The sequence below is a fragment of the Andrographis paniculata genome, unplaced genomic scaffold (assembly GCF_009805555.1).
Source record: "Andrographis paniculata isolate CXL003 unplaced genomic scaffold, ASM980555v1 Contig77END, whole genome shotgun sequence".
Classification (NCBI taxonomy): domain Eukaryota; kingdom Viridiplantae; phylum Streptophyta; class Magnoliopsida; order Lamiales; family Acanthaceae; genus Andrographis; species Andrographis paniculata.
In genome coordinates, this window is record NW_026137614.1 from 2,507,596 (window position 1) to 2,579,684 (window position 72,089).

Genomic DNA, 72,089 nt, shown 5'->3' on the forward strand with positions numbered 1-72,089 from the left:
TGAATTTATAAAAAAGTTTCAATGCAGTTTTGGATCTTGTTGTTGTATATTTACATGACACACTTTTGAAAGTGACGAGGACATGGCCGGATACCTTCCTAGGCATAAGCTCTTCGATCTCAAATCCAATCGAGTGAAGTGGATCATCCAAATCCTTAGTTTTGGATAATGATGACGATGATTGTGGATTCCCTTGTCGATCTATATCATTCAATTATCTTCGAACATAACAAAACAAATTCAAGATCTATCTTGTCTAAATTAGATCTAGTCCTTCAAAAAAACTTTATATACCACAAACCTGAGAAATATCAACAATTATTATAATGTAGACAAAGAAAATACGCAAGTGAACCATCCAAAACAATGTTTTCCAAATAAGAAAAAAGTAACAAAAAGCAAAAAATGACCTATTGTAGAATTTCATAAAAACTGGATATGTATATCAAACCAAATGAAAAACAGAAAAATATCAATAAAGAATTTGGATGAAACTTCACTAATTACACCTATATACATACATAAATAGAGTCTTTGCTCATTGCCTTTCAAATATCTCAACTCCATAAAACAATCGACCCAAAATTTCTCAAATCAACAGTGCAATACAAAATGGTTTTAGTTGTTTATCATTTGAATAGATATAGACAGTTATTTATAGATATCATATGCCAATAGACAATTATTCTATTTTTAATTAATGCATCATACAAATCAAAAGCGTCGATAATGAAATAGTGGTTTGTTTTAAATTTTGATAAAATTAAAATGAAATGTATTGATAAAAATATCCACGTATGAAAATTTGTGTACTTCTGCTTTAAATACAAACCGTATAAGAGAAATATTTGATAATTGACATCTAAATTCTCAATAATAGCCAACCAAATCAAAGATGCTAATTATGGGCTTTGTCCCTTGATTTACCATAGCCAATAAACTAATTTGTCCAAATTCTTGTACCTAGAGTACATTGTTACATACATATATTAAGTTGACATCCTCCAGAGAAAATTTTACGTACCCATAATATGATTTCATATGCTCTGGTAACTAGTATCTATGTCTTGGTAACCTATGCTCGGAAAATCAAGAGATTGTTCAAATATCGGACCAAGCTCATACGAAGGAGATTGTTAAATATAGAACAAATCATCAAGATTCTTCCACCTGCACAATTGAATCATTACAATGTTATAATAATTATTATAGAGATGCACAATTATGCTTCAGTATTTGTAAGAACTTTCAAAATCAACTTATATAATTCAAAAATTAAAGAACAAATTGTGAAAGTATTTGGAAAATATACATTTCATAGGCATATAAAAGAATATGTTCCAAATTGCATTCATAATCCCATTGATATACAAACTTTGAATGACTAAAATTAAAATATAAATGTTTGTTGGCACATAAATGTTTTCATTACCTCAATCAAATCAAGAACCACAACAAGGTTTTCAATCTTGCAAAATCTATCCACTACAAACTTATATAAAAGCATACGCATCTCACATATAAGGAATATAATATAACTTAAAGAATTGTCACAAAATAAAGAACTAACAATTAATCCACCATGATGAACAATAACTATTTGTGGCAATATTAAAGGTATAATTGCTTATTGAAGTATCCAACCATTGCATATCTTTGACATTAGAAAAAAATCTTCTTTGGGATATTTTATCGAACATATTATGTGCATCATTCAAACTTTCACTTTACTAATATTCATATAGTATATTTCAAAAGAGATATATAAGAAGAAATAAAATGAAGTGTGAATTTAAATTGAGGAAAACTACTGAATCCAAAAGACTAGATAAATTCTTTTACTTAAAGACATAGTACTTCATACCGAAAACAAAAAGTATTTTATACCCACCTGAAGGTTCGAGTGTGAAGGAGAGAAGACATGCAGTGGATACTCGATCAGATCTAATGGGAACATAGGAAAAATCTCTTGAGACGATACCAGCAATACATTTGTCCACCGGAGTGAAGAAGAGGACGATGGAACCAACTGACGGGAGAAATAAAAAAATTGTGAAAAAAATTGAGAAGTTGCGTCGAAAAAACCGACTAGAAGCAGAAAAGTGAGTTAAGCGTTGCGAGGAAGTAAGATATAAGGATATCTGTAAAATAGGAAGTGCAGATAAAGAAATTTAAAATAGGGATTGAATTTCAATAACATAAGGTGCAGAGGGATTTTATCCAAATTAGCCGTTGATTTTATTAGGGCTTTTAATCACATACATATATATAGTACGCATCGCCGCTCTCTCCGCCGAAGCCTCGTAGGTTTTGCCTACTGTAATCAGGTTTTTTGTCTTCTCTGCATTCGAGAAGAGAAGATGTAATGATAATTCTGCAATTCTTTTTCTTTTTTTTTTCGATGTTAATTAATTTCTGCTTGTCCTTGTGTTGTTTTAGTTGTTTTTTATTTTTATTTATTTTTCTTGTGTTGGTTTTGCTTGGATCTTCAGGCGTTGCCGAATCAATAGATTGAGAATTATCGCAATTGACACTATTTTTATTTTTGTTTGTCTTGTAATAATTGATATTTTTCTATTTTTAGTAAAAATTATTAAATCAAAACATATTTAATATATATAAATCAACATAATTAACTACATAATATGTAACATTATAAATGACGTATGATTCATTCAAAACTCATTTATTTTTATCTCTCCTAAAAAAATATTTTTATCTATATTTAATATTATACATCTTTTATAAAATTGATTTATGTTAATTATAAATAAACAAAAATATTTTTTTATTTACTTGTATTATATTACATATATTTTTTAATTATTATATAATTTTTAAATATTTAAACATATATTTTAATTTTTTTAATCATATATATTAAATTTACTTTCAAAATATAAATATTATTAATTATACAAAAAAATAATACTACTATAATAATATCATAACTAATCAAACATATTTGTCTTAAATATCATGTCCCTAATCAAATTGTTCAATTTTAATAAGACGAAAGGAGTACTATATTTTATAATATAAAAATAATTAAAATTATAAATTTAGTATATGAAATTTTATATTAAAAATAACTAAAATTAAATTAAAAAATATTTTGTATTAAATAATAAAATAATTTAAATAAATTATTATTATAGTAAAAAATTATAAAATTTAAATATAAATATAAAAAATAATATTCTAATATTTTGTATACTATTAATAATCGCGGCAACCAGCACGACTCAAACCAGGTTCTCCTCTTTCTTCTTCTTCTTCTCCGGTTTTTTCCTTTCTTCCTTCTTTCATCCTCCTCCTTCACTTCACGTTTTCACCTAACTCGCTGGCCTGCTTCTACTGCTTCGCTGTGTCTGTGCCCCGATGGCGGGTACTATTAGATTCAATTTTTTTAAAAAAATTATACTTAATGGCAAAAACCCCAGTTCAAACCGTAAATATGTGGGTTTATGGTATGAGAAAATTATAAACCGAAACAGAATCGTTGGAATTCGGTTTGTATTCGATTTAGATTTGAACAGTAAGATATCTCCAACCCATGCAGTGGATTGTACTAAAAATGGGGGGAGGAGCTTCAACCCATCCCCAAATCCCCCCATATATTTGCAGGAATCCACAGTGTTACTCTATTTTTGGAGTAACACTGTTACTCCACTCCAAAAATGGAGTGGAGATTTTATGGTATTTTTTATATTTTTGGTACTTTTTTGTGTATTGTGTAATTTTAATTTTTTAATAGATGATATATAATTTGATATTTTAAAAAGTTGTATGAAATTTATTTTTTTTGAAAAATAATGTATAATTTTATTTTTTAAAAGTGATATAATTTTAGTTTTTGGAAAGTAATATATAATTTTATTTTTTAAATGTTAATTTTTATATATGTATTTTTTAAATAATTTATAAATTATATGTGTATGGATCTAATGTAAAAATAAATTAAAGTTGGGGTGTAATTTATAAATATGAAAAGTTATATAAAATAATATAAAAGAGAAATATACAGGTAATATACTTTTTAGAGTAAAAATTGAAGTTTATGATTAGAGTAATATTACTGTAAATCAACTACATTTTTAGTATAACAATTGCAAAAATAGAGTGGATGGTTGGAGATAGCTTAATTGCGGGTTTGAAAATCGGCGAACCTGTTGTTTCAAACCGAATAGGAAAGTCTACATGTATCACCGATTTGGTCATTAATAATTAAAAATGTAGAAGGTCACTTTAATTAGAAACTCAAGTATCACCGATTTGGTCATCTTAGTTAGAAACATTGGACAACAGTCGTGTATCACCAATTTGTTGTATACAGATTAAATAAGGTGAATATATTTTCGATAACTGTGTCCAAAACTTTCTCTTGTATTTTTTGAAAAAATATCTTTTAAAATTAATGTTTTTTAACTTTTTTTATTTTTTTGTATTACAAAAGAAAAATTACTTTTTACAAAATGATATCCATAATGATATATTTTTATAAAATTTTCGTAGCAGAGTTTTTCTATTTAAATTTTAAAAAAATATAATAATATGTATTTTCAATTTTAGTGTATATACTAAAGGGTGCTTTACATATTTGAATATATTAAACTATTCTTTTATAATTTAGGGTATGTTTCTTCAAGGAGGTTTGACCTATTTTACTGTGTATAGGCGCCAAACCATATGTTTTTTTTTTCTTTTTTTAAAAATTTAAAATTTTTTTAATATTTATTATAATTAATTAAAAAATATATATATACAATATATATGTCATTTTGTAGATAATACAAATTTTTATAATACAAATAAATAAATATTTAAATATATATATATGTTGAGTATAATATAAATTTATAATCAAATCATACAATATAAATTTTATCAATTAAATTTAATATGCATTTATATTATTTTATTCATTATCCATCAAATCAATACATATCAAAACTCCCCAAACCCCAAACCCCAACCAAACCCAAACACAAAAGAAATAACAAAATTCAAACTCATCCCAAAATTCAAATAAAAACTAAACCCAAACTCAACTTTCCCCAAACTCCCCTAAAGAAACACATCCTTAGTATCCCTCCGCTCCCTTATCAAATGGATCTTTTGAGATTTTGTAATAAATTAAGAAATAATAGTGTTTTAGTAGTTAGTGGAAATATGCAGGAGATTTTGATTCTCCTTTGATTTTATGTAAAAAATAATTATATGTGTAATAGTATATTTGTAATTTAAGTAAAATTTAAAAAATATTTTGATATTAGTGTATTATTATGTTTTCAAAAATATGAAAAAGATACTTTGAAGTGATTTTACACAGCAATAGTATTCACCGACACTTATAAACTACTTTTTAGGAATTGCGAGCATAGTTTCCTAAAACTAAATTGGAGAATGTATAGCATATGTTTAGCATCTTCGAACTTTCCATTGCTAGGCCCGGCCTTCAGGGATGGACGATGGAATAACCGCACGTGGGTTATGGTATTGGTGGCCGGGTTGGCCGACTTAAATTTAGGAATAAGGTCTATATGTGGTTTTTTCCAATAGCTTTTGCTTGACTGTGTGTTTGTTTGGAGGTTTAGATTTTGAGTTAAGATTCGATTAATAAAAATTTTGAATTTGAATAATTGTACGATGTGATATAAATAAGTGTTGATTTGATGTTTTGAATGTAAAATTGATTTTTAGTATAATATAAAAAATAAAAAGTAGATGTTTAATTTGATGTTTTTGGAAAAAAAATAAAATAGGATGAATAATGTTTAAAATCCAATCCCCTAAACAATCACACCCCTTATGTATTTTTATGACGTGTTTGAAGCCCTTCTATCAAATGATTTATATGGTATTCTTGGTGTTACTAAAAATGCATTTGCATCTTAAATAAAAAAAAAAAATTTATTACATGATGTACTTTAGATTTCTTGAGTTTTTTGGGCAATTTATATTTTTATTATTTATGAACCAAAGATTGTGCATCATTTATAGACCCGAAGACTTTGTTGGTTAATGAGTTATCATTATTTTGTCTGATGTTGTATATGCTTACTCTGTATTTAGAGTAAAATATAAACTTACACTTTAACTTCAAATTGAATAAACCGTTAGAATATAATACTGAGATTGTTTATATCTCTTCTTAGATTTAATAATATAATACCAAAATTATTCTGTTTGTAAATTTTCTTTTCGGATTTAGTAATATAATACCAAAAATTTTTCATTTGTAGTATGTGTGAATTGTTTTTATTTTTTATTTTATACTTAAAAGTAAGGACCCCGATTTCATGATGATTTTCCTTTATTTTAATTGAAAATATTTGATAATTCGACTATGTAAAAAAAAACTAAGAAAATATATATATATATAAAGTGTCGACCTGGCGTAGCCCGTCAATGAGTACTAGTATATATATATATATAAAGTATATAGACTTCAACACAATGACAAAATAAATAGAACTATTCTTTTATGAAAATATAAAAATTTATAAAGTTAAAAGTAACACATATTTGAAAATAAAAAAATACATAGCCAACACAGATTCTAACACAATTGTAAACAAAACAAGTAAAATTATTTTGGTAACTATCCAAAACCATGTTTGCAAAATATTAACATATATTTAAGATTTCGATTCAAATATATAATAAAGGCACACTTTATAAAGTGAAAAAAAATTACATAATTAAATAATTTCGGTAAATAAGAAGTATTAAATTATCCTTATTCAATTTTGACTATTCAGTTACACGCATGCCTCTGTCAACCAATTATCTATATGTATGTCGGATGTTGAATAACCGTGTCACCTAAAAGGTCGAACTATTAGGGAAACACAACCATTAATCATATATCCGTAAATGAGAGTCTCCAACAATGTAATCCAACCTAATTAAAAATATCTTAATTAACTTTAAAAATTATACTCATTCTTATTGTTGACATATCGAATAAACATATAATAACCCCAAATTGCAAATATGCAATTTTTTCTTTTCCTTATGTATTTCTATGCGGTGTTTGAAGCCTCTTTATCAAAGGATGTCTATGGTATTTTTGGTGTTACTGGAAAAATAAATAAATAAATCTATTACGCAAGGTACTTTGAATTTATTGATTTTTTGGGGCAATTTATATTTTAATTATTTATGAACCAAAGATTGTGCATCATTTATAGAGCCGAAGACTGTGTTGGTTAATGAGTTATCATTAATTTATCTAATGTTGTATATGTTTACTCTGTATTTAGAATAAAATATGAACTTACACTTCACTTCAAATTGAATAAACCGCGATAGAATATAGTATTGAGATTGTTTATATCTTTTCTTGGATCTAATAATATAATACCAAAATTATTATGTTTGTAATTTTATTTTTCGGATTTAGTAATATGATACCAAAAAAAATTCATTTGCAGTATTTGTGGATTGTTTTTATTTTTTATTTTATTTTTCCTTATTTCAATTGAAAATGTTTAATAATTCGACTATATAAAAGAATTAAGAAAATATATATATATATATAGAAAATATCGACGGGACGTAGGCCGTCAATGAGTACTTAGTGTATATATATATATCACCTGGGATTGTCTGTCATTTGTTTCCAATGCCCTATGTCCCGTGCAATAATAGTGAGACATGTGGCATTTATTGTACTTTTTATTTTTTTTATTTGACAAAATCAAATATGTATTTATAAAATAATCCTTATATTTCAACTAAACCCAAACCTTAATTTCAATTTCTAATCTCTCACTTCGATATTTCAGAACTAACTCTGCTCCCCCTTCATCTTCTCCGACATCGTTCGCTTCGCCGCCGGGAACTCTTTTCGCCACCGATATTGTTTTCGTCCAACTTTAGCGCGGCTCGTCCATCCGTCGTTCTTCCCGTTCTCCCCTTCGATTCGAAAGTTTTATTGTGTTGATATTACTATGACGTAGCGCAGTGAGAGTATCAACAGTGTCATCAAGAAGTATGTCAGCCATAAGAATAACTTGCGTCAATTTTTTGAAAAGTTTGAAAATTTGGTTGAATATTGCAGTTATGAACAGTTGAAAGTTGATTTCAAAGCAAGTACTAGCACTTCAGTTCTATCTATGTCAGTTCAGATATTGAAGCATGCTACAAGCTTGTACACCCCGGAAGTGTTCTAGATTTTCCAACATGAACTGGGAAAGACTTATGATTGTATAGGAGTTGTTAGTAATACCCATGAGACTATTACAGAATATCATGTCAGTTATCTTGGAAGATCAAAGAATCATGTTGTTACATACAACTCGTCAGATGATACTGTTTGTTGTAGTTGTAAGAAATTTGAGTTTTCCGAGATACTATGTTGTTATGGACTTAAAATTTTACGAAAAATAATATTTTGAGGGTTCCTAATCGATACATAATGAAGAGATGAACAAAGGGTGCAAGAGTAGGGGATTCACATAATGGGATGATTTTCTCTGAACACAACACAGATGACCTGAAGAAAAATTTAAGTATCCGATATAAGAATTTGAGTATGTTCTCCAATAAATTAGTTACAAGAGCATCAGAGAGTAAAGAAACATATGAGTTTGTGAAAGATTTATTTATAAAGGCAACTAAAAGGGTCAATGAACAGTTACTGAACAAAAAAGTTGATTGTGAGGAATTTCGTTGCAAAGATGTCGAATTGAATCTACACACTCAACCTCCTTTGAGTAGAGAAGGCGATGTCCATGTGAAAGGGATAAAAAATAAAGTAAGAATTCGTTCGGATAAAAAACCTAAAAGTGGATTGAAAAAGAAATCAAGAAAAAAAAAAACAACCTTACAGTCCATACAAGTGAGCTATTAGCTAAAACACAAATACTTACCATTTACTGATTATTAAATAGATGTTATTTGTTCAAAGTTTATCTTATAATTTTATTTATTATGCAGTCGCCAGTGAATGAGGCTTTTTTTCAAACACATGGCTTTGTGTTACAACATGATCAAATCCTCCGGCAATAAGTATATATTTTTTTTTTTTCATATTGAATTTTTTTATCATATCATTGACATTAATACTATATATTTTTTTTTCTTGTTCAAATTTTATTTGAAGTTATTATTCATTTTGTAGTCAATGATGACTGAGGCGTACCTTCAACCACATGAATTTGTGTTACAAGAAGATCAAATCTCTTAGCAACAAGTCTTTTTTCTTCTATTTTTCTATTTAGATTACATTGCATTGACAAGTGCTAACTAATTATTGTTTTATATTTTGCAGACATGCATGAATGAGGTTTATATTCAACCATGTGACATCGTGTTACAGTCAGATCAAATCCCACGGCAACAGATTTTTTTTTTTTAATTCTAAATTTATTATTACTATTATTATTATTTACCTATTATTGATTCAATGGCATGTTGTTGTAATCTTGTATAATTTTATTTTTTATTTTTAAATATAGAGTCAATAACTTAATTTCGCGCCAAACATACAATTTCAATACCATGACGGTTAGACTTCTTTCATGAATTTCACATATTTACTTCAGGTATTTCTCAAAAAACAAGCCTAGCAACGTTATTGTTGGTAGATTAAATAATTATATTTTTATTGATTTTTTTATAAATATTGTATGAATACAGGTTCAATCTCAAAGAAGTGACCAATATCCGAACACGAGGGATGAATAATAGATTGTTTTTTAAGAATGTGGGGTACAAAGCACAAGAAGTTGACTAGTAGTTTAAAATTAGATGGATTGATGAATGTTGGATCAACATTGTGCTTGAAGTAGTGTTTACTTACTCTTGCTAAGATTATAACTTTTTTATGATATGTTTATAAAATTTACTATGCTGATGTTGATTATGTTTGGGACTGTTTCTTTAACATATTTTGGATGGTCAGGATTATGTTTGAGACTGTTTTTTAACATATTCTAAAGTGGCGTTCCTAAATACAAACGTTTTCTAACATTTTCTCATTACATTTTCTCCATTACCCAAATTTTCGAAAACATAGACAGATAAGTAAATATATATCAGCTTAAAGTAACAAGGATGCATCATTTACTCATATTTTGTCAGAATATCAAGTGCAAAATAGCAACTTAACAAACTGCAGCACCAATATTACAAAAGCTTCACTCCAATAATCTAACTAAATATTGGCAATGTCATGAACATAGTTTGATAAAGCACACTACATTAGAATCACACGGCATAAATAAAATAAAAACCACGATAATAGTCTACCTCAACAATATTACAAAAGCTTCACTCCAATAATCTAATTAAATATCTAAACTACAACTACAATAAGAACAAACAATGACAACATCCACAACATTCGCACATCATGAAAATATGTTGTCAGCTTTGCTCGGGACGTCCATACTTGAACAAAAATGTCGCATAAAACAAACTTTCCCCAAATTGAACGAACCGATCAATGAAGATGTCATACTTCTAGGACAATGAGTTTTAGAACTGTTGAAACATGAACTTCCCAAGTCTGTGATAGCTGCGAGAATGAAAATACTTGAAGCATTACAGTAGATAAGGAAATAACTTCATAATTATTTGCATTTCTAGAAATTTATTGAATAAGTATAAGCTTAAGAAGCATATAGCCAAATTAAAGAGTTGCTTATACTCATTCCATATTATCTCTTGATTGTCAGCAAGGCTCTTTGTCCTATACATGATTACAAACTAATATTAAAGTTACAATTTCAATGATTCAACAAAAAGACAAGAAAATAAATATTAATTTCTAAAAAAAAAAAAAAAATATTTATTGCCTTATATGTTCCTAACACACACACTAACAATGTAGCCACAACTATTTGGAAAAGAATTTGCATTTCTTCTAGTTTAATTGCAATGAATTAAAGCAGCAAATGCAACGAATGAGCATATTCAACTTATGTACTCAATATAATCCGCCAAACTACAAACAAAATACTAACATTTATTTTTTTAGAAAGCTTAATAATTTAGCTTCATTGACCGGTATTACTTAATTTTTTTCTACTTAAATTCCACAAAACTGTTTAGATAATCTCTAACATTCAACATTTCATCTTCACATTCATAGAATATCCATTTTACATCCATGGACATGCCTAAATAAGATCCAAAATAACGTCTTATTGTAAATTGCTGGTAAAAATTTTGAGGATGAATGGAGAGAAGACGAAGTTGGGAACACATCAAATCTGTAAATCGAAGGTTAAACCATTATTATATGGAAAAGATTTCATACAAATCAAAAAACAAAAAATATCCAAATTTTAAAGAAATTACCGAATCGAATGGGAGAACGGGAAGAACGACGGATGGACGAGCCGTGCTGAAGTTGGGCGAAATAATATCGACGGCGAAAAGAGTTCCTGGCGGCGGCGACGTTGTGGCGACGCAAACGATATCAAAGAAGATGAAGTATATAGACTTCAACATAGGCGGATCTACATGGGGGCTAGGGGGGCAACTGACCCAGTCCTAAAATATATGTAATTTTTAGTGTAAAAAATAGTAAAATTATATATCTGTTTGTTAATTTATATTTTTAACCTTTTATTAAGTTTATTTTTTTATAGTAAAAAATATTGACTTTTATGTAGTTTTGTTAAAAAAAAATTCAAAATATTTAAGTTTTTTCAATTTTTTTTCTTGCCCGATGTGCTATGAATTAAAAAAAAAAAAAACATCATTGAATCAATAAAAAAAAATGATATTTTTGCCCCCAAATTTTTGCTGTTGATTCCAGCACTGGACTTCAACACAATGACAAAATAAATAGAACTATTTTTTATAAATAAAAAATTAAAAAAAAAAAGTCATAAAGTTAAAAGCAATACATACTTAAAAAAAAAAAAAAAATACCACATCCAACACAGATTGAACACAATTGTAAAAAAAAAAAAAAATTATTTTGCTAACTATCCAAAACCATTTTTGCAAAATATTAACATATATTTAAGATTTGCGATTCAAATATATAATAAAGGCACACTTTATAAAGTGAGAAAAAATTACAGAATTAAATAATTTGGTAAATAAGAAGTATTAAATTATCCTTATTCAATTTTGACCATTCATTTACACTCATGCCTCTGTCAACCAATTATCTATATGTATGTCGGATGCTGAATAACCGTATCACCTAAAGGATCGAACTATTTGAGGAACACAACCATTGGAGTCTCCCACAATGTAATCCAACCTAATTAATAATATCTTAATTAACTTTAAAAATTATACTCATAAACATATAATAACCCCAAATATGCAATATTGGTCAAAATTCAAAAAATCCCAAATATATATATATGGATTAGAAATGAAGGAGAAATGGTTGAGTTCACTCGCATGCTTAGAATTCAAACAAACACATCCACAAATGCAAATGCAAATGCAAATGCAAAACAAGCTATAGAACAACCCGTAAGAATGAAAGAAAGTAGCCTTGTCTGTCAGTTTAGCCCATAATATAATTCAATTACTTGAAAACATAAACAAACAACACACATATAGTTTAATTTCAATAAATGAATTAATTACATAAAATTATATATGAACATAATAATAATAATAATTATAGAGGACGGATGTTGCGGAGATCGACGACGACGACGGCGATGTTATCGTCGCAGTTCCTGGCGACGGCAAGGCGCATGAGAAGCGCGGCGGCGCGTGCGGCCACGGACGCAGAGGTGGTCCCCGGCGGCGGAGTGATCTCATCTCGGGCGGGCGGCATGAGGAAGCAGCTGCTCACCACGCGGATCACCATGCCCACCGGCATCACGTCCCAGAGGCCGTCCGTCGCAATGATCACAAACTCGTCCTCCCTGTCCCGCCGGAGCAACCTCACCTCCGGTTCCGATATCACGTACGGCTTCAGGTACCAGTCCCCTGTATGTATGTATATATATAATTCAACTCCCCCAATTATAATGTAATATATATAATTGCTTTACCGATTGCTCGCGACGTTGACAGGACCCCTTGGACGCGAGCTGTGTCGGTTTCGATAATCAACCCTCCCGCGGCTTCGATTCTCTCCCTCTCATCCTGCCTGTCCGGCTGCAATGCAATTTTAATATATTACATAATAAAGAAATGAAAAAAGAAGAAATAATTAACTGAAATTAAGTGCAGTTACAAGGCAGACCCGGTTCAGAATTAAGACACGTGTGGCGGCGCAACCATAATAAATACTAAAACAAATTGAATTTCAGTGTGAGACAGTCGACGGTTACGTACCTTATGGTCGTGGGTGAGCGGGATTATTCTCCCGGTGCGGCAGAGGATGGCGCGTGAGTCGCCGCAGTGGGCGGCGACTATATGCTCCGCCGTCAGAACCACAGCCACCGCCGTCGTCCCCGAGAAGAGCAACTCCGTCCGGTCGCAGTCGCAGCCGGCGAAGGACCCGCACCGGCAGGAGGTTGTCGCCATCACTTCGATCCTCCTGAAGCACCGGTGGAAGATGCGTGTCCATGCCTCCTGGAGAAGCCACGACGGGGCTGCTCCGATCTCGTCGCGTCTGCCGGCTTCCCGGTCCATCTCTTCCCGGAGGATCTCATGCATCCTCGATTTGCACATATTGGCGCACTGATCGTATACGAAACTTTGGATTAATTAACGATATGATCCACTTAAATACGGAGATTGAGATTTATATATTTCAGATCTGAACAACTAAACTCACGTGAGATCCTCCATGGCCATCGAAAACGCCGACGTAGTGCACCGGCTTGAATCTGGCGATTGCCGGCGAGCAAAGACGCTTCCGGATGCTGACGGCGTCTTCCATCACTCCGGCGCTCCCTATCAACGCCATCGCGGCGGAGCGGAACAGTTCCGGGGGCGGAACCCTAGGTGGGGCGGACGAGCTGCTAGGACCACCGAAAACCCTAGATGGGGCATTCGGCGGCGGAAATCTGGCTTCGCCGCTCCGGACAATACGCCCCACAACGACGACCCCATCGTCGTGGTCCTCCCCGCCAGCGGCGCCGGGCTGCCTCGATGGACCCGCCCCCGAGTCGTCGTCGGCGACGGATCTGATATCCGGGGTCGATGGCAGGCCGCCGCGAGAGCTAGAAGCAGCGCGTGGTGCCCCACCCGGGCCGGAGACGTCGTCGAGGTGCCCAGAGAAAGTCATCGGATCTCTGGAGAGGTTTCCGATGGCGCCGAGAACCCTCTGGCGTCTCCTCAATCGGCGCCTCTCTCCGGTTTCCGGAGATACGGGCGGCCTGCGGCTGCCACTTCCGCTACCACTGCCGCTTGCTTGACGTCTGTCCGCCATTTCTGTAAGATCTGAGAAAGCTGTGAGAGGTGGATGCAAACCCTAGGTAGGGCGGCCCCCAATTTATAGCCCCGGAGCGCAACCGCCAAAGTGCAAACAAACAAAAGCCCCACCACACGACCCATGTGAATTACAGTGCTCGTTGCTGAAGCCATCGATGGAGCCAGCTCTGATGAAACTTCACCCACTCCATTCATCGCTCTCGCGCGACACGTGTCCATCAAGATTCTCGTAGAAGCTCGAAACGGTACGCGACCGCATGGTTCGAGCCGCGGACGTCAAAAGGCTCGATTGCATGGACTTAATGGTGACCAGTCAGTCGTCGTGCCAGTGCAGTGCAGTGAGACTACTCACTCCGTGACGTGGTTTTATGACACGTGGGATCGGATCAGAAAAATGGACTATTTGATCATTTATGGATATGATATAATCACAGGTCCCCGCGCGATACCTGGACCTGGTGGTCGGAGTTCATTTTCCGGTGGGGATGGGAGGCGCGTGGGGCAGTGGGTTGCCGGCGTGAATTCAGGGCGTATACAGGCACTTTCGTGAGTGAATGATGACAACAACTACTACTGCTACTTTAATTCATTGTATCGAATATATATATCCATCACTATTTGTATGTAGAAATACATAAGTATGGCAGCGGTTCTTTATATCCACCATGCTTCATCTCATTACCCATAGCCATAGAGAACCCTTGAAGCATTGGTTCACAGAAAAATACAAGTTTTGTTCACTCAGGGTGATGACACTTTAAAACTCAAAGCATAATTAAGTGCAAGTAGGACGAAAATAAATGATGTTTCTAGAAGCCTGACATGAGCATCCTATCTTTAGGGACATCTAAATATCGCACATTACGGCGAGAACTATAAGCGAGAGTTTGCAATAATCCGATCAAAAAAAGAGAAGGTTTGCAATAAAGGCAAAAAGAATTAAACAAATTGTGCTTTCTTCCTCGAAAATGTTTATTCTACATGCAAAAAACCAAGTATCACCTTTACAAAACAATGTGTAATTATGAACTTGACGACAAATCCTCCAATTGCATAGCGACAAAACAACCAAACTATTGGATATAATCGGCAGGAACAAGTAGCGACAAATTTCCTCTACTTTTCTTAATGCATGTGGGAAAGTAAGAAACAAATATCACAACTACAAAAAATGTACAATTTTAACTGGACAACAAATCCTCCAATTAATTATATAGCAAAAAAAATCATTGGATACGGCCTTTAAGATAAGCTACCGTTAAACTTCCTCAATATATTGTATTCCATGTGGGAATGTAAGAAACAAAGATCACAACTATGAAAAGATATGCAATTACGAACTTGATGACAAATTCTGCATTTATATAACAAAAAAAAAAAAAGTCAAATCATCAAACAACGCTTTTTAGCTTTCTTTAGGATTTGTCCCAAACTGTTTGGCAGATTCCCACGGTTAAGAGCAGCTATCGACAAACGTACTCAATATTTTCATTCGATGTGGGAAAGTGAGAAATAAATATCACAAAAAAAAAAAAAAAAAAAAAAAAATCAATTATTGACTTGGCCACAAATTTTTCAGTTATATAGGATCAAACAATCAAACTATTGGATATGGCCGTTTAAAACAATTACCAAAAAACTATGTCGATATTTTTTTTCTACATGGGAATGTAAGAAATAAAGATAAAAATTATAAAAAAAAAAAAAAGAAAAAAAGTGCAATTACGAACTTGGTGACAAATTCTGCAATTATATAGCCAAAAAAACAATTAGATTATTAATACACAGTTAAGAGCAACTACAGACAAACTTCATCAATATTTTTTCATTCAGCTTGGAAAAATGAGAAATAAATACCATGGGCCAATACAATCGGTGATCCCATTATCTTACCCCATAATCGTGACATTATTGTAGCCAATTAAATAATTTAAAAACAATTTTGGATGATTGTACAAGCAACCTAACCAAAATTATTTTTTACAAATATATATATATCTTTTAAAATTATAATTTTTAAATTTTTTTATTATAAAAAAAATACTGTACAAAGTATGTGTTGATATATTTTTTATTTATAATGTAATTACAAAATTAAATTATAATAATATTCTAATACTAATAAACATACACATACAACACTTATTCTGTCTACCCATTGAAGACCCTTAACGGTACCTTGTAGAAAAAATTGTAGAAGACTCATTTCTTGAGATGACACAATATTAGACGAATTAAAAAACACATCATGACGAGGAAATGAAATTGTGAAACGTATATTATGTGTCAATATAAATCAAAAGTATCAAGAACACAAAGTTGAGCTCAAAATGTCTAAGGCAGCAGCATAAGCCTGACAAATTCTAAGCAACCGAGGTACGAATTTAATTTCAATACTGGGCATTTAGAACAAGGAAGTTCCTTTGCCCTTCTTGTTGCCACCGATCTCAAAATGCTTGCATCTATCTCTGCACGAAGAGAATTAAGAAGTTGTCGGCATACATATAGGGTATAATCCAAACAACAATGCAAATTAGGATTTTAAATATCGACCTTGATAGGGGATTGGGAAACATGTTTGCAAGCCTGGCATTGCAACCTCAGCACAATCTTCTTTGTTGTTTTGGCCTGAACAAGAACCAATGTCATATTCAGGAAATTCCTTCGCGCCGCTGTCAATGCAGAAGTGCAGGTTCAAGCCTCGACACTCCTTACGGATTCAACATTCCGTAAATGCGTATTCGAAAATAAGAATTGAAATACGACTGTAGGAGCAGATCCCACAAACTTTTAAAATTTGGAACAGAAATCACCCTAATTCAAACAATCTCATTTTCCTTTTGGATAGCAACCATACGTTAACCAAGAAGCTGTTCTAAATTATTTTGAAACAGGACCCGAATGTCGTTTTGTAATCACCACTAAGTCTTAAAAATAAAGTTATTCTACACTATTTGGAAGAAACCATTGTAATTCCTAATCCCAATTTGTTCGATGAACATCCACCAAAGCTTGACAACCAAACCTTCCACATCATTCAATAAATAAATAAATAATGTTCAATGTAGTTTAGAACAATGGGTTCAGGTAGCTGCTTAAGTGTGAATTGTTGATTACATAAGCTTGTTATATAGAATCACAATCAGGTAATTATAAGAATATCTTACGGCAACAAGGAACACATAAAAATACTGAACTTAAGTAAAGAAAAACAAAACTCACCTCTATAAATCTGCATCCAACTTCACGTCCAACACCCTTAACATCCCTATATTGGTGAGATGAATGGATAAGAATTGCACTACCTTTCTTCCCAGCCTGACCTGTCCGCCCAGTGCGGTGAGCAAAAGTCTCAGAAAATTTCGGATATTCATAATGTATAACCTGAGTATAACAAAACAAGCCTTCAAACCCACAGGAATAAATTGTGGAAGCTTAATAAAATAAGCTATAAATCCATTTAAATTGAGAAAATGTCTGAAATTACATGTAAGGTGCGCATATAGTTCTATGTGCATAAAACCATGTGCAAAGCAGAGATATTATCTCCTTATTAAGGATAATAGCATCTCACATAGCAAGACCTAGTCCTAGAATAGAGCAATGACATCCAATCCAAGATGCTAGGCAGCAATATAATGTCCACCAAATTATACAGCCACACACATATCACAAAGCAAGCACACGAAAACGAATTCAAAAGGTTGGACTGACATAATACACAGAGTTGCCAGCAAAATTTGAGTCCATCCCACCCATCCATACCACAGTGCAATCAGTCCAAGCTATAAATAAAATAAAAAAGAAAAAAAGCATCATTTTGAGAAAGTATCACTCAGATGAACACCTTTTGAAAGGAATTCCTTTAGCAGCACCTTGAGATAGCCAAAAAAAAAAAAGCACATGATCTCAGGTTTAGCATCCAGAGTGGAAAGATAACTTGCTTAGTCAAGCATTTACTGTAAAAATCTGGTGTCATATTTCCATTTCACAGGCTATAGCACTTGTCAGTTTTCAAGCAACGATGGTATAGAAATGAAATCAAACAACCTATTTTCTATCCAATTACCAAAATCAGATTCAACCAAATTCCCAGCCTTAACAAAATCGAACATAAAAAACCTCTTCCACACACAAAATCAAGCAAAACACCAAAAATATTATCCTGTGCTTTTTCCTTTGATGCAATCCAGATAGTATCCAAATTGCAATACTGAAATAAAATCAAACAATTTATTTGCTATTCAATACCAAAATCATATTCAAACAGAACTCCCAACCTCAAAAAAATCGATTGTCGAATTACAATGATAACATTCACGATTAGTCCTATATTATCGGTAAGATAGTAGTTTGAAGTTGGTTTTACATACCTGACCAACATTTGCAGTGAAGCAAACAACTTCACAGCACGGGGGAGTGACAAGCGTGGGCGAGAGATGTGGAGTAACTCGAATTGGCGGGTGGAGGAGACGGAGGACAGGGACGGCGCAGACATGGTGGCGACATCGACGACGGTGCGGCAGCAGCGCTTCTTTCAGGGAAACCACAGTGTCTCAGTCTCCATAATCAAGAAGAAGCCATCCCTCCCAACAACGGGCGGGCCATCCCTCGTGTCTGGGCGCATCGGCATCCCTCTTTGGGATGGTCTTTTTAAGACCACCCATCCGTGATCCAAAACCGCCTCATCCTAATCCTAATTTCTTTATGTAGAGGTGATCCAGATACCACCCCATCGGTGATCCTAATCAGAGATACAACGAGAAACAACCAATAATGGTCATCTCTAATTCTGGCCCATGGTAAAATCAATTCCGAAATTGGTCATCCTCGACGAATCAAATAATAATAGATGCAAGTAGATCCAACGCGATCGTGATCCCTGAAGAAATTTCCAAGACTCGAATCCAAATCTAAGATTCATCATGAAACGCCAACTCAATCGGTGATACAAGACAGGTACACAGGTGAGTTCACCGAACATGCCTAACAAATCCAAAAAACTCTTTTGAAGTAATTGACAACTTCAGATATATTTTCCCACAATATTATACAGTTGGGCAAAACAGCAATACCCACTTGCACCTATATAAAAAGTATAGATAAATAAGGTAATTCATATAGTCATGCGTATGCTTTCTCATATATTAGTATTTTTATATATACTGATATAGATAGTTGCTATATTTAATTGAACACTGAATAACTTTTTGGATCAAGAGCAATAATTTACAAATCACGTCGCTGAGAAAACATGGATGATAGACTTGATCGAAAAGAGGTTGGCAGAAAGTCTTAAAAAACTAACAAAATATTAGATAAAACAAAATGATATTTGAAATTTATGAAATTCTTATTGTTAGTTATTGAAATTTCTATAAGTATTTTGAAGAATTTTGATGTTGTTTAGATAAATAATTTTATTATTTTTTAAAATATTTTGAAAAAGCAAAATACTGTATGTTAATTGAGAAAATGTATGTACATTTTCTTTTATCAAGAATATACCCGTGTTCAAATAATATATATATATATTCCCTAGATGTTTCATGCTATGTAAATATGTGATAGTATTTTAAAGAAACAACAATTGTTTGACATACTATTTTAAATAAATTAAAGTATTGAATCTATTATTTTATAGAAATAATATGTATATGCAAAAACAAAGTTAAAAATGTAAATTAAAGCCTCATTTTGTGCTCCTAACAAAATTTATGACTATTTTTCCTTGAGAGAATTCCTTCATTTTCTTTAAAAATGGTGACAGAATCTTGATGAGTATTGTATAAATTTGTTAGCAGAGGAAGTCTTCAAAATAGAGACTATCTATATGATATATTATGCACAAAGATTAATCGAATCATCATAGAAGATCAATATTTGATCCCCTTTTTCTATTATCCATATATATTACATTGTAATTTTGAAAGAACACATATTTACAGTTGATTGACCTCATAGCACAATATCATATTGAAGTTAACATAACATGCCAAGGAAATCAGTAGAATTGTTTCAAGTTTTGTGGAAAAATGTTATGTACCTATACAGTTCTCACTATGTGCTCCTGCTTTTTTCCAGTTGCTGCCATAGTATCGTTGCCTGTGATGGTCATGTGAATTTCAGAAATCCATGGACGTGGCGGAAAGCTTTGGTCCTTGTTGGAGAGTTCCACATTAGGCAAATCCATAACGCCAAGAGGCACTGGCGAGTCCTTGCCTTGTAAACTCACTGCTAATTCAATTGTCAATAGCAGAATTAGGCCAACAATTGAATCCATCCTTCACACACTTTTGCAACTAATTTTTAGATGAGATGATAAATTATTCAGCAATTGCTATGTAAATTAAAAACGAGATGTGAACGAAAGCTGATCGATGCAAGAAACCTAAAAGATTCTACAATTCATAACGTAATAGAGGGCATAGCGACACCAATTTGATTTTTTCGATCATCTATTTAAAAAGAATAGCGTAAAACCCTAATTCTTTAATTTCCCCAAATTTGAAAAAGACAATCAACTACAAATTAGGCATCGAAATCGAATCCGTTCTGTTGAAACCAGAATGGTACCTGAACTAGAAAACTACCAAAGGACGACGATACAGAGCAGGACTACCAAAGGAATGAGATGAATGAGCATTTCGGGCGACGAGATGCCCTTCTTGGCATGGCTGGAATGCCTGTGGAACAGAGGAAGTTCCAAGGGTTCGTCCTGCTTCTTCCAGAACAAGGATCTTGGTAAGGAAGCGGACATGCCCTTCTGTCGCGCCATTGTCGAGGTTGAAATTCGAACAACGCGACACTTCACTGAGAGAGAGAGAAAGATGGAGAAGATGGAAGCCAAAGAATTAATCTGAAAAATGATGAATGTTTGGCGCGTTTGGCGCGCGGAGGGATATCCCCGAACGAATAGTACTTCTTAGTTCATATTTATATATATATATATATATTATTTATAATATTTCTTCGGTTCCATAACAAAAGTATTTATTTTTTTTTTTTTTAAAATAAGTGTACGATCTACCTAATATTACAAATACTTTTATATATTACACAAATATCATTACCTTTATATCACACATACTAATAGAGTTATTTTCGTCATTTTGACTTTATTCATACTACATATAAATATAATAGTAATATTTTTAAAACTACGTTGCAAAACCTAAATGAATATTTAGTTATGAGAAAGATGAAGTACATGCTATGTGTTTCAGTGTTTGTTTGAAGGATTCTATCTCAAATTTACTACTCCCTCCGTCCCAAACACCCTACAATATTTTTTTTTATTTGTCCCAAACTCACTGCAATATTTCCAAATTTAGAAATAATTAATAATATTTTTATATATATCAATATACACTTCACTTTATCTCACCACATCACTCAAATAAAAAAAAATAATCATTTCTCTCTCCAATCACATCACTTAATATCTCAATTATGTCAAATTACCATACTTAATATTCCCTACCTAAATTCCTGTGTCAAACACAAATGTTGCACGATATTTGGGACGGGGGAAGTATTTATTTATTTTTTTAAAAAAAAACATCAAATCAATAGCTTATTTTTTATTTTTTTATATTATATTAAAAATTAATTTTATATTTAAACATGCATCAACACCTATTTATATTACACTGTACCACTATTCCAATTAAAAAGTTTTACTGTTCAAAATCCAAACCCAACAAATTAATTCTAAAAAGAGATATGCACCCTAGATCTAATAAAACCATGAAGAATGAATGTAATCGAATCAAATTTGTAAAAATAATTTCTCCCTCCAAAATGCACAATTGTTTACATAACTTTAAAATTATTAGTTTTATAAATTAATTTATAATAATGTATAAATATTTATTAATTTGTATTATATAAAATTTATTTTACAAAATAGAGTCTATATTGTTTAATATATATTTTTTAAAGTAGTAATTTTCAAAGATTTCAAATATATTTTTAATAACCTTTTTTTATAATGTGGAATCTTAGGTCGCTATTATTCAGAGTTAAATTCACACATACTGTATACGTTTACTATAAAAAATAGACTTATATTTTGTTTTATTGTCATAAAAAAAATAGATCTATATTTTAAATCATACTATTTTTCATAATTTTTTTTGCTATTTTTTATTGCAAAAGATAAAAAATAACAAAACATGCATATTATATTAAAATTCATGGCAAAAGTAAATGAACATATTTTTCAATCATGAAAGACATATAATTTAATTTACAATGTAATCTAATATATTTTCAGATATGTCAATGCATTGTTATTTAATAAATTCATATAATTTTAATCATTTTTATGTATTGATTATATTACATTATTTAATTATCATTAAATAAATAGTTTTATTTAGTTAATAGCTAATTGCATGTTTATAAGTGCTTGTCTAATTAATTAGCTCATAAATTGTGTATAAAAATGTACCGAAATTTTGTAAGATTGAATTATTAACTTGTTGGTAAAATCTCAAAAAATACCTTCACACTAGGAAATAAAAATTCCTTTAATATAAATAAAAAAAAGAAAAAAAAAACTGTTATTTATACCAAAGAAGAATTCATTATTTCACTATATAATAAATAGAAAGAAAAATACTTCCTCCATCCTAATACAATAGTATTGTTTACTATTTTTGTCCGTCCCAAAACAATAGCTTTATTTTTATAAATAATCATATCACCATAAAATTACTCATACTTTTTCATTTTTATTACACAATTGTCACTATTTATTACGCTAATACACTTATAAGGGCAAAAAAGTCTTTTATCCATAAATTTTACCGGCTACCAATACAATATCAATATTCCTTAAATCTCGTGCTCCACCCAATTAAGACTATAGTTCTGGGACGGAGGCAGTAAAAAATTTAAAAAAATGGTAATATGGATAAATTACAAGAATAACAAATTCATACAAATTATGTTGTTCTTGCAATATACATTTATCCCAAACCTAATTGGAATCAACAATTTGAAGGGTCATAATAGAAAATAATATGTGAAAAAAATATTACTCTTGTAACTATTCTTGTAGAATGCAGGAATGATTTATCATAACCCAAACCTTTTATCTATGATCGGAAAAATCAAATAGATAGCAATACCTTGGAAACTTTATGTACAAATATCAATATGATCCAACAATAAATACTTTCAAAGCAGTGAAAAAAAAAAAAAACTACATGAATATTCTTGGCGCCTCACCGAATTTTTTTATATCTTCAACATTTTGTGGTTTTCTAATTGTTAAAAATTTTGGGGGAAAATAATGAGATTGTGTTATTAATCATCAAAATAAGGAGACTATATATAGACAATACAAAACAGACTCGATAGACTCAAATTTAAGTAATCTAATATATAAATAAAATCAAATTTAGATATAAATCTACTAAATATAAAACTGAATATCTCAAATATCTCAACATTCCCCCTCAAACTTAAGTGGTATAACATAAACCAACTTGAGTTTGATGAGAAATTTGAATATAAACACAAAAAGAAAACTTAAATAAAATTAGCAGTTGACTCTCCACCCACCGGAGCAAAAAATGAGATGACTCTCCACCGGAGCAAAAAACGAGATGACTCCACCAAAGCAAAACACGACATGACTTCACCGAAGCAAAAAACAACAGGACTCCACCGGAGCCGAAAACGAGATAACTCCACCGGAGCCGAAAACGAGATAACTCCACCGGAGCCGAAAACGACATGACTCCACCGGAGCCTAAAACGACATGACTCCCCCGGAGCTGAAAACGAGATGACTCCCCCGGAGCTGAAAACGAGATGACTTCACCGGAGCCGAAAACCACATAACTCCACCGGAGGGGAAAACAAGATGGCCAAAAATGAGATGACTCCACCGGAGCCTAAAATGAAATGACTCCACCGGAGCCTAAAACGATATGATTTCACCGAAGTAAAAAGTAAGATGACTCCACCGGAGCCGAAAACGACATGACTCTACCGGAGCCGCCGAAAACGACATAGATCGGAAACACCAAACAGATCGCATGGAGGCAATAAACAAGCACAGACAAAAAGAAGATCGTAGACATATTTCAGATCGCATGCAAACAACAAACAGATATAAGATCGCAGACAGGTTTCAGATCGGACGCAGGCATCAGACAAGCAGTGGACATATGACAGATGGATATATGGCAGATCGCAGACATGTTTCTAATTGTACGACAGACAAGCAGCAAACAGGTTTCTAATTGTACGACAGACAAGCAGCGGATGACAAGCAGCGGATGACAGAAAGATCTCAAAATCACAAAACCTTCGGGTACAATGCAGGTTGAATGTACCCGGAGAAACACGGATTCGTAGGCTATATCTACGACATGAGAAAAGTAGGCTCTGATACCATGTTAGAAATTTTGGGGGAAAATAATGAGATTGTGTTATTAATCATCAAAATAAGGAGCATATATATAGACAATACAAAACAGACTCGATAGACTCAAATATAAGTAATCTAATATATGAATAAGATCAAATCTAGATATAATATACTAAATATAAAACTGAATATCTAAAATATCTCAACACTAATGTTCTTTTTAACCTTAATTAATCCATCCCGCCGGTAGGTGTTTCAGTTCGATCCTACAAAAAAGTTACTTTAATAAACCCGACTTCATTTAGATCCAATCTTATCCAAATCGATTCTAGACCAAATATGTATCTATTGATATTATGCTATGCTGTGTTCTGCCTCTTCCTTTTCTTTTGCGATTGAGCTATGGTTTTCTTTTCTTCATTTTCGGTCCAATCTATTATGTGTTGCGTCTCGATAAGATGTAAGAACACCTAATAAAAGCTATATCATTTGCATTACCATACTTCCATACGTCGGGACTTTGAACTCATGATTAATCTCATGGTTACGAGTTCACCTCTAAACCATCAAATCATTCCTTGTAGTCATATTACTTTTTTTGTCGAGTTTAATTTGCAAGTTATTAGGTTCAGTTGAGGATTTATCCAAAGTGCTAAAACTCACTCTACTCTTAAAGTTTATCTTCTTCCCATCATGACCTACAGAAGACCCACATAAAACAACTAATTAATGTTAATCCAAAATTGAAGAATTTAAAACATATTAAAAAGCTTCAAAATAGTGGATTAGTTTAATAATAATATATATGATTAGAGCAGGTCGAGCGATACCTGCCGAAGAAACGGAAAAGAGGATTCAAGCAACACAAAAACTAAAAATAAATAAATAAATAAACCAAACAAACAATCTCGAGGTCGGTCCTAGTTTTATAAGGTTTCAAAGCAAAACAAAAATAAAATGCCCATAAAAGATAATTTTTTATTGTATGGAAGGCTTAAACTCATGATTTTATAGTCACAAATACAAAATCACACCATCAAATTATCTCATAACATATTTTCTATATTAAAATATACTCTCTCAATAGAATAAAAAATAATGACATTTTCTTAGTTGAGGGAAATATAAAATAATTTTAAATTTTTTTGTCCTCATTAGTACCCAAAATTTGACAGCTTGTCACACGTTGCATAATTAAATAAAATAAACTTATTCTTATAATAATGAATAACGTAGTATAGTTGAATTAAAGTCGTCTAATCTAAGAATAAAAAGGTTTTATCATTTAATATTTATAGATATAATAGAATATAGTAAGATTTTGGAAATTAGATATGAAAATAAAAATAAAATTACTAAACTAAAAATCTACGAAAATAAATCATACAATTTAGCTTCAATAAAAATAAATTTCGTGGGTCGGGCGTTGCGGCAATCAATGGTGGAAGCAGGGCAGCGGTTTGAATATGGCAGACAACAAAAATGTCGATTTGACGGCTGTAAGAGATTTGATGGAACAATTGACTTAAAGAAAGAATTTATTAGGAATTATGGTTTTTATTTTTAAAAAAAAAAATTATTTGAAAATTTATTTGTTACAAGATAAAATGACATATTTTTCATATTTTTTCACCAATTTCCTTGAATTGCCATTGGATTGATATGACCACACCTAAACAACATATGATGCTCTGTTTTTGTGACGAGACCTTGGCGTGATCATACCTAATCACAATGTGATCACACATAAACACAGTGTTCTGTTTTTCTTACGGAAAGCCTGTGTGACAATAACTAAGGTTTTTTTTTTAACTAAAAAAATTGATATAAATAAAATTAGAAAATTTGAGTTTTCTCCAAAGAAGTACTTATCTTTAATGTCTTTGGTTAAACGTAGTTTTCATGGTAGTCATTGGATGACATTACTTCAGACTTTCTCGTCCATTTCAATCTTCGTCTTTTACTCTTATGTTATAACCAATGATTACTGAAATGAGATATTTTTAAAAGACTCATGCCATCATTTAAATGATCAGACTCCAATTGATTCTGTGGGAGTTTAGATTTTATATCCAAAATAGATTGTCATTCCATCCCAAAATTTCCTACTTATTTTTGTCAATAGCATTCACTCCACATAAGATGTTAGATTCTCCAAGGTATTTAATATCATCAAAAATACTAAATTGTATTTTCTCACCATAAAATTTCATAAAAAAAAATATATACCTTATTTTACATCAATTTTAGTTTATGCGGTGCACATAAATGGTTTACAAAGTAAAATCGATGAAGAACTTGGAAAGTTATCATCATGCATGTCAAGCACATAAAAATCAACCGAAAAAATCAATTCATTAACTTTCACTATGACATATTCAATAATTCCTTCAGGGTACACATTTGTTCTATCTGCTAATTGTATAATAATTCTAGTTTCTTTTAAAAGATCAATATTCAAAGACTTGTAAATAGACATTACATTCCTGGATCTAACATTGCCCCGTTTAATATCCAATTTACCTATTTTATAATAAATTGAAAACAGACCCAGAGCACTGCATTTAGGAGGAAGTTTATTTGTAAAACAACAGATATTCTCTCTCGAGCGATTGTGCATTCATCTCCTCGTAGTCTCTTCTTGTTCGCACAAAATTTTGCGTATTTTGGCACTTATTTGATTGCATCCCCTAGAAGTATACTCAATTCCACTTTTCAAAACATTTTCATTATCTCTTTATTTCTATCATTCTTTTTTTATTTCTTCGAACTGTAAGGAAATTGTGCAATACTAGTTTAAAAGGAGTAGGTAATTGGAGTGTTTCCTTATCTGATATTTCATTGGTGGCTCTTTCCATTTCTTTTTCGATCACTTCTTCATTCTTGTCATTTGGAATTTTAACTTTTGATCCTTCTAATTCTTTGTCACTTCGTAGAACAATCGAACTCACATTTTCGGATTGATGTCGGACTGTGAGGACAATTTATTTTTTTCTATGACTTCTTGATAGGATTGTAGATGGTAGTTATGTGTTTGGAATCCTCGTCAGCGATCTTCAAAAGTAAAACATTAAATCGATATCAAAATTCGAATTAAGACTCCTCTGTATTTTGTTTGATTCTGTATGTCTCTGTCTTCATGTTTGCCACTCGTGAGGCATGAAAATACTTTTCAAAAAACTTTTCTTCATATTAGTCTATATACTAACGCTTCCGATGAGTAGATTGAAGAGTCAATATTACACAGTATTTTTAAATGAGAATGAAAAAATACAAAACTTGATTTGATTTAATGTTATTTGTGATTTATACTTGTGCAGACGAATTTCAAATTCTTAGAAATGCTTGTACTAAATGATTTGTAGACTAATTTGTACATTTGATGATTTTAATTCAATCTCTTTTATAAAAATTAATAATGTTTTGAAAATATATATATGAATTATTTTTATTATAAAAAAGTACTTTAATTAAAATACAAATAGCAAAAAAGATAATTTCATTTGAGATATAAAAAAAATATATTATTTAAAAAAATAATATTATAAATTAAATATTAATTAAATAACTACGAGTGTGAGCGAGTATCGACGCATGGTACTGTAAAGCAGCAGAGAAAACAGATCCAAGGGTCAATCAATTTCATTCTCTCTTGGCTTGGCTTGGCTTGGGTTGCCTTCGATTCCTTCTTGGATTCCCCACTTTGAAGCTCAACTACAAACACCACATCTATCTATTCATTCTTCCTTTTCCTTTCTCTTTTCCTTTTCCCAATTTCCTCTCAATTCAATTTAACTCCCTTTCAATGGCTTCCGGTAGCGGCGGCCCCAATTCGCCGTCGTCAAGCAGTTCTAGTATGCCCAAGTCGCCATTTTCGAGGACCATGCCAAATAGGGAAGCACTGGTGTCCTCCATGATCCGGCAAGGCATAATTCCCAATACCGTGCTCTCTCCTCCCCGGGTCCCAATGCCCCCCGCCCCCGCCCCCGCCCCCGCAGCCGCCCCCACACCCGCCCCCCAATCGGAGGCTCTCAAGACAATCAAAGATGCCGTTAGCGATCTAATGTTGGAAGCCCCATTTCGGGATACTGATAAATGGGGGGCGAGCGACGTGAGGCTGAATGTGGTTGCCAGGTCGATGGGGTACCATGTGGCGATGGACGTGCACAGCCGGGTGCTCGTCTCCAGGAGCCGCTTCTTCGCGGATAAGCTGCGCACGGGGGCTGGGACCGAGCATACCGTTGAAATTTGTGATTGTGACGACGTGCCCTTGTACGTCGAGGCCATCTCGCTCATGTACTATCAAGAAGACTTGAAGAACATTCTCAGGACTACGGTGCCTTCCAAGGTCGTCGATCTCTTGCAGGTATAATGACAATTGATGATCTCCCCTCTTGGTTTCATTTTCATTTCCTTTATGATTTCTTCTTGTTCGTTTCTTGGAATGGGTTTTTATATGTTTGGCTACACCCCTAAAAGCTCTTATTACATTCAGGATAGAATAGTATAGTGAATATCTATGATCACTGTTTAGGAATTTGGCTAACTAACTTATGCTAAGTTATTGCATTGAATTGTAGTTGAGTTGTGTGTATCTTCTAATTGGAATGCGTAGGTATTTTACGCCTTGCTGTGCGAGGACTGGCTGAGGGCATGTTTGGAGTATCTGGACTCAATACCTTGGACAGACCATGAAGAGGATCTCATCGTTACGCAATTGAATGAATTCAGTTGTTGTGGTTTAAGGGCAGATGGTTTGTTACAGAGAGTTAAGGCAATCGGGCCGTCGACATCTACCCGAGGGGATGAAGTCTTCTTACAACTATCCAATGGTGTATTGCAGGCCAAAGATGATAAAGCCCGCAACACAATGAAGGCATTAATAACTCGGTTAATTGAGCAGGATGAGGATAATGATTTGCTTGACGTTTCGAAAGATACAATTTATAGTCTTTGCCATAATGGTCTTAATTTTCTGACCGTCAGATTATCTGGAGTCGCCAGCGTCCATGAAAGCAGCCATAATCGGGGAGCTTTGATGAGTGAGATAGCTCGAGCAGCTGACAACCTGCTGTGGATTGTCAAGATCCTAATTGCGAGAAAAATCGGTGAAGACTTTGTGGGTATATGGGCTGAACAGAAAGATCTTTCGGCTCTTCACTCAAAAGTCCCTGTAAGATATCGACATGAAATTAGCAAGATCACTGCCCATATTTGCATTGCCATTGGAAGAGGGCAAATTCTTGTGTCGAGGGAGACTAGATTTGCGTTGCTGAACACTTGGCTGGAACCTCTTTATGACGATTTTAAATGGTTGAGGATGCCTGGAAAGTCGTTTGATCTGAAACTGTTTGAAGAGGGACTGAGTAAGACAATCTTGACTCTGCCATTGTCTCAACAACAATGGATTTTGCTCGACTGGTTTCATCGGTTTCTTGACAGGGGGGATGATTGTCCCAATATTCAGGGGGCGTTTGAAACATGGTGGAGAAGGGCTTTCGGTACCAAGTATGATGATATTGATCCCAAAATGCAGATAAAATCTGCTGCGGATTTTCATCAATGAATTTGTAGTCGATTCTTCTTTGATGCCAGGTAATAAAATAGCCCGTGTTCTTCTTTCATCCGGTTTCGCTTTAACTTTGTTAAAGAAAATCTTGATCAGAATGTGAATCTTTTGGAGATAATTCCCTTTCACTTTTTTGTGAATAAGAATATGAATAGGATTTGATTTTTGATTCGATTCAATCGTTTTAAACTGTGTGTAGATGTAACCAACCCTCTTCTTGATCGATGGCTCAAACAATTGTTTCAAAAGTTTCAATTTCTTTCGTTTGGCTATGTATATATCTATACTAAAAGGGATCTTGGAACTTCCTTCTCTGGAAGTGTTTAACAATTGACTTACCATTTAATTTATGGGGAATGTTACGTGCTGATTTGAAAAAATCAACACCTATAAAATACCAAAACAACAAGTCTTTGTTAAAAACAACATGTGCTGTTTGTTTATATTTACACGTGTCCTGTACAAGTATATCTCATGTGCTGAAATGAATTGTTGTATGTGCTATGTAAGACTATATCATGTGTTGTTAATTCATGTGTTGTGTTTGTATTATATGAACATAAATGATGTGCTGTTTGCTAGATCTTGTATGCTGTTAGTTCATGTGTTGTGTTTGTATTTTATTAATATAAAAGATGTGTTGTCACTAATAGTACCGTATGCTTTTTGTTAGCTATTTGTGTACTGTTCAGCACAGTGCCGAGATTCAGCACTTTAGCGGCCGCCTTAATTTATAGTAATGTTATATATTTATTATCTTGAAAAGTGTTTGATTAGGAGGCTGAGGCTGAAGATTAAGATTTGTGCCTCAAAGTTCTTGCCTTTCATTTCGATTTCAATTCGCATTCTATCAAAAATCTTGGAGATTTTTGTCATCTCGTCTGAAAGTAATTTTTATTTCATTGATATATTCTGTGTATTTATTGTGATGATTCTTTCTTATTTTAGTCGAGATTAGATTTGTATAGATAAGATTAGAATAAGGAGAGAATTTGATTAATCGAGTGTCGACTGAAAAACTCTGAACTTTTCTTCAAATACCATTCAATCTATGATCTATAATTTTACATGGTTCACATGTATTTTGTGTTCTTAATTTGTCATTGCATTTTTGTCTTTGTTCTATCTTGAATTGAATTGACATTTAGCTTCGGCTGATCTGACTGATTTCTTGGAATCATAGTCTGTTTTTTTGTTGGGGATTTTAAGGATTTTTATTATTCTATTCATTTCTTTTCCTTTGGAGTATCAAATCAAGGTAATTATGTATTCAATTAAGATTTTATACAACTTTGTTGCACTTTAAATTTTAAATTTTGGTGTATTTAATTAAGACTTTGAAAACTATTTGAAAGTACTCAATCAATTTTTTTTTTACATATCTTTGAAAAAGTTATTTAAAATTTTGAAATATTTAACTATTTTAAAAGTTTATGTAGTTTATTGGATTCTTATTGAAAATTATGAATACGTGAAGTTGTAAAAAATATCTGTTTATTTTTATTTTATTTTTATTAGGGATTACAATGGATCAGGTAGACTCGATTTGTACCCGTTATTTGATTTCGGGTCGGATATAGGTCGGATTTTTAATATTTTCTTAGGGTTAGATTGGATACAAAGTTTAATAGTAGATTTTATCCGACCCGATCTAGACCCGATTAATTAAAATAATAAAATATTATTGGTGGTGGCCGCGGCGGCAGGCGGCATGGCTTAATATTTATATTTATTATGTAATTCTTTAATTTATTTTTCTAAAATAAATAAATATTTTTGTGGGTAGGTCGGATTTGTGTTTGAATTAAATTTGCATGTGTTGAAATTTTTTAAAATATGACGGATCTGGTAGGTTTAGCGAGTACATCCCGAGTAGGGTCCGGATATATTTGGATCCGGACACAATCAAGTTCAGGTAAAATTTTGAGTCTAGTAATATACACTCGTGTGAATCTCGGATCCAACTATACGGACCCGTTACCTACCCATGGCCATCCCTATTTTTTTTTTTATGTAGAAAAATATATAAATAATATTTACAAAATTATACTATTTTCATTCGGCTTAAGGATTTCATTTACTTTTTGCGTGTTATATTTGAATATTAATTATTATATGAAAAGTAGTACAAATTAAGGAAAATGAAAAAAAAAATATTTATATAAGTGTCTTATAATACTATTATAATGATATTTGTGCAAAAAAATTATACAAGTATAAAAATATTTTTAATGTTAAATACAATCACACAAAAGGTAAATGAGACCCTTAAAGCCGAACGAAGGGAGTATAAATTAAAAAATTAATATATTTAATAATAATATACTAATAATTATAAAATAAAAAATATTAATATATAGAACAAACCAAACTCTATAATTCTATGAAATTTATATAAATAAATAAACAATTCAACATAATCTATCAAAATTTATCTAAATCAATCAAACTCTGCACCACTTTGTGAATTTTTTAAATTGACGTAAATTTATAATTTCTAATATCCCCAAAAATCTAATAAAATTTTAAATGAATACCCCTTTAATTTATAATAGTATTATATTTGTAAATTGTAACATAAAATAAAAGTATTTTAAATATTATATTAATTAATTCTGTTATAGAATAATGACGTATATGTTTGAAAGATTTGCTTTTGGATTTACAATTCAAATATATATATATATATATATCTCTAAATATCAAATCAAACTTTATTTATTTATTATATTATATTGAAATTTAATTTTAAATTCATAATATACATAATAAATATTTATATCACTTTAACAACCATTTTAATTATTTTACTATTAAAAATCAAAATTTAACAACAAACATGTGTTTGTTTGAGGATATGGATTTTGAGTTGGGATTTGAATACTAAAATTCTGAATTAGAATAATTGTATTGTAACATCCCCAGTTGGCTCGTACTGGAAATGCTACCGCCACACTGCATCATGAGGTCGTCACCTCCTACTTCGGGCCCCACAATACAGTGTTAAGGCTAAATTAACCATAAAAGCGCATTATTAGATATACCAAAATCTGATTTATAAATATTTACAAAACACACCCCTTAACAAGAGGTTTTTCCGGTTAAAAATTTATATATAATACAATATACGTAAGTTCACTCACTCAGCTCATCTTTCTATGTCTCGAGACGTCCCCTTCTCAGATGTGCCATGCATACCTGAAACAAATATTTTCTTAAAAGCAGTCCAGAATTAAATCCATTTTAAGAACTAACATGAAATATGTCATTTCACACCTTTTTAAAATAAAGTCTAATTCCCGCAATCATAAAATATGTGTCATGCCATGCCAATAGTGAAATGATGCAATACAGATATCAAACTCGACAACAATGCACACTCACATATATATATATCCGCCAAAGTGAGCAGCCGGAATAACCTCGGCTCCATAATCATAGGCTCACTACATCTGTCTAAGTGAGCAACCGGAATACCCTCGGCCCCGTAATAACAAGCTCACTAGACCATCATCAATAAATAGCCGGAAAATCCTCGGCTCAAGGAAGGACCTGATAAACCCATAATAATATAACAGTCATCCGGTCACTTCCATATACTCACCATACCACTCCCACAATCAATACATGGATAGGCGAACGTTGTCGCCATTAACCACAAGACGCTCCATAGTCTGTGATAGTGAAGATAGGACCCCCACTGACTAGCCCTATCCCGTGTAATGTAGTAGAATCCGTGCAACCTGGAATCACCCAAGGGAAACCTGGAAACTCTACTCCTCCTCGCACGCCCTAACGGGATCACGTTTGGAGTTTGGTATATGATCCTAAACTACCGGTAGACCTCACTAGTGATCACTCCAATGAGTGGAACAACACCGAACACGAATGATTAGACCAAATACGTCTCAACTACAATGGGTCTAATCCTTGAATGACCGTGCGACTAAGTCACCCAGTTGTCCGACTACTATCGTCCACTATCGCCAAAGTGTTACGGTACATCGGGGTCGAATATCCTAACCCCAGATGATGCCCTCACCTAGCACTACCGCACATGGCGACTAAACGATAGATCCATAAAACACATCCGATAAACCGTGCAATATGTGTGCAACATGCCAAATAAGTGAATTTACCGAAAAGGGCTAGTGAGACAGCTCACCTATCTTCATTTTCATAAATTCACCAATGCGATCAAATACGTATATCAAATATCATAAACCGTGAAGTCTCCCACATGCATACGCACACACATATATATAAATATATAGATGCAACAAAATGATTTACATAATATCACATTAACATATTAATCAAAATCGCATGCAACATGCATACCTAATTTCTTAAAATTAGATTTAATTCCCTACTGCTTACCTCTTATCGACACTCCCTAGCTCCCGCAATTTCACTCAAATCTCTTCCAACGTACACCTGCCTATTATTTACTCAAATCAGCTAAGCTATATACTTATACATAGGAGCTACCTGCTTATTCAAAAGCTAATTTCTATAGTTAGCTCGTTGGGTTTCAAACTTTTATATTTAGTAGACTACGATATTCTAGCTATAAAACTCTTATACCTCATAATATTTATATCGCCCGATTATTAAATAAAAATACTTAAAGATATGAATAAACAGGCAGGTGCAATACACTGCCGTTTTCAATTCTGCTCGGATCGATACGAAATTCTCATAATATAATACTAGGACTACGAATAGGCTATTAGCTAAAGAAATTCGTCGATTAAATAGCCAAATAACTAGTTATAAATTTTTGAAGAATTTCTAATTTAATATTCTCAATATCGAAATTTATATTAAAATTCATAATTAAATTTTACGTATAACAAATAATACAATACCGAAGTCGAAAGTGAAGTCGAACGGCTAAATCATTTTCTTTCTTTCTTTTCTTCTTTCTCCTTCGCATTCTTCTGCTTTGGTCGTTCGCAGGTAAGTTTGGTTTGGTATATAAAATTATATTATTATTATATATATTATATTATATTATATTATTATTATTAACGTTATTATTATCATTATTATTATTATTATTATTATTATTATATCTTCGTCATCATCCATCCTTATCATTATTATTATTATAATATTATTATATATATTATATTTTATATCTATTTTTATCGATATTTATTCATTTAACAGCCTTTTAAATCACAATCAATATATAAAATATGAATAAAATTTATTTCAAAATATTAATTTCTAGATTCCAAAATATTATAAAAATATTTATTTGCTATAATAATATTATTTTATACACTTCAAAATCGGGGTATTACATATATGATGTGGTATAAATAGGTATTGATGTGATATTTGAATGTAAAATTGATTTTTAATATAAAAAAGAAAAATAGGTGTTTGATTTGATATTTTTGGGGAAAAATAATTTGATGAATGTGCGTTTTTTTGGAGATTTGGATTTTGAGTCGAGATTTAAATAGTAAAATTTTTTAATTGAAATAGTTGTATGATGCGAAATAAATAGGTGTTGATGTGATGTTTTGAATGTAAAAATAATTTTTAATATAATATAAAAAATAAAAAATAGGTATATAATTTGATATTTTTGAACAAAAAAATTAATGAATAGCAGAATTTAGGGAGAATCCCAAACAAACACACCCTAAGAATATTTTAGAAAGTACTCCCTTGGTCCCACCAAATTATTCCACGTTTCCTTTTTTAATCGTTGCACGAAATTAGTCCACTTTCCTATTATAGTAATAATTAATAACTAATACTTCAAATAAAAAAAACTTAACTATCTTTTATTAACTTACTAATATCTTTAATTTTATTATTTATTAATTGTAAATTCAATGTTGGGCTAAAATTTTGAATAATAAAATAAAAATAAATATATATTATATAAATAAATATTTAATTAATTTTAAAATTAAATTTTAATGTAATATATAATAAAAATTTGATGTTTGATTTGAAAATTTATGACTGAAAAATTAATTAAAAATGAGATTTGATATTGATTTTTTTTTTCAAAAAAAATAAAAAATACTCCCTACGTCCCGCATTGGATGTTTGGGTCACCGTAGACACGGAAATTTAGGATAAGTATAATTAATAGATAATTAAGAATGTACAGTGAAAATAATTATCCTATAATATAAATAATTATAAATGAAGATTAATATAACTAATTACTTTAATTAAAATTTAAAAAAAAATAAATTTAAAAGTTTAAAATCATATTAAAGTGTGTAATCATTTTCCAAGAAAGTAAATAAACATGAGACATGAGACCGACAGAAATGACAATGTGGACATGATACGTGGGATGGAAGAAGTAGAACTTATTTATAATGCAAAATTATTAACTTATTTTTAATTTCGGTATTTGACGTAAAATATTATATTCTAATACCGTGTATACAATTCAGTTATAGATGGTTTGAGATAGTTTACCAAAAATATCAAAATATATTGTATACCGTACCAAATTTTTTAATTTATTAAAAAAAGATATTGATATTGTATCAAATACTCAGTATATACAAAAATACCAATTTTTTTAAGTATCTATATATACTGAAAATATCTTATTATATATCGTTATCATACAAAAAAAGTCATATTGTATCGAAATTTTGAAAAATTTTCGGTATTTTTTTTACGAGTATGCATATATTTTCGTAATTCAGTATTTTTTATACGCAAATTTTGTATACCAAAATATTTGTACGGAACGGTAAAATATCATACCAAAAAATTTGTACCGTAAGTATGCGATGTGATATTAAATTTGGTATGTCATAACGAATTATCTCTAATAACAATAAAATTCGAAAAATTTTATATATTGTTTATATACTTTTTTTATTACATTTTTTATTGTATAAATTACATGTAAGTTATTATTATTATTTTTTTTATATCTAAATGCATATATTGATTTACAATAAATACAATTATTATTTTTTAAAAATAATATCAGTAAATAAAAAATTCAATATTAAAAATTAAAATAAAAAAATTTTAACTTTTAATTTAACATTTTATCAAATAAAAAATATTTATTATAACACTTTGTTACATCTATTAATTAAACTAATTAACTACTTAATACAATATTTCTTAAACTACGTGTAAAAAAAAAAAAAACTGAACTAAGAATTATTTGCTAGAAAATTCATCATTTTTTTTTGGACAAAATAATCCACAAAAAAATAAAATAAAATAAAATAAAGGAATATAAGGAAGTACTTCTTTCGTTCGGCTCTAAAGGTTTTATTTATATTTTGCGTTATTATATTTAACATTAAAATATTTTTATATTTGTATAATTTTTTTGCCCAAATGTCATTATAATAGTATTATAAGACAAGTACTTTTGCCATTTTTTCTTAATTTGTATTACTTTTTCATATAATAATAAATATTCAAAGATCAACACGAAAAAAGTAAATAAGACCCTTAGAGCCGGACGGATGTAGTATAAGATATTATACTCCATCTGTTTCGTGGCGTAACATTTGGTTTCCGAAAAAATCAATCATTTAACATAAATATTAGTATTATTTTTTATATTACCAACATAATTTTTCATATTAACATAAAAAAAAATCCATTAAAAAATACAAAGTTTATAAAAAAAATATAAAAAATTATTTTTTATATTAAATTGTTAATTTTATTTAGTACTATTTATTTTTTTATCACTATATTTAATATTAAAAATATATATTTGTATAATTTACTTTACAAATATCATTTATTATATTTATATTATAAAAGATTAATAAAATTTTATTTATTATTTTTTTATTTTTTGTCTTAATCTGAACTATAAATTAATATAATAATTAATATTAATATACCTTCTAAGGTAAGTAGTATATATATTACGAGGATGGTTACGGTGTTGATAACTATGTTGATTTTTCACATCAGCAAACATTATATATACAAACAACACACATTAGTATTACATACAACACAAGCTATGTATAATAAAAGTATGTGTTATTTTTTAATATTAGCAAGTGTGCTGCATACAAGTATACCATGTACTAAAACCAACTATTGTGTGTGCTGTACGAGATTATAACATGTGCTGTTAGTTAAAGTATTGTATTTGTATTATATTAATATATACAATTTGATATTTATAGTAATATTGTATGTTGTTAACACTCATGTGTGTTTAGTTAATATATTGTATTTGTATTATATTAATATATATATTGTATTGTTTGTAGTAATATTATATATTGTCTAATAGCACGTACAGTATCAGCAGTGTAGCTGCCGTCATATATTATATATTCTTTTGATATAAGAATATATTAAAATAATATTTAATAGAAATCATTTTAAAATATTTATTCCTATTTTATAATATGACCAAACTCTCCTCATCCTCCATCACCATTCATTCATTCATTATCAAAGCCTGGCCAAGAAGTCCTGAGACTGTCTTTCAAATTTGAACTTACCCTTCTTAGAGTCATCCGCAGACCATATAAATATCCCATTAAGCTTCCCCTCATCACTCAACGTCCTGCACGCATTGAAAAACCCTTTCTCCGGCGACAGCCCGCCGGAGCCGTCGGTGCCGAAGCTCGCCAGAATGTCGCCGCCGTCGTACTTCTTCCTCTGCCTCTCGAAATGCCCGAGGAACTGCCCGACCGTCGTGCCCTTCGGATAAGCGTAGAATTGGAAGTTAACGTAGTCGAAAAGTCGACCGTATCGCCGCCACAGTGCCAAATAATACGGCTCGACGGAATCGTCGTCGTACGGCGCAATCGACGCGAACGCGACGACCCGACTCTGTTTTAGTTCAAACACAACTCTGCCGATGCATTCCGCGAACGTGTCCGGGTCTGCTTTGAAGTGTTCGTAGTCGATGTCGATGCCGTCGAGGCCGTACTTTCGGGCGATCGAGGTTATCGAACGAATCGCGTTGGCGACCCATGTGTCGATCGAGTCGGGATCGAAGAAGACGAATTTGTCGTTTATCGTATCGCCTCCGAGGGACATGGCTACCCTGACATTCCGATTCCGAGATTTGATCGAAGAAACGTCGGAAGGGCTGAGGTTGTCCGAATCCCAGTAGACGCGGAAATCGCCGTTAGTAGGGGTCGGTTTTGCCGAGTTGGTGTAATCGATTGCGAACGATAGAATGAAGTGGAAATCGATTCGTCGATCGACGGGTACGTCGGAGAATTTTACGTTTTTGCCCTCGGCTCCGATGTATTCTCGGAAGAGCTTCGGAGGAGCTGCGGCGACGGCGGCCGGCGCCGGAAAAATCAGCAGCAGCATGAGGAAAAATTTGAAGTTTGATGAATCCATGTATAGCTTAGGATTATTACATATGAGTGAGGTTGAGGTAGGAATGTTTAAGTACATGTAAGGAGATTCCACTGCAAGAATGTGTCAGAATTAGAATGATACTGATTTGATTGGATCAATATTTTAATTAAGATATTTAATGATGAGAAGATTCTGTTTGTTTTAGTGACTTGAAGATTCTGTTTGTTTTAATTAATTTGTTGAAGATTCTGTTTGTTTTAATTAATTTGTCCGCCGGACTGTGTTGTCTGATCTAACTATGCTTTTGTAAGTATACTTTTATCAGAAAACGATCGTCGACCTGTTTTCTTGTTGTCTGTATATTTTTGGGGCTGGCCTTCACGTGCATTGCCAAACAGAATAATGACATTTTTCTTGGAGAAATTAATAATAAATGTATGAATCGAATCTTAAAAATGTATTATGAACTGTGAGTATTCTTTTTGTTTGCGTACTACAAAATGGGCGCCAAATTATATGTTTTTTTTTTTTTAATTAAAATTTTATTTAATATTTATTATAATTAAAAGAAAAAAAATATATACAATATATATGTCATTTTGTAAGAATTTTTTTTTTTTATAATACAAATAAATAAAAATTTAAATATATATATATATATGTTGGGTATAATATAAATTCATAATAAATCATACAATATAAATTTTATCAATTAAATTTAATACAGATTTATATTATTTTATTCATTATTTATCAAATTAATACACATTAAAACTCCTCAAACCCCAACCAAACCCAAACACAAAAAAACAACAAAATCCAAACCAATCTCAAAATTCAAATAAAAACCAAACTCAAACCCAATTTTTTCCAAACTCCTCCAAAGAAACACATCCTAAAGTTTGGGTGTTGTTTCTATTAATTCTTGCCTTTATTATATATATATTTTTATATCTTTTTATATTATCTTAAAAATTAAGTTTAAATATAAAAGCCACCTCAATATCTGTATGATATTTAACAATTATTTAAATTCAAAATTTGACGATTCAAAATCCAAACTTAAAACTCAACTCCAAACAAACACATTGCTAAGATTTTTTTTGTAAGAGAAAATTATTTATTTATTTTGTTTGTAAAATTAGAAAAAATCATATACAAAGTTTATTTAAATAAAATTGAAATAATAATAAAAAATCTTCAATCTACATGTGGTTACTTCAATCTACTTTGTATATTATAAAAAAATATTATATATAAAAGTATAAATTATGTAATATACATGTGGTTTTATGAAAAAATTGCATAGAACATTATATGTTCTATTTATTATATAATACTTTTATGGTAGTATAAAATATGAATAAGATATTCTTTTGTCCAAAAATAGCAACAATTAAGATTGATAGCATATATTTCCAATTTTATTTAAAAAATTAGATGAAATTTACATTTCTATGTTATAAATTTTTAAGAATTACATGTTTGGCATACAAATGATTTATATAATAATCTATTCCCACAAAAAGTAAAATACTCTCGTTTCGTCTTAGATTATACATGTGATTAAAAATATAATTTTTAAGGTCACAATTTTAATTAGTTAATAATAGTAAATTATGACATTATTTTATTATTTTTATGTAAAGAATATTTTAGTAATTTTAAAATTAAAAATATATATATAATATTACCAGAAAAATAAAAAATTATCTCAAAAAATTGTCTCAAATCTTTATAAATATGAAACAATTAATTGATAATTTCAAAAATTGTCTCGAAATGCCGTTTGATTGTGACAATATGAAAAGTCACAAAATGGTGAGACATATTGTCTCGTCAGATTGATGAGAGATTTTCGTGACAGTAAATTGTCTCGAGAATTTCCACAAACTCCGTCGAGACAATATTTTGCCTCGAACAATCATGACAACATCCGATATTATATTTTGTCACGAACAACCATGACACTATTCGAGACTATATTTTGTCGTGAACAACCATGATAATATTTAAGACTATATTTTGTCTCTTACTCTCAGGACAATTTTTGTGAACTTAAATTGTCTTCAACAACCGTGACAACATCCGAGATTATATTTTGTCACCTACAGTCGTGACAATTTTTGAGACTTTACTTTGTCTCCAACAACCATGAAAACAACTGAGACCATGTTTTGTCTTGAACCGTCGTGACGTTTTGAGACAATATTTTGTCTCCAAAATTTCGGGACTCAATATTGTCTCAAAATGCAATGACAGTTATCGAGACTATATTTTCTCTCGAACTCAACTATATTTTATCTTAAACAACCGTGATTATTTTTTAGAGGATATGCTGTCTTGAACAACTATGACAATACTTGAAATCGTGTACTATATTTCATTTCAAAATAATTGTAGCAACATATGAAATTACATTATGCACAATCTAAACCAAAATAAATTGATTAATTCGAGTAGTTCATTCCCCACAGTATTTTCACTAAAATGAATACATATCAATATCATAAATAAAACTACTATCTGAAATTATTTTACCGCACACTAAAACAAAACTATAAATTCTCATGGTAATAAGTATAAGAAGTAAAAATAGAAATAAATTAAATTTGTAATGAATGCAATTAAAAACCATCACTCATCGTGCGATATAGAGCCATTTGTTGTCTCATCATCATCATCATCATCGTCATCCTCATTATCTCGTTCATATGTTGGAATAAATCCAATAGAATAATTATCATCTAAAAGTGGTAGATCTTTCATATGGCTCGAGACTTGCATCGGCGGTTGAGAAGGAGCAGTGTCTTCGCTAAAATGGATGTGATGATTATGAATATGCATAACCCATTGAAATAAAGCCTTAACTTATTTCGTCATCTCTTTAATTATGCAAAAGTTACTAATAAAATTCTATAAAAATAAAATACAAAATAATCAAATGATTTATTTGATATGAAACTAACCTGTTCGAGTATTTTTATTTTTTTTGTCTCAGCCAACTCATTTTGTGTCAAGCAAATTTCAACTAAATGGTCTAGAATAAGATGGCGGATAATTTGGTACACCTGAATTGTAAGAATAATTGTTTTATTAATAAGTTAAAAAGTTATATAGTCCATACTTGCAACGATATCAATGCTAGTAGTACTCAATAATATATAAATAAATATTATATACTATTGCATTATGATAACAAATCAGATAAATATAAATGAGTAACGTATATATATATAATGCCAATAAAATGAAAGCAGACTCATGAATGTCAAAAGAACATAGTAATTAGTTATTAGTATAGCAATTTCTAACTATTATAATTGACTTCTCACCTCGAGACCAGGAACCACAAAGTACCACTCTAGCCGTCTTTTCACGTTATCCTAACCCTGTCACTCAACCTTTACGATTAAATCTCCGGTATGCATCAATAAGATTCTTTGAAGATGCTTGAACAAAGCTATTTTGGATACCTTGAGTGGAATTAATAAGAGTTTCCTATATGTAGAAGAGAATATTAGGAAAAATATACAAAATTGTTCAATATAATAAAAGTACTAAGTCATTAAGCTACCTCGACTTCAGCCGCCGATTTGGATGCATGTGTGTCATCTCGTTTTCGCCGACATTTTTGGTGCATTTCAAGCTTTGAGGGTATTCGGCCTAAGTCCAATTCGTGTTTGCAATTACAATGAAGAAGAAGAATCCTACATTGATATGTCCAAATAAACTGTATAGAACCCAATCCTAACAAAAATTAGTGATTATTCCCTCCGTCCCAAAATAATAGGAACATTTGGGATGAACACGAGAATTAAGAAATAATAGTACTATATTGATAGTAGGTGTAAAAGTATTTCTAAAAGACCAAAATGTCCCTACTTTATGTAATCATTGTGAAAAAGTGGGGATAGTTTTGTAAAATAGTTGGGAGGTAGTTACCAAAAATGAAAATGAGACTATTATTTTGGAATGGACGAAAATGACAAAATGAGACAAATATTTTTGGGACGGAGGGAGTATATCTTATACAACTTTGCTAATTCTTTAACTATAAACCTTACACAAAATCAGAAAAAAAAAATAAAAAAATAGAAGCGTTATATGATGAAAATATCATGATTTAGAACATCAAGTTGAATTGAAACATTCGTCTAAAGATATATGTTTGTTTTAGTAGTGTATTTATGTATAAAAATAACTATATAAAATTTAGAATATTAAGATTTTAATAGTCCCACATCATATATATATATATATACACACACAATAGGATACATCACATACATATAAATCATGCAACATATAAAAATTATGCAGTATTTAGAAAATAAAAAATTAAAGGTATTTACGAAAACTTTGCAACATAGAAAAAAAATTCAGCATATATATATATATATAAAATATTGGCAGCATCTGTATAAATTCTACATCATATATCATCATTAAATTATTTCAGCGCGCGCATATATATATATATATATATATATAAACACTTACAATTATACTAGTCAAGATATAAATAAAAATCTAATCATATCATAAGGTCATGAAAGTGGACGGTTTATAAAAACTAATACTTCAATATGTCATATTCAAATAAGAATAAGATTCATAGTAAATTATTATATAAATATAATGAATATTTGCAAAAAAAAATGCATTGATATATGAATTTCAATACCATTTTTTCCTAATGAAACTAATCGACAAGCATTCACGGCGGTATTGATTTAGTCTCGCGTCAAAATTCTTAAAACGGTTGTCAATTTTATTTTTTTTAGGTTTACGATAACTCTCTGATTCTCATTGCTTTATCATGTCACAAAAGTAAATGGAATTCAACCAATGTTGGCATTTTTTCTTTGACCGCGGCGTCTTTAAAGCACTTCGTAGTACATCAGAGTACTTATTATTTAATAACTCACTAATTGCATGCTCATGAGCAATTTTCCAAGTTAAAAAAAAAATTAATAAAAAATAAAAAAAATTTTGAAGTGCAATCCAAACTATAAAAAATATTACCTTAAAAATACCGTTCATCCCTTTTCCAATTTTGGATATCTGAATAAAAGATCCACGAAACATTGAAATGTAAGGTCATAATGCTTTGTATTCGACCAACCAAACTATGGAGAGGATTATTATTGTTACGTACGAAATTTAGAATTAGGTTAAAAGCCCAAGGTAAAAAGAAGAATGGGCCTGGCAATAGAGTTGATTGAACTGGCTGAAGGACACCGTGAGGAAATCAAGGAAAATAGATTTATTTCTAAGGAAAATACAAGACGGAAAGACCTCAGGTCGGAAGGTTTTCAGGTCGGGAGGTCCTCAAGACGGTAGGTCCTCAAGACGGGAGGACCTCAGGTCGGAAGGTCTTCAAGTCGGTAGGTCCTCAAGACGGTAGGTCCTCAAGACGGGAGGACCTCAGGTCGGAAGGTCTTCAAGTCGGTAGGTCCTCAAGACGGAAAGACCTCAGGTCGGAAGGTTTTCAGGTCGGGAGGTCCTCAAGACGGAAGGTCCTCAAGACGGAAGGACCTCAGGTCGGTAAGTCCTCAGGACGGTAGGTCCTCAAGACGGAAAGACCTCAGGTCGGAAGGTTTTCAGGTCGGGAGGTCCTCAAGACGGAAGGTCCTCAGGACGGAAGGACCTCAGGTCGGTAAGTCCTCAGGACGGTAGGTCCTCAAGACGGAAGGACCTCAGGTCGGTAAACCCTCAGGACGGAAAGACCTCAGGTCGGAAGGTCTTCAGGTCGGGAGATCCTCAAGACGGAAAGTCATCAGGATGGGAAGTCCGCAGGTCGGGTAAACCGTAGATCGGATAGAAGACGAAGTCGGGCAGACGCGGAGGTCTGTCAAGAGGAAGGTCGGGCAAGAAAGAGGTACGGACAGACGCGGAGGTCTTTGATCGAAGACAGAGGGCGGCTGATGCGGAGGTCGGCCCAAGTGAGGTCGGGCGAAGAAGCAGGACGGGCGAAGGACGAAGTCGGGCCAAAAGAGCGGAAGGTCTGTGGTCGGCTCGAAGAGTGAAATATAGGGATAATTTTGGTCTGCTGGGGACACGTGTCAGCATGAAAAGGGTTGGAAGACGGTTGGGAAGGAGACGTTGTAACCGTTCGGGTGACGGTTTTCAGTACGGTTTCCCAGAGAATATTTAAAGGTTTGAATCATCATTTGGCAAGGCATCTTCAATCAACTTCAACAAAGCAAAGTCAGATTTGGGGATCACCACTTTAAATTTCAGTCTTTTATTTTCCAGTTTATTTTCTGTACCATACAGTGTTTAAAGATTCCTAATCTCAGGCACTAATTAATCAAGTTTAAGGATATTTTCTATATCTTTGAATTTTACTTTATTTTTGTTGAAAAATTACATCAACAAATTGGCGACCACAGTGGGAGCAAGACAAAATTGCTCATTCCAATTCCGGCGATAATTTCATACGTCTTAGATCCGGCCGTATCATCGGAAGGGTCCATATGGCAGGTTCACAACCTCAATCATCGTCGGCACCGGTGGGAGAATCCGTTCCACCACCTAATGTGCCAAATGCCGGGGAAATCCCACAACCACCAACAGATTGGTGGTCTTATGTTCAACAAATGTTGCGTGAGCAACAAACGAACATGTTGCGTGAGCAACAGAGCATGATGCAGAACATGATAGATCAAGCATTGTCAAGGGTTAGTCTTCAACCCACTCAAACTCCACCAGGAGTATCACCGTCCAGACTACAGACAAATTTCGCAGGGCCATCATTCGTGGATAGTACATTTCCAAGTGCCACAAATCCCAACCGAATGGATAGGGGAAAGTCTCCTCTGACTTTTCCCAACACTGTTCCACTGGGACCAAGGGTTACCAATCCGCAGACGAACAATACAAGGGAGGACAGGCCTGAAGGATATATACATGATCCTATTCATATTCCTTTGCAGGATCCGTTCCATGTTCCTGATCATCAACGCTTTCATGTAGATCCTGATGAGCTTGCACATATTTTAAGGGATCAGTATGGATTAACTCCTCAGATGGCTAACCGCCCTGCATATCAGAAACCTTTCCCAGAAAGGGTCATTAATGAACACCCTCTCCCAAGGAATTATCGACCACCCGATTTTCATGCATTCTCAGGGGAGGACGGATCTTCCACCATAGAACATGTTGGTCGGTTCACAGCACAATTGGGAGAAGTTGGTAATAACCCTTTTTATAAGTTGCAACTGTTTGGTTTATCTCTTACTAGAACCGCGTTTTCGTGGTTTGCAAGTCTGCCCCCTGGACAAATTCAGACGTGGGAAGGACTGGAGACGGCATTTCATGCTAGATTCTTCAATCCTTTACCAACTGTTTCTTTAACAGATTTACTGGAATTGAGGCAGTATCCAGAAGAATCTGCTTCACAATTTATAGAAAGGGTGCGATTGATGAAGGGACGATGTCCTACGGTAATCAGTGAGAAAGAGATGACCAATTTAGTGGTCCGGAATATGCATACTCGCTTAAGAAAGGCGCTCACTGCCCTGGATGTTGAGGATTTGGCAAGTCTTGCATCCAAGGCAGGACGTTTAGAATCTTTGTTTAGAGAGGAAGATCAGCTTAACAGGCGTAATAGAGGCCAACATATGGCGAGTATGGGAACAGAAACATGTGACTTTGATTTTAATCAGTCAGAAGAGATGGCAGCCGAAATCCTTTCTGGAAAACCTTATGTATGCCCTAAATTGAAGCCAGTTCCAGGATCTGAAGGAAAGGAGCAACCGACGTTTGATAGTTCGAAAGCTGATGAAATCTTTGATATCCTACTGACTGATGGGCAGATCCGTATTCCAAAGGGGCAAAGACTGGCCACTAAAGAAGAAATCAAAGGGAGACCATACTGCAAGTGGCATAATTCTTTCACACACAATACAAGTCAGTGTACTCATTTCAGGAAGGAAATTCAAAAAGCCATTAAGACAGGTCGGCTCAAATACATCACTCTAGGTGTAGACCAGCAACCGTTTCCGAAAGTAACAACGGCAATGGTTGACATCCAACCAAGTTCGGAAACAGGGAAAAGTTCAGCCAATGATGGACATACAGGGGAACGAACTCAGGCAAACCCCGGAACTAAAAAGGGAAGTCAGCCAAACAGTGGCCGACCGGAAGAACGACTCAAAGTTGTTGAAAGACAAGTCGCTGAAAAATGGGACCGACCAGACGGTTCGTTTAATGTGGAGGTGAAAGAAAGGGTTGTAGTACGTGACCACCCGACCAGAAAAACAGGATCAGTCGGGAACAATTGGGCTCGAAATAAAAAGCCTTTACCAGTTGATATAGATCCTCGTTTCCCAGGTATGAATCGTACACAGATTCGCAATGCCAAACGCAGGTATGCTGCAAAGTATGGGAAACGAGTTCGTTCAGCAAAACGACTAACCGACGAACAAAAAGCAGCCGACCGCTTGGCAGGAGATCAGTCTATTAGAGTCTTTACAGAACAAACGACTAACGAGCAGGGAGCAGTCACTCAATCTCCAAAAGGTCGGTCCAGTCGGGTCTGTTCAGGAAAGCAACCGAACGACGGATTAGGCGCGTCCGACTATGCCAAAGGAAGTTGGTCGGGACTGGGGAAAGATGCCAAAGGAAGTTCGTCGGGACTGGGGAAAGGCAAAGGGATGGCAGATGAAATAATTAAAGGTTTTAGATGCCAACATTGTGAACGGATCAACATCAATCCATCTCTTGAAGAATTTCGTATTGAATCTTTGACGGTTCAATCTCGGGATATGACAAAGGAAGAAGTAGTAACTACAGAGGAAAGTTCAAGATCTGTTAAATCTCGTCTGGGACCACGAATCCCTTGTCGAATGACAGAGATTAATCAGATGAGTGATGAACCGATGTGGGCGAGTCTGGTAGATGATACTATGGACGAACCTTTATGGGCATTCTTGGCAGATGGCGAATTAGAGGAAACAGAGTGGGCAAAGACCACAGATTCCGATCCTCAGTCGGAAACACCTTCGATTGTGTTTCCTCCTATTCCAGAGGGTGCGATCTCCCATTTGAAACCTCTGTATGTTAATGCTCACATTTGTGGGAAACCAATCACAAAGGTTTTCGTGGATAATGGAGCAGTCTTTAATGTTATGCCATTGAAGACTCTCAAGAAGCTAGGGAAAGGAATTCATGATCTGTCTCCTGTGGAATTCGAAATGACAAGTTTTACAGGGCAGCCGACTAAGCCTGAAGGGATGATGGTTGCCACCATTGAAGTCGGACCAAAGAAGATTTCCACTGTTTTCTTTATTGTGGACGCAGATACTACATACTCTCTCTTGCTGGGAAGAGACTGGATTCATGCCTCCCAATGTGTGCCATCAACCTTGCACCAACAATTAATGTTCTGGGAAGGAAATCAGGTCTTCAAAATGGAAGCGAATGATAATCCATTCGATGTAACAGAACAAGTTGAAGAGTCAGTGTTTTATTCCAGTCAGATGGCTCCGATGTCTCAGTTGTATATGGCCAGGGAATACCCAATCAAGGGTTATAAAGTCACTGGCCAGAACTCGATGTTCTATTAAAAGAACACCTTTATTGTATGGCTCATGATAAAGCCACACCCATTCCCATATAATTTGTTTGTTATGGAAGATACAAGCTTAGAAGTATGTAGTTCTCTTATTAATAAGTTCTATTTAAAGCAATTATTACATAAAGCAGAAAATAGTAAAGAGATTCTGGATGTTCACCTCCAAGAAGATGAACAATTTCGTTGGCCCGACTTATTAGAAAAAACAGAACCAACAGCTTCATCACAAGATCCATTATTGGAGTTTAATTTAGGAACTGAATTGGTTCCAAAAGTGATCAGGTTAAGTGGTTATTTGTCTAAAGAGCAACAGACAATGATGCTCGAAGTTATTAGAAACAACATTGATTGTTTAGCATGGGATTATTCAGAGATGCCTGGTTTGACAAGAAGTCTAATAGAGCATCGATTGCCTATCAAAGAAGGTTGTAAACCTTACAAGCAACCTCCAAGGCGAATGAGCCCGGATCTGATGCCTCAAATCAAGGAAGAAATCCAAAAACTTCTCAAAGTGGGTTTCATTCAGCCTTGCCGTTATGCGGAGTGGCTGGCTAATATTGTGCCAGTGGTCAAGAAAAATGGTAAGATTAGGATATGCATCGATTTCAGGGATTTGAATCTAGCTACCCCTAAGGATGAATATGTGATGCCTATGGCCGACATGTTAATAGATGCAGCAGCAGGACATAAAATCCTCAGTCTGATGGATGGTTATGCAGGCTATAACCAAATTTTTCTGGCAGAAGAAGACATTCCTAAGACAGCATTCAGATGCCCAGGGGCTTTAGGTATTTATGAATGGACAGTCATGCCATTCGGGTTAAAGAATGCGGGGGCAACTTACCAAAGAGCCATGAATTCACTCTTTCATGATTTAATTGGCAGATCTATGGAAGTTTATATTGATGATGTTATTGTTAAATCTTCCAGTTTTGACGAACACTTAAGAAATCTTGAAGAGGCATTTGAAAGAATGAAAAAGTACAAGTTGAAGATGAATCCAACCAAATGTGCTTTTGGAATATCAGCCGGGAGCTTTTTAGGATTTCTAGTTCATGAGAGAGGAATTGAAATCGATGCCAATAAGGCTAAAGCCATTCTTGACAGTCGGCCACCCAAGACGGTTAAAGAAATCCAAAGTCTTTTGGGTAAGGTGAACTATTTGAGGCGTTTCATTTCTAATGCTGCTGGCAAGGTCAGACCCATTACTAAATTGTTGAAAGCTGGAAAAAATGCCTTTGAATGGGGTCCCGACCAACAGACGGCTTTAGATGCTATCAAGCAGGCATTGGTTCACCCTCCAGTCTTGATGCCTCCTAAACAAGGTCGGCCACTCAAACTTTATTTGGCAAATACATATGAAGTGGTTAGCTGTTTATTGGCACAGGATGGTGATGACGGGAAGGAAAGGGCAATCTACTATCTCAGTAAAACCCTTACAGGACCAGAACTGAATTACACTATGCCAGAAAAAATGTGTTATTCATTGGTCTTCGCTTGTACTAAACTCGAGCATTATTTGCTGCCCAGAAGAATTGAGGTCATATCAAAGGTGGATCTCATCAAATTGATTTTACAGAGACCCACTATGAAGGGCAGACTCATGAAGTGGGCCATTAAATTGGCTCCTTTTGATCTTCAACATTCCCCTTTGAGGGCAGTCAAGGGACAAGCAGTAGCCGACTTCTTAGCAGAATTTTCACAAGTCGGGTACTCTCATTGTGATAGTGTCCGACCACTTGTTTGTTCATCATATTTGAATAATCTACAGGTCGGATGTGTACCTTATATAAGTACCAGAACATGGTTGATGTTCTTTGATGGCTCTACCTCTGGAAACAAATCAGGGGCAGGGGTCTTTTTGCAAGGACCTGATGGTCAAAAGATCAACTTACAACTACGATTGGAAGCCATGACCCATAATTCGGCAGAATATGAAGCTTTAATTTTGGGTTTGGAGGCTTTAATTGCCAGGAAGGTCCAGTCTGTAATCATAAGGGGGGATTCTCAGTTAGTAGTCAACCAGGTAAACAATCAATATGTTTGCAATTACCCTCATCTTCGCAGATACAGGGACATTGTGGGTCGGTTACTGACAAAAATCTCAGAAGTAATAATTGAGTTCATTCCGAGGAAAGAAAACCAACGTGCTGATGAATTGGCTCAAAGGGCATGTAAAGGAATTTTGGAGGATATGTGGTCGGAGGTCAAGTCGGGCATAGAAGGAAAGACAGACCCGATATGCGAAGTTATGGTCGGGCAGGAGACTGTTGGACAGGAGCCCGACTGCGAAGTTATGGTCGGGCAGGAGACGGTCGGACAGGAGCCCGACTGCGAAGTTATGGTCGAGCAGGAGACTGTCAGGCAGGAGTCCGACGGCGAAACAGTGCCCGATTGGAGAACAGAGCTTATCATGTATTTACAGAATCCAGGTGCGAGTGTTTCGGTTGCGACACGATTGAAAGCTTTACGTTTTCAATTGATAAATGGAATTTTGTATAAGAGATCATTTGAAGGTCTGCTTTTGAAATGTTTGGGGTCTAAAGAAGCTCTAGAGGTAATGACAGAAGTACATGGTGGGATATGTGGAGCTCATCGGGCAGGTCTCAATATGAGATGGGCCATTCATCGTTTGGGTTTTTTCTGGCCAAAGATTTTCGAAGATTGCATACAATTTGCTAAAGGATGTCAGGAATGTCAGAGACATGGAAATTTAAACCATTTGCCAGTAACCGAATTGCAATCCTTGGCAAAACCATGGCCTTTTAAATCATGGGCTATGGATATTATTGGTAAGATACATCCAGCTTCATCGAAACATCATTGTTTCATATTGGTCGCGACTGACTACTTTACCAAATGGGTAGAAGCAGTTGCTTTGAAAACTGTGGATCAGAAAGAAGTGATAGACTTCGTTTTGAATCAAATTATTTACAGATATGGTATTCCTCAGTCTATAACAACCGACAAAGGCTTGGTTTTCACAGGGGAAAAGTTCTTTAATTTCTTGGCAGAATTCGGTGTTCGATTACACCATTCGTCACTTTATTATCCCCAAGCCAATGGACAGGCGGAAGCAGCAAATAAGATTATTATTGGGATTATAAAGAAGATGGTTGAAGGGAACCCAAGAAAGTGGCATTTGTTATTGTCTCAAGCTTTATGGGCACATAGGAATACTAGAAATACGGCTACAGGGTTCTCACCTTACCAACTCACGTTTGGCCAAGATGCTGTTTTACCAGCCGAAATCCGAGTATCATCTGGCCGAACAGAATTTACTGATGGTGATTTTACAAAGGAATACCAACAACTTATGATGCAACAGTTAGAAGATTTGGATGTTAACCGACTCCATGCAATAGGGCGAAGTGTGAAACAGAGTGAAATCAGAGCAAGGAGTTATGGAAAGAAAGTTCTTCACAGGACATTCCAAAAAGGAGACCTAGTCTGGAAAACCATTCTTCCTACATATAAGAAAACTGACCAATTGGGAAAGTGGTCACCGAATTGGGAAGGACCATACATTGTTCAAAAAGATATTGGGAATGGCGCTTTCATTATTGTAAATCATGAAGGTAGAAGAGTACATGATTGTATTAATGCTAAATATCTGAAGAGGTATTATCCTGCCTTTTCAGATAACAAAACTGCCTGAAGCAAAATATTATTCTCAGAACCCATTTGTGGGGTTCGAACCTATTTAAAGGTTCATTTCTGTTAGTCATCATGTATTTGTGAGAAATTTTCTGCCTCTGAATCAGACTTTTCATCCCAGTGAGTGGATATTAGTTCTGGTTCTTCTTCAATAAGATCTTCCAAATCTGGTCGGTACCTTTCCCATTGGCTTTGCATGTCGTCTAGATCTTGATGGGTACGTGCTTGCATGTCTGTTAGGGCTTGATGTTCACGGTCAACAATGGTACGCAATCTTGAAAAGACTTTTCGTTGGTTGGAAAAGATGTTATCCCAACCAAGATCTGGAAGTATGGTTGCTGCGTGATTTTCGATCATTTCCATGTGATGATGGAGATCAGGAATGCGACCAAGGATGTCACGAAGGGGTTCATACCCCTCAATGATTTTTTCCATCAGGCGGATGATGCGATGAATGGTTCTTCTACCTCGTTGGGAGAATCGGAATTTGAAGTCTAGTTGCTTGAGTACATGTAACAAGTCTTCTGCATGGCCTCCAATAGGGTGATTACCCACAAAGAAGGGTTGAAGAACACCCTGCCAGTTGCTTGATGGAACATGAGGTCGGTCATTCGCCATGTTTGTTAACGTTTCAAGTGTTTTGATTTTTAAAATATGCCTTGGAATGTGTTTCTTAAAATGTGAGAAACAGTGTTCTTTTAAAGAAGGAGTTTGTCTCGATTCCTACAAAGTTGGAAATTGAAAGGTGATCCTTGTTTTGAGAGAAGAAAGAAAAATATATTACTAAGTCATATGTTGTTACAGAAGGGGAAGTATTACAACAGTGCCCCTAGGGCAGTTTTTATATGGGTCCATTTGATTTCGTCCCTGGATAGCCTTCTGGTATTGGCAGCCGTCTGATATCTTATGATGAATTGGGATCGGGCTTGGGTTTTCAGCTCTTGATCCAATTCAGCCTCATTCTTTGTATATTTCTCAAGCAGACGCTGTTCATTGATAATTTGCTTATCCAGGGTAGACTGTTCTTTCTTTAGTTCCCTCAATCCTGCCTCCTTTTTCTGGATGGCTTCATCAACTTGAGTCTTCGTGCTAAGGAGACCGTCCAGCCTTCCAGTAGTCTGCTGAAGGGATTCTCGGGTCTTGGCCAAAGAATTCTCTAGCGTTGTTTGATCGAAGACGGGCTGGGGGGTTTCGGCTGACAGGAGTCCAATGACTAGCACTTCAGTCTTGAGCTCTGTAAGTCTTTCCATCAGCCGATGCAGAATGGGGACGGCTGGCGATTCCGTCGGAGTGTAAAAGAGAAGGCCACCAACCGTCTGAATGAGTTTGTCCAATAAGTCGGATCTCAATTCTGACAGGGGATGGTTCATGGCCTCAGTGAATATAGTTTGGGCCTCCGCCGGAACCGGAACAGTCGATAGGACAGCTAAGTCCGAAGGCCCCTGCAAGTCCTACAATGTCAATAAGTATTCCAAGGGAGGTGCAACTTTGTTCAGATAAGATATGTGTTACCTCTGGGCGGACTGCTGTCAGTGAGGGGGGCAGCAATGAGGTCGGTCGAGTATGGCAGACAGCTGGTATAATAGCAGCCGACTCGTCGGCTGCTGCGAATGGTCGCTGAGGTGCCGACCTGGGTCCCTATGGAAAGTAGTATATAAAACAGTTAGTGTTTTCTGAAAGAAACATTGTGGTATGAATTGGTTTAATTTTACCAGGTTCACAGAAGTCTCCGAATCGGACGAAGACACTTCTTCCATTTCTGGAGGTTGGGCTGCCACAGGTGGTTCTTCTGCCTGCCCCTCGATTGCTGGTGGGAGCGCCGCTGCTGGCTGGACGGCTGCAGGTTGGACGGCTGCATCTAGAGCCACTGCAGCTGAGGCACTTTCAGTCTCCAGCACGGCTGCACCCGATTGGACGGTTTCGGGATCAGCAGCTTCAGGGACGTCGTATTGAGGGTCAGCTTCGGCAAGGGCAGATGGTTCTTCCTTCGAAATGGATGAGTCTGATGCCATGAATGGCAGTCGACCCATCTGGGAAGTAGTCCCCTCGCTGGCTGAAGAGACCCCTGCTGCTGATGCGATGGGTGAAGGTGTCTGTTGAAAAATCATGGAAATGTTGTTGTTAGATATCTCAAAGATGATCACTAGAATCCTAAGTATTGCCGATGAGAGAACTTACAGGTTCTATAGGCGCTGCTGGTAAAGATTGCCTCCTGGTCGGGTGCCTGGCCCGACCGCTCCTCGATGCAGGAGGAAGAGTTTGCCTTCTCGTCGGGTCCTCCGCCCGACTGCTCATTGGCAAAGTGAGAAGTGGAGTAGGGGTTTGGAGAGGAACTGCCTCAGTCGGGACCAAAGGTTGGTCGGCTGGGGCTGGCGTCGGTTGTGTGGTCGGTGCTGCCAAGGTCGGTTCTGGTGAATGATATGTGAGATCAAAGTTAAGATATAGTGAATTGGTTCACGGTTTTAAGAAAAATTACCTATTCGGGGTCGGATCCTTGCTGATGTTTTAGTAGTTCCAAGGTCCGCTGGAGCTTGCTGGTCGGTCCCAGAGGTCGGGGGTGTTTGTAGCTGGGAAGCTTTCCTTTTTCGCATCGGAACACTAGATCCGATTCCCGGGGCGGCTGTTTGTTGTTGAGTGCTAGTATGTCTAGCCGCCCCTAGAACCAATCCTTGGGGTGGAAGGAGTATGTTCAGCAACCGACCCTCATCAGGGGAAATCAGGGGCCATACAACCGACCACCATTCATTGAAAGTATCTACAGTCTCAGGGTTGGAGCGGAAAGGAATATACGAATTGGAAATTATATACGTGGTGAGCTGGGAGATATAAGAAGGGATTGAATTTGGTAGGACTCGTCGATCGGGACTTTGAAAAATTATATGAGGACAAGCGACGGGTCCAGGGATACCTTGGCAACAGCCGAACTGGCGCGCCATGAATTGAGGTTCATAATTAAAGGTGCAAAAAGTTTTCTGCCCTTTTTTATCAAGTTTTTTGCTGCTAAAAAGAGACCTGGGCTTGAGGGCAACGTCCCAGGCAAAAGAATAGGTGGGATGAGGACAAGGTTCAGGAGTCGGAAGAGGATTTGGTGCCGGAAAGGGCCAAAAATGGTCGGGAGCATAACCCGCATATTTTTTATACATAGAAAATCGAGAGTTACTGCGGGTATCCGTTACTATTGCGGTTATTATTGGATCGGAAGATTGGAGTTTATTGCGTCCTGAACAGAGTCGGTTGAGGGCTAATCCCAAATGTTTTTCGGAGGTTGGCATAGTGGGCGGAGATCCTAAGTTGAACGCGTTAGGGAAGTAAAGACGGAACCAGAGTTCTAAAAACCAAAAAGGACCCGATGCAGCAGTGTCTAATTTTCTACTATCATTATCTGTTAGACGAAGGCTAACTCTAGTAAGTCCTTCAAACAAATTGGCTAAAAACAGGGTGCCAAGGGAAAAGAACCGACCTGACGCGATATGAATGGCCAGGTCGAGATGAGAAGGAAGAACACATTTGGAAGGGGAAACAATGATGTACCTACAAAGCCAAAAAAGGATAAAGGCAGTATGCTCCCGGTCGGTCACAGGGGTCCCTGGAGCCCCTTGCTGGTCGGTTGCGAACTTTGTCCAACCCCATTCCTTCACACCTTGTAAAGACCATCCTGGATGGTCTTCTGATGGCTCCTGCCCATCTAGGGCTCCCATTACAGGGTCTTCACCCACGACTGGGAGATGCGCGATCATTGCCACGTCCATAAGAGTTGGACCAAAGGGGCCAGAGGGTAGGAGGAAAGTCCCATTTTCCGCATTCCAGAAGGCAGACATGGCCAAGAGCACCTTCTCATGCAGGTTGATAGGCATGGTGGATAGTAGTATTGCTTGGTCGATTTTTTGAGATCGCCATTGGGTCTGGAAGTGTTCTGCTACCCGTCGATACCAAGCGCGGTAAGGATCTTTTGGGTCCGTGAGATGGGTTTTGATGCTGTCTCGAATGCGAACTGCTTGGTAGTTAGGGTTGTTGATAGCCAAGGAATTTCGAGATTCCAAAACTTCCCTCATCCGATTTGAGTCTTCAGGAGTAGTGCAATATGGACGGATCGTCGGAGTTAGTACTTTCGAGGCTGAAAATGGGCCCTCCGGGAGGGTTCCGTCGAAAGGAAGGGCAGGAATGTATTGATTCGCCATGGTTAGAGTGTTTTGGGATTGTGATTCACAAAAGCTCGTATTGCGGAGAAGGAAGTTAATCTGGAGTGTTGCAGTAACTGGTGCAGTTGCTAAGGGAGTTTTTCAAGAGGGTGGTGATTTATGAACTTCCAAACATTGATTGTTAAATGGCGTTTGAAAGTCCCTTGGCGGCGGGCAAGTTGTTACGTACGAAATTTAGAATTAGGTTAAAAGCCCAAGGTAAAAAGAAGAATGGGCCTGGCAATAGAGTTGATTGAACTGGCTGAAGGACACCGTGAGGAAATCAAGGAAAATAGATTTATTTCTAAGGAAAATACAAGACGGAAAGACCTCAGGTCGGAAGGTTTTCAGGTCGGGAGGTCCTCAAGACGGTAGGTCCTCAAGACGGGAGGACCTCAGGTCGGAAGGTCTTCAAGTCGGTAGGTCCTCAAGACGGTAGGTCCTCAAGACGGGAGGACCTCAGGTCGGAAGGTCTTCAAGTCGGTAGGTCCTCAAGACGGAAAGACCTCAGGTCGGAAGGTTTTCAGGTCGGGAGGTCCTCAAGACGGAAGGTCCTCAAGACGGAAGGACCTCAGGTCGGTAAGTCCTCAGGACGGTAGGTCCTCAAGACGGAAAGACCTCAGGTCGGAAGGTTTTCAGGTCGGGAGGTCCTCAAGACGGAAGGTCCTCAGGACGGAAGGACCTCAGGTCGGTAAGTCCTCAGGACGGTAGGTCCTCAAGACGGAAGGACCTCAGGTCGGTAAACCCTCAGGACGGAAAGACCTCAGGTCGGAAGGTCTTTAGGTCGGGAGATCCTCAAGACGGAAAGTCATCAGGATGGGAAGTCCGCAGGTCGGGTAAACCGTAGATCGGATAGAAGACGAAGTCGGGCAGACGCGGAGGTCTGTCAAGAGGAAGGTCGGGCAAGGAAGAGGTACGGACAGACGCGGAGGTCTTTGATCGAAGACAGAGGGCGGCTGATGCGGAGGTCGGCCCAAGTGAGGTCGGGCGAAGAAGCAGGACGGGCGAAGGACGAAGTCGGGCCAAAAGAGCGGAAGGTCTGTGGTCGGCTCGAAGAGTGAAATATAGGGATAATTTTGGTCTGCTGGGGACACGTGTCAGCATGAAAAGGGTTGGAAGACGGTTGGGAAGGAGACGTTGTAACCGTTCGGGTGACGGTTTTCAGTACGGTTTCCCAGAGAATATTTAAAGGTTTGAATCATCATTTGGCAAGGCATCTTCAATCAACTTCAACAAAGCAAAGTCAGATTTGGGGATCACCACTTTAAATTTCAGTCTTTTATTTTCCAGTTTATTTTCTGTACCATACAGTGTTTAGAGATTCCTAATCTCAGGCACTAATTAATCAAGTTTAAGGATATTTTCTATATCTTTGAATTTTACTTTATTTTTGTTGAAAAATTACATCAACAATTATATTAAAATATATATCTTGTTAGTTCATAAGAAGTGAAATTGCCTATGATAAAACTATTGGCATATCAAATATCTATTAGAAAGTTTGGAAATATGAAAAAAAAAATATATATATATATATATATATACACAAATAGAGTTCTTACTCAAACACCAATGGACTAATGAGAGTGCATTCATCATTGAAGTGTGCATCAACTTCATTATCCGGATGAAGATTGTTAGGTGGATCATTTTTATTACCATCATTCAGAGCGTCACTCGGATTATTATCTAGAAATAGTGGCGGTCGGTTATTTATATCAAGCAAACAACGAAGAGATAAATCATCTATAAAGATAAGTAATTATTATACATAATATGTGCTATATTATTACCTAACTAATTACTAAAATTTTGCAATATAGATATGCATCATGCCGCATAAAAAATAAAAAATAAAAAATATTTTGCAGCAAAAAAATAATAAAATAGCTATAACAGAGTTTCTCTTATTCGTATTAACAGCTACTCTAGGAAGAATGTTCGAGCCTGTGATAAACCTCTACGAATATGGGCAATTTACAATTTAAAAGTGCTATCAAATCATATAGTCAACACAATCCCGTTCTCCAAATCCACATCCATTGTCTATTTCATTATATCACAATTATATGATCGGTTGCCTATTTCAATATATCATAATATTATAATAAAATTGCAAAAACAAATAATAAAAATAATAAAAATTGCAGATCCAAAACAGAAAAAAAAAGGGAAAACATGTAAGTTTAAAACTCCAATTGAATTCGGTTTTCAGTAAAAAAACAAAAAACCATAATAAGGGCATCATTTATAAAGTTTTCAGTAAAAAAAAATGTCAAAATCGTTTATAAAGCTTGGTGTGATAAATAAGGACATCATTTGCCTCTTCTCAATTAAGCAAGAGAAAATTGACCATGACGGATCCGATGATGGCAGCAAGATTCTTCGGCGGCAGGAGCATGGTGGTTTGGCTGACAAGTTAACTGCGTAAAATAAATGGGTAAGTAAATGTGATTGTGGATAAAAGTAAATGGAAACATAGAGCGGAGTGAAAAATAAATGCATGGAAAAAATCATGCTATATTTTTTTATAAGATATTTTTGTACAATTTAATTATATTTGAACTTAGGTTTATGTATAGATAAATAGATTTAATTATAATTTAATACATAATATTTATTGTTTCTAAAATGATGCTATTCAAAAATAAATATATTTTTATTTGACTTTATTGGAAATATAATTTATATATTCAAACTCTATTAATTTTAATTAGATGTGATTTATTATATTCATCACCTTGGATAATGAAATATAATACTAATATATTTATTTTCTTTTAAAATTTTTTATAGATATTATATAATTTAATATAAATTAGTGTATATATGTATAATATCAAATATAAACTATCGGAATTATTAATTGATAAGCACGGAAGACATTTAGCCAAACGGTAACAATTATAATTAATCAAATGAAGCGGCATTAGTCACGGGATCCATATGTGCAAACACGGACGAGTTGCGTGATCCAATCTTCTTCTATATAACACGCTCGGTTTCAAGTTCGAATAATAAATTATTATTGCATTTTTATTATCTGAGCATTATATATTTTCAATTACGACAACACATTAAATAGAAATAATAAATTAATAACATTATATTTAAGTATGTAGTTCATATTTGGATATTGCATTATATATTAAGATATAGATTTTTTTTTAAGAATTGTCTTAACAAAGACAATTAAGAATCATAAAATATCGCAAATAACATACTGACCTTCATTATATATATATATATATATATATATATATACATGTGCTTGGCTACTGGCTAGCATGCTACACATGCAATGGCTTTGCAATTCTTGTAGTAGTTAGTAAAGTCATATGGTTCTCGCTACTACATGGTGATTCAATTATTTTCTCGAAGAAGGTGTGAGAATGGAGAAGAAATAACTTTGTGAAATAAAAAGGACAAAAATATTAATGTCGTCGATGAGAAGTTTAATCAATCCAATATTTTTGGAATCTGTATCGGGACTTTCTCAACTGTAGAGAAATCCCCACATCATCATTTTAATAAAAAGAAAATTAAAACAAATGACATGGAAATAAAGGCATGAGAGCGCGGAAGCTCTGCCCAGCAACTGTAATATTGAATTCCTGTATTGAATATTGTCACGTGTTGGCAAAAAATTTTAATTTCTTTTTATATATTTTATTTAAATTATATATATGTTAATATTTTTATATTATATAAAATTTATTTTTTTATAAAATAATACTAATATTGAATATATATTTTTAATTAAATATAATTTACTTATGATGATAAATAAATATTGACATATTTTTATTTAACAAAATTATAATTAAATATAGAGAAAAAAAATTACAATTTATATAAATAGGTTTCTTTGATGTGGGTATAAAATTATATAGATTTCTCTGATGATGTGGTAGAAAGATAATATGATATGATGGGGAAGAGAGAGGGAGAAGAAATCCATTATGAGTTTTATTGACGTGGATGGCCTAATTGACCTAAAAGAGTCACATTTCGGAAGTCTAGAAAAAGGCTTGTTAGGCTTATTTGTTTAAGATTATAGCAAGGCTTTTGAAAGGAAAATTTGAAGGAAAGACCCGAAGAAGTTCAGAGATGATAAAAAGCATGTGATGGGAAAGAAGACTATAAAAGAGTATTACACAACTTTAATACATAATTTGTAATGAAATATAACATTTAGAAAGCTCATAAATGAACATAATGAAGGGAGTTATAAAGTGAAGCAAGGAAACTTAACTTTGTGTTTGTTTTAGAGTTTGGATTTTGAGTTGGAATTTGAATAGTAAAAATTTTGAATTTGAATAGTTGTATCATGTGATATAAATAAGTCACTACAAAAAAATAATATATTTGTAACGAAATTCCGTCCCTAAAGTTCACGTAGCTAACGTAATTCCATTACTAATTCCGTCTCTAATGTCATTAGTAACGGAAAAAGTAGATTTAGAGACAAAAAAGTTGTTACAAAATTAATTTTTTCTTGTAGTGGGTGTTGATGCGATGTTTTGAATGTAAAATTGATTTTTAGTATAATATAAAAAAGTAAAAAATAGGTGTATGATTTGATGTTTTTTGGGAGAAAAAATAGGATGAATAGTGGATTGAAAATCCTCTCTCCCAAACAAACACACTTGATTTGAAAATCCAATCTCTCAAACAAACACACTTGATTTGAAAATCCAATCTCCCTAAGGGTGTGTTTGTTTGGGGGTTTGAATTTTGAGTTGGGATTTGAATAGTAAAAATTTTGAATTTGAATAGTTGTATGTTGTGATATAATAGGTGTTGATGTGATGTTTTGAATGTAAAATTGATTTTTAATATAATATAAAAAATGAAAAATAGGTATTTAATTTGATATTATTGGGGAAAAAAAATTGGATAAATAGTGTAAATCCAATCCAATCTCCAAACAAATATACCCTTAATGAACTATATGAATGACACTCAAAGAGTTAAAAATAATAAAAATGGAAAGATGAAGACACTTTAACACAAATCTAAAACAACCATGATACAATACTGGAATATCTAATTCAGTATTAGCGAAAGCAATCACAACCGTTGATAAGTAAATATACTAAATTATTTTAAATTAATTAAAATTATTGAATGATAAAGATTAATTCCGCATACGCTTAATAAATTAATAAAATCAACACATGATCCAAAATCAGGGGTGTATTCCATATAGAGTTTATTGGATTTCTTTGAACTGTTAAAATTTTGGGTGTACTCAATTCAATTTTTAAAATTCTTTTAAAATATGAGTGTATTCAATTAAAATTATTAAAAGTCTTTAAAAATCTTGATGTATTCAACCATTCATGTACTTTAAAAATCAATAAATTTTATTGGATTCTTAAATAAAATTATTAACAAATTAAACTGTATAAAATCTCTAGTTATAAGCTGAGATTTCAGTGGATTTTCAAAATATAAAAAAATACTTTGTCTCATAACTATGTATGCATTTGCTTTTTGCATAGAGTTTAGAAATATTAATATTGTATTAGGATATAGTAGGAATAAAATAGAAATTACTAAAGTAATATTATTAGTATTGTGTGATATAAAAGTAATGACATTGACATTTGTGTAATATATTGTAAGTTGTGTGAGTATTTGTATGTTAGGTAAAAATAATACAATTACTAAAAAAAAAAATGGATACTTTGTTATGAGACAGACTAAAATAGAAAAATTGATCGTTTGTTATGAGACGGAGGGAATACATATTATTTTTTTATATTATTAATAACTATTTATTTTTTATAGGTGTTTAATAATGAAAAAGTAAGTGTAATTTTATAGTGATATGGTTATTTATGGAAATAAAACTATTGTTTTTGGAACAAACAAAAATGGTAAACAAGACTATTGTATTGAGACGGAGAGAGTAATAAATAATAGTACTACTAATTTAAAAACATCTATCGAAAGTGAACCCCATCATCGAATCGTTGCTTTCATAATTATTCTCATTTCTATTTCAAATAGTACTTCTTATATAGTCCATTGTTTTGATTTATTTACAATATAATTTTCTTTATTAATTATTCCACCCGTCTCAATTATGACACGAGAATTTAAGAGGGATATAATTAATAAATAATTAAGAATATATTGATAAAATTAATTATAATATAATACAATTAATTATAAATCAAGTTCAAGATAATAATTTAGTTTAATAAAAATTAAAAAAATCATAAAATGTAAAATACATTTCCAAAGTTAAAAAATGATATAATATGTGGAACGAACAAAATTATAAATAATTAAGAATATATTGATAAAATTAATTATAATATAATACAATTAATTATAAATCAAGTTCAAGATAATAATTTAGTTTAATAAAAATTAAAAAAATCATAAAATGTAAAATACATTTCCAAAGTTAAAAAATGATATAATATGTGGAACGAACAAAAATTAAAATGTGACATGATATCTAGAATAAAGAGAATATTAAATTACATGACTTCATGTTATTTAATATTTGTTCCGGTATCTAATTGTTTGTTAAAATACTTAGACACAAATTTTAATGAAAGTAATACTCTCTCCGTCTCAGATACCGTGTCTGCTACACTGTAGACACTGCATTTTAGGAGGGGTGTAATTAGTAGATAATTAAGAATGTATTAGTGAAAATAATTATCTTATAATATAAATAATTATAAATTAAGATTAAGATAACTAATTAGTTTAATTAAAATTAAAAAAAATAAAATTAAAAAATTTAAAATGAGATTAAAGTGTGTAATCATTTTCCGAAAAAGGAAAGTGACATAATATGTGGGACGGACAGAAACGACAACGTGGACATGGTATCTGGGACGGAGGAAGTAATAATTATTATTTTTTGTTATTTGTATAAGTAAGTACAAAAAATTACACTTTTTGCTAATAGAAAAACAAGTATATTTTCATAACAACAAAAAAAATAGTAAATATAAATTTGGACGCCAGAGAGATTGAGATAGTAATATCTACGGGTTTTTTTTTTTCTTTTTTTTTTTTATAAAGTGGTAGAGAAATTTTAAGGTTTAAGTTGATCAAAAAAATTTTTGCAAAATTTTTAATTCGTTAAGATATACATCATCCGTCCATTTAATAACTTTATATTTACATTTCATCATTATATTTAACAATTAAAATATCTTTATATTAAATGTTATTATATTTGTATTAGAAGACACTGATAGAAATAAATTTATCTTTTTTCCTTGATTTGTATTATATTTTGATATAATAATTAGTTTTTAAAAATCAACATGGAAGATGTAAATGTGTATCCTATTAAGTTGAATGATATGTTAACTGCATGAATAATATTTGCATATTTAACTGGTTATTGAGATCCAATACAAATATACCCACCCATTTTCGAATTAAGTACAAATAGCATGTTTACGCAACACACTTTTACTTATATGATACTATTTAATTTTTAAAAAATATCACATCAAATATATTTTTTCTCTCACATAATATCAAATTAAATACTAATTTTTTATTTTTTATTTTTTTTAAACTTCCAAATTTCAAAAACTTTCAAAAACCTCTATCTAAACAACAGAAAAACAACTCATATATATATATATATATATATACAGATTTTTAACAAGAGCAATAATTGCAATATTTATTGTATTTTTTTAAAGCAATATGGTGCATAATACAATTTACCCTAAGAATTATAGAATTTTTAACTGATGGTAGAATAATTAAAGGTCTGTTCTCTTTATCAAAATAAATTAATACATTTCTCCTCAAAGAGTTAATATATTATACATGTTAATTATTTTTATATTACCTATAAATTATACATAAAAAAAAATATCATTTTAAACTATTTAACAAAACAAACACAATAAGGATCGTAAAAAATGATATTTTCATTTATTTTTAGAATGGTTACAAAGTCTTCTATAGAAATATGTGGTGTAATTTTTATATATATTTATGTTAAAATTTTAATACTCTCTTTATCCCAAGATAATTGACCTATTTCATTAGTGATAAAATATTTTTAAAAAAATAATATTTAATTAGTTAATAATAATGAGATATAATATTATTTTAATATTTTTTATATAATTAATAATATTGTTAGTTTTAAAATAAATTTAATATATATAATTAAAAAAATTATAATATGTTTTAAATATTTTGAAAATTATATCGCAATAACAAATATATGTAATATGAATATCATTTTATAGAAAATAAAATTATATATAATACAAGTAAATAAAAAAATATTTGTATTTATTTATAATTAACATAAACTAATTTTACAGAAAATATGAAATTTTCAATGTATATAAAAATATTTATTTTTTGAGGAGAAAGAAAAAAATATATATTATGTATTTATTAAATTATTTTGGTACCAATTAGAAATGAAATTTGGGCATAATTAATGATGCCTTCAGGAATGATTGATGAGTTGTGAAGATATTAAGAATGAAGAAACGAAAGCAAAAGCAAAAGAAAAAGAAAATAATTATCTTGATGTAAGTATTATTGGCTGAGTATGTTATTGATAAATAGGTAGGGAATAAAGTAAGAGTTTCATTATTTATGTCGAACTATTTTTCATGTGCTAGCATTATATTTGAATGTGTTCTTCTATGACATATTTTAGTCTTTTTTATCCTTTATCTTACCTCTGACCATTAGTCCTTAGATTCTTTATAATAGATTTGAATATCTTAAGCAATGAAGAATTGATTTTTACTAAAGCCTATAGGATAGTTTTTTGTTGCACTACTTGAGCGTTAGGTCAATTATACACTTATTTCCTTCAGAGCATATATACTTTATCCCATGAGGTTGACTTGGCTTGATATGTTAAATTTCGATTGATTTTGTTGTGTTGGATGATCTTGTCATATTTAGTTAGCTGCAATTTCTTTGTCTTGGTTCAAATTCATGCCTGAGGGCAAGCATGATTTACATGTGGGGGGAATTGATCGCTCGAAATAAAAAAATGATAAATATTTATATTATATGCGATATTTAGTTGGTTTTGACCAGATTCTACCTAATTTTTGTTTGTATTGTTTATTTCTGACATACACGAGACAAATTACAAAATTGGAGAATTTGGAGGAAAATCACGAATCTTCGATACGGCTCCCGATGTCAATTTTTTTTACATCTCTTGAAATTTTGGAATCACTTGATGTAGTTTTGAAGGTTTCTACAGGCTCTCAAACAATAAGGCAAATTGGATTGGATGTTTATACGTCTTACAAGGCCTTACCGTATTGGGTTCGGTAAGAGTGGTTTTATCATCAATGATTAATTCAAATTTCACTCAATTATGGAATTTGCATTTGGGCCATACGAGTGAAAATTAATGAAGATGTTATGCTTTTGAGATCTTTTTGGTGATCAAGAAATCACCAAATTGAAATTTTGTGAATACTTGTTTTTTGGAAAGTAAAAGGTCGGTTTCTCTATTGCCTCTTATCGTACACATCACATGCTCGATTATATTCAATCTGATTTATGGTGATCATTGAAGGTTTCATCATTTACCATGAAAATATACCTTATAACATTGATTGATGATTTTTCCCAAAAATTTTGTGTATTTCTTGAGGCAAAAGGATGAAGCATTCAACACTTTTAAGAACTTCAAAGCTCTTGTGGAGAATCTTACGGGTAAGAAAATAAATTTTTTTAGAATTGACCATGGCTTGGAGTTTTGTAGTGGTGAATTCAATGAAAACTGCACATCAAATTATATTATGAAGCATAAAACCTTATTGAGAAAGCCCTAACAAAATGGCTTTGTAGAACAAGTCAATTAGACTTTACTGGAGAGAGCTCAATGTATGCTTTCAAATACGATATTATGGCCTCGGCATGATTTATGGGCTGAAGCTGTTTTGACGTTATACTATTTGGTAAATTGATCTTCACATTCCGCTATTGACTTTAAAATTTTAGAAGAAATTTGGTAAGGTAACCCAGTCGACTATTCTTCCTTGCGTATTTTTAGATGTCCCCTGTACATTTATGTTGATGATGGAAAATTAGCTCCAAGAGCTGTGAAGTGTATTTTATTTGGATATTCAGTTAATTTGAAAGGATATCGTTTATGGAATGTGAATGGTAAATCGCTCAGTGTGGTTTTGAGTCAAGATGTAATTTTTGACAAAAAATCTATGTTGTCTTTCAAAATTAGTTCAGTTGCAGATTCAACATCATCTACAAATGATCAACAAAAATTTGCGGAGAAGGTGGAGTTTCTAATGGCATACAAACCCACTCCTAATGTTCCTACCTCTTTTGATCCGCAAGTTGATGAATCTAGTTCAAGGATCACATTGAATGCTCCGGTAAGACATGATACATACTTAATTGCCAAAGATCGTCCATAGAGACAAATTTATCCTCTTTTAAATTTTTAGAAAATTTTGTGATGGCATATGTATTGTCCGTAGCACAAGAATTCGGTGATGTCGGTAAACCAAAAACTTATGAAGAAGCAATTTCTTGTGCCGAATCTTCTAAATGGTTTATAACGATGGAAAAGGATATTCAAACTCTCTACAAAAATAGCACTTGGGATCTTGTTGAACTTTTGAAAGGTAGACGTCCACTATGTTGTAAGTGATTATTCAAGAAAAAGAAAGCCATTGTATGGGTTGAAAAATCTCGTTGCAAAGCACGACTAATCCTCAGGGTTTCAATCAGGATGAAGGTATAGACTTCACTAAAATTTTATCTCTCGTTGTTCGACATACTTCTATTTGTGTTTGGCTTGGTATTATTGCTACGTTTGATTTGGAATTGAAGTAACTTAACCTATAGCTGGCCTTTCTTCATGGTGATCTTGAGGAAGAAATTTATATAGAGCAGCCCCAGGGTTTTTTTTGTTCAGGAAAATAAAATTTTGGTATGCAATTTTTAAAAAAAAAATCGCATTATGGATTGAAGCAAGCCTTTCACAATAGTGGTACAAAATGTTTGATTCATTTATGATGGGGCAATATTATTCTTGCAACAAGTATGATAATTGTATTTATTTTTTGAAGTTTCCCAACGGCTCATTTTTATATTTGTTGCTTTATGTTGCCGACATGTTAATTGTCTCACGTAACATGTCTTGTATTGTTATGTTGAAATCGTAGCTTAGCAATGAGATTGATATAAAAGAGTTGGGTACAATAAGAAAATTTTTTAGAATGGAAATGATCAGAGTTGAAAAGTCAGAAAATTAATTCTCTTTGAAAGAAACTATTGGGGAAGGTACTTGATCATTTTAATATGCGGTCTTGTAAAGTTGTATCTACTTCTTTGGATGCACATTTTTAATTTTGCGAAAATTGAATCCTTGCTCGGAAGAGAAAATTGAGAATCTAGCCAAAATTTCGTACTCAAATGTGTTTGGTAGCCTAATGTATACAATAATTTACTCTAGGCCGGATTTGGTGTATGTTGTAAGTGTTGTGAGCCGTTATATGGACAATCCATGAAAGACTTATTGGAATGTTATTAAGTGGATTTTTCAATATATGGAAGGTACATCGCATCTTAGCTTGGTTTTGATAGAAATAAATCTACTTTATTGTATATGACCGGTTAAATTGATTTTAATTATGGTAAAGACCTTGATCGCAGACATTCTCTTTTGTGATATATTTGTACTTTATATGGTTGTTCTACTTCACAGAAGTCTTCACTTAAGTTGATTATTGCCTTATCGACCACTGAGGCCTAGTATATAGCAGCTACCAAAGGAGTTAAAGAGGCGATTTGGTTATGATGTATTGTCATGGAGCTTGGTTATGAAAAAAGAAATTCTTACGATTTTTTGTGATAGCCGAAGTGCAATACATTTGAAAAAAAACAATCGGTATCACGAGAGGACCAAGCATATTTTTGTGAATCATCGTTTTATTCAAAATACGATCATAAAAGGTAAAGTTGTGGTGGACAAAATTCATACATCCGAAAACCTGATGATTTGTTAACTAAGCCACTTGCCGTTGTCAAGTTCTAACATTGTTTGAACTTGGTTGATCATAGCAATTGTTGAGTGTTCCATCGGGGGCTTGGCGATGAATATTTCATTTGAATTGAATATGTTGCAAGGTGGAGTTTGTTACGATGTGCCTAAAATTCTCTTCAAAGAAAAAATTTCCAAAAGTTTCCGGCGGCTTTAGTCATGGGCATGAATAAACGAACTTTCTCATTCTTAAATAAATTTTTGGTATCTTGCTAAATCAGAAGATTTTGAAGGATTTATCACAGATATGACAAAGATGACAATGTTGACTTACCATCAAATCTGCAAAGTCGTGATTATGTAATGATTTCCCAAGATATTATATCTCCAACTTTCTATAAATTGTTTGATTTATATGGATTTGGGTTAGAGAGACAAGAGAATTATTTGATTGTAATATTGTAACTATTCAATTCATCCACTGAATTCCTCATCACCTATGATTTATTTTATTTTATTTTTTTTTCATTTTTAGGTTTTCTATGTAAATTTTGGGTTCTTTTTGTATTTTACAATATTTATTTGTACTCAAATTGTGTATCAATCCGCTACCGCAATTTCAACACACTTTTGGGCGTATAATTCCATAATGATAAATTATCCCAATATTGTTACACTATAATTTTGCTTATTTTCTTTCATTTTTTTTAATAATTTGGGGAATTTAAAGTTTAAACTTTTGTGTAAATGCTTTTATATACTTACACTATAATTTTCCTTATTTTCTTTCATTTTTTTAATAATTTGGGGAATTTAAAGTTTAAACTTTCGTGTGAACGCTTTTATTTTTATGTTTTTGAAAATAAAATAAAATAGTTGTTAAATACTTTTTTCGTCCCACCACAAATAATCTCTTTTTCTTTTTTTGTTCGTTTTATAAAAGATGATTAATTTTTATTTTTAGTAAATTTATTTGTCTTAAATATACTTAACAAATATAAATAAATTTAATTAAATTTCTATCTTCTTGTAGGTAGGGCACACTCAAAATTCCTTTTATTTGTATCTCTTTCATCAATAAATAAATATTTTTATCTATATTTAAAACTTTTCATTTTTTATAAAATTAATTTTAAGTTAATTATAAATAAATATTTATTTATTTGTATTATATAAAATTTTATTACCTACAAAATGATATTAATATTGCATATAATTTATTGTGATATAATTCTAAAAATATTAAAATACCAACAGCAATACTCATATAAAAAATAATAAAATAATATTATAACTTATTATTAATAATTTACTAATCTATACTACCTAAAATACCTTATCCATAACAAAAATGCTCATCTTTTCCGGGATGAAGGGAGTATTATATATTGTATCAAATTAGGTGTTGACTTGATATTTAAAAATAAAAAAAATGATAAATTATATAGTAAACAAAATATAATAATAAAGAGATATATTCCCTCCGTCCTAAATCAAATGGTTTATTTGATTTGGGACACAATATTTAAGATACAAAATTTAATTAGTTAATAATATTGAATTATAATATTATTTTATTATATTTTTATATGAGTAATATATTATTGATAGTTTTAATATATATAATATAAAATAAATTTAGAATATGTATTTAAATATATTTCAATAAAATATATGAAATATGGATATCATTTTATAAAGAATAAAATTTTAAATAATACAAATAAATAAAAATATATATTTATTAATTTATAATTAAAATAAAACTAGAAGTTTTAAATGTACATAAATATATTTGTTTATTAAGGAGAGAGATAGAAATAAAGGAATTTTGACTGGGTCTTAACCTGATGTATATGTTATCAAGTTAATTAAATTGATTTATATTTATTAAATATATACACATTTAATAAATTTTACTAAAAATAAAAACGTGTCCATTGAAATGAGATAAAAAAAAAAAATGAGACCATTGAAATGAAACAGAGAGTATTTTATTTTATATTAATTGTTGAAATGCGATTTTCATAACATTAATAAATAACAATTGTTTTTGTATATTTTGGTGTATTTGTTTTTAATGTTAGATATGTAAAAGTACGATGATATTATAAAAATTAATATTTCTGATTGGATATTTTATTTTTTTAAGTTTTGAGAAACAATGGTTTGCTTCTTTTTGTCATAAATTTCAAATTTTTATTATTTGGACTATGTATTTGTTGGAAAAAAAAAATATATTTTTTTCATAAAACATCATTTTTATACATTATTTTAATACCAAATTTTACTCGAATCAAACATATATTTTATATATATATATGTGGTGTGTATATATATTGTATTGTATTATTTTATTATATTAATTGAGAATTGTGTAGAAACTTTGGTATTAATAGTAGACTAGTACGAGGCACATTGGCATATATTTCCATATAAGCTTTTCACAATAGCCTTTATATATAATTATGAAATCTTGTGTAAGATATATTTAAGCACCATATATATAATAATAATAATAATAAAAAAAAACGAAACGGGAGAAGATAAAGATAGTTTGACGTAACCATGAAGGGACCAAATCATTAAAGGTAGACGATCATCACATACATTATGAAGACATATATGGATATATTATTATTATTATTTTTTTCCGCACTGGATAAATTCACTGTCCGAACCTAATACCCTGTAAATCAGGTCCGACGGAAAAATCACAATAGGCGAACCATGTGTGGTAGGTGACCTAAAGCGTCGGGGGTTTAAACTCATGACCTCACGGTCACAACTCCAACCCCTACGCCACCAGACCATCCCTTACGGGCATATATGAATATATTATTAGTAGTAGCCGTAGTAGTAATAGTAATAATATTGCTATTATTTGGGGAAGGGAGAACTCAATCAATGAGGTGCCGATGGGCAGTTGGGAATTGACGACTCTTTATTTCAAGTATATAATTAAGCCCCTTAAGCTGGCACGCATTGAAAAATAAAAAAGGATCGATGAAGAAATCTCTGGAAGTATATATATTTAAACGAAAATTAAACATGTTTCTCCAACATTTCTTTGCTAAGGGATGTTTACTTTTGAGTTA

The 72,089-nt window shown here is 32.8% G+C and overlaps 4 protein-coding genes and 1 long non-coding RNA gene across 5 annotated transcripts; 1 reads left to right on the top strand and 4 right to left on the bottom strand.

Annotated features, from left to right (window-relative positions):
• Nucleotides 1–12,586: 12,586 nt before the first annotated feature.
• LOC127239445 (probable protein phosphatase 2C 75) lies at nt 12,587–14,487 on the bottom strand. The gene is made up of 4 exons (XM_051257601.1): nt 13,718–14,487; nt 13,273–13,620; nt 12,987–13,092; nt 12,587–12,921 (listed from the first exon to the last, which is right to left on the bottom strand). Exons 1-4 carry the CDS (start codon nt 14,312–14,314, stop codon nt 12,605–12,607), a joined length of 1,368 nt encoding a protein of 455 aa, XP_051113558.1. The 5' UTR covers nt 14,315–14,487; the 3' UTR covers nt 12,587–12,604.
• Nucleotides 14,488–16,581: 2,094 nt separating this feature from the next.
• Nucleotides 16,582–18,983, bottom strand: LOC127239258 (uncharacterized). The gene is made up of 5 exons (XM_051257337.1): nt 18,914–18,983; nt 18,690–18,871; nt 17,539–17,700; nt 16,870–17,026; nt 16,582–16,784 (listed from the first exon to the last, which is right to left on the bottom strand). Exons 1-5 carry the CDS (start codon nt 18,981–18,983, stop codon nt 16,651–16,653), a joined length of 705 nt encoding a protein of 234 aa, XP_051113294.1. The 3' UTR covers nt 16,582–16,650.
• Nucleotides 18,984–28,327: 9,344 nt separating this feature from the next.
• Nucleotides 28,328–30,979, top strand: LOC127266709 (BTB/POZ domain-containing protein At5g60050). Its single transcript, XM_051297066.1, has 2 exons — nt 28,328–29,069; nt 29,319–30,979. The coding sequence occupies exons 1-2, from the start codon at nt 28,509–28,511 to the stop codon at nt 30,267–30,269; spliced, it is 1,512 nt and encodes a 503-aa protein (XP_051153023.1). The 5' UTR covers nt 28,328–28,508; the 3' UTR covers nt 30,270–30,979.
• A 2,325-nt stretch (nt 30,980–33,304) lies between these two features.
• On the bottom strand, nt 33,305–35,239 carry LOC127239402 (uncharacterized). The gene is made up of 3 exons (XR_007836120.1): nt 35,144–35,239; nt 34,653–34,713; nt 33,305–33,470 (listed from the first exon to the last, which is right to left on the bottom strand). It is a non-coding gene; the product is annotated as an uncharacterized LOC127239402 (long non-coding RNA).
• Nucleotides 35,240–38,642: 3,403 nt separating this feature from the next.
• On the bottom strand, nt 38,643–39,625 carry LOC127239397 (chitinase 2-like). Its single transcript, XM_051257518.1, has one exon. It carries the CDS (start codon nt 39,615–39,617, stop codon nt 38,712–38,714), a length of 906 nt encoding a protein of 301 aa, XP_051113475.1. The 5' UTR covers nt 39,618–39,625; the 3' UTR covers nt 38,643–38,711.
• Nucleotides 39,626–72,089: the final 32,464 nt, after the last annotated feature.

Bases quoted from the DNA above. Each gene is read 5' to 3' on its own strand.
- LOC127239445 (XM_051257601.1), bottom strand. From the start codon at position 14,314: ATGGCGGACAGACGTCAAGCAAGCGGCAGTGGTAGCGGAAGTGGCAGC. The intron at 13,621-13,717 runs GTGAGTTTAGTT...GTATACGATCAG, and splicing joins ATGGCCATGGAGGATCTCAC to TGCGCCAATATGTGCAAATC. The intron at 13,093-13,272 runs GTACGTAACCGT...ATTGCATTGCAG, and splicing joins CGCTCACCCACGACCATAAG to CCGGACAGGCAGGATGAGAG.
- LOC127239258 (XM_051257337.1), bottom strand. From the start codon at position 18,983: ATGGGTGGTCTTAAAAAGACCATCCCAAAGAGGGATGCCGATGCGCCC. The intron at 17,701-18,689 runs GTATGTAAAACC...TGTTATACTCAG, and splicing joins TCACTGCAAATGTTGGTCAG to GTTATACATTATGAATATCC. The intron at 17,027-17,538 runs GTGAGTTTTGTT...TGAATCCGTAAG, and splicing joins TTGGATGCAGATTTATAGAG to GAGTGTCGAGGCTTGAACCT.
- LOC127266709 (XM_051297066.1), top strand. From the start codon at position 28,509: ATGGCTTCCGGTAGCGGCGGCCCCAATTCGCCGTCGTCAAGCAGTTCT. The intron at 29,070-29,318 runs GTATAATGACAA...TGGAATGCGTAG, and splicing joins AGGTCGTCGATCTCTTGCAG to GTATTTTACGCCTTGCTGTG.
- LOC127239397 (XM_051257518.1), bottom strand. From the start codon at position 39,617: ATGGATTCATCAAACTTCAAATTTTTCCTCATGCTGCTGCTGATTTTT.